This window comes from Dermacentor variabilis, chromosome 4 (genome assembly GCF_050947875.1).
Source record: "Dermacentor variabilis isolate Ectoservices chromosome 4, ASM5094787v1, whole genome shotgun sequence".
Lineage (NCBI taxonomy): Eukaryota > Metazoa > Arthropoda > Arachnida > Ixodida > Ixodidae > Dermacentor > Dermacentor variabilis.
The window spans coordinates 124,220,507-124,292,595 of NC_134571.1; the positions used below are offsets into that span (position 1 = coordinate 124,220,507).

At 45.7% G+C, this 72,089-nt stretch overlaps 8 non-coding genes across 8 annotated transcripts; all 8 read right to left on the bottom strand.

The window, feature by feature from the left end:
* Positions 1–12,223: 12,223 nt before the first annotated feature.
* On the bottom strand, positions 12,224–12,296 carry TRNAI-AAU (transfer RNA isoleucine (anticodon AAU)). Its single transcript has one exon. It is a non-coding gene; the product is annotated as a tRNA-Ile (tRNA).
* A 983-nt stretch (positions 12,297–13,279) lies between these two features.
* On the bottom strand, positions 13,280–13,361 carry TRNAL-UAG (transfer RNA leucine (anticodon UAG)). Its single transcript has one exon. It is a non-coding gene; the product is annotated as a tRNA-Leu (tRNA).
* A 13,076-nt stretch (positions 13,362–26,437) lies between these two features.
* TRNAL-AAG (transfer RNA leucine (anticodon AAG)) lies at positions 26,438–26,519 on the bottom strand. The gene has a single exon. It is a non-coding gene; the product is annotated as a tRNA-Leu (tRNA).
* A 1,717-nt stretch (positions 26,520–28,236) lies between these two features.
* TRNAL-UAG (transfer RNA leucine (anticodon UAG)) lies at positions 28,237–28,318 on the bottom strand. Its single transcript has one exon. It is a non-coding gene; the product is annotated as a tRNA-Leu (tRNA).
* Positions 28,319–34,198: 5,880 nt separating this feature from the next.
* On the bottom strand, positions 34,199–34,280 carry TRNAL-AAG (transfer RNA leucine (anticodon AAG)). The gene has a single exon. It is a non-coding gene; the product is annotated as a tRNA-Leu (tRNA).
* Positions 34,281–43,462: 9,182 nt separating this feature from the next.
* On the bottom strand, positions 43,463–43,544 carry TRNAL-UAG (transfer RNA leucine (anticodon UAG)). Its single transcript has one exon. It is a non-coding gene; the product is annotated as a tRNA-Leu (tRNA).
* A 13,659-nt stretch (positions 43,545–57,203) lies between these two features.
* Positions 57,204–57,285, bottom strand: TRNAL-AAG (transfer RNA leucine (anticodon AAG)). The gene has a single exon. It is a non-coding gene; the product is annotated as a tRNA-Leu (tRNA).
* A 5,915-nt stretch (positions 57,286–63,200) lies between these two features.
* TRNAL-UAG (transfer RNA leucine (anticodon UAG)) lies at positions 63,201–63,282 on the bottom strand. The gene has a single exon. It is a non-coding gene; the product is annotated as a tRNA-Leu (tRNA).
* Positions 63,283–72,089: the final 8,807 nt, after the last annotated feature.

Below are 72,089 nucleotides of genomic sequence, written 5' to 3' on the forward strand. Positions count from 1 at the left end.
TGAGAATAAGCAAGTATATGAAGCAAGGCTTCATGATACAACAATCATGTTTAAAAGCAAAAATACTTTGGCAAGGGAACTGTTGGAGGCCAACCAGATTGAGACAGGAGGGGACGCCTGTGTCAGCACCTCATCTTTGAATATTTACAGAAACGAAAGCATGCTTTTAGATAGGTTTTAGATTTCGGTTAATCTCGTGATTCCCTTCCTATACATCTTGTGTGTGCTCGCGCGTGCGCATTCACGGGTTCAGCGCTCCCTCTTCCTCTTCCCCCGCTCCCGATAGCTATATATTCGGCCGCTCTTGACCTCAATATACAGTTGCAAGTAGCCCCTTGTCCTGTCACTGTTGTTTCTTCATTGGTGTGCTGTTTCTTTTGGCGCTTCATAATTTGAAAGTAAGCGCACCTCTGTTTTAAGTTAAAAAAGCAGAGTAACTTATTCGTAAAGCCTGGACAAATAATGCTGGCTCACGAGTAAGCACAACGACCTGTCAATAAAATAGCGGATCATATAATTCAATGCATTCGTTGATTTACGCTATTTTCCTCGATCTCTAAATTCGGTATGAGCCAATGCGTATGTGCCCGTTCTTGGTCGGTTTTCCAGTATGGATTCGTGCCACCGCGACATACAACGCAAGGAATTCGTAAATGTTGATAGATACGTGTCGTAGTTTCTTGTGCATCATAAGGCTGTCATCGCCGTATTACCGCATACAGGTATTTATTTATTTATTTATTTATTTATTTATTTATTTATTTATTTATTTATTTATTTAAACATACTGCAGCGTATAGGAAGGGCTATTGCCGTAGTGTTGGTTCAAGCCTAAAGTACAACAAACAGGAAGTATATGTTGATATAAACGCAATTAGTAATTATACAAAAAAAATGGGAGGTGTTTTAGGCCGCATCTGACGCGCGCGAACGGATATTGCGAGGTAAAGAATTCCATAGCTCAATGGTGTCTGGGAGAAAACTTTGTATAAATGTGTTTTTGCCAGCGAAAAACGGTTTCAGGGTCAGGTCATAACAACTGCTGGCTGAAGGCTGTATAGCAGCAGATAATTATTCGCTATTTGAAAGCCTACAGTAAACATTGCCTTCGTCCTTGTGTCATCGCTGTGTATAAGTTTCACATTGTGCGTGCACCTTATTTAGAGTTTACGTTTCGAGATGCCCCGTGAGAGGTTTAGTGTAAATACATAAAAACTGCGCGAGAATGACAGAAGAATGAATGAATGATTGAATGAATGAATGACTGGAATGAATGACGCTTTACTTTAGAGAAGTGATGGCTCTATGGCCTGGGTGGGGTTGTTTACGGGGCTATTGACGTAGTCGCACTAAACGGTTCGAGGACCGCTCAGGTCAGTCAGGTGACGTCAGTCTTTAGGGTGAATTCTCATACTGGCATCACATGACAGTTCTAAAGTTGTTCCATTTGCTGTGCACAAACATAACCATTTCATGGGATTACTCGTTGCACTAGATAAAAGTAAACAATATTCTAAGCATCACGGTTACGTGTAAAGCATACAAATTACCATTTCACTATATATTGTCACGGCTCACTGGAGACAAGAGCGGAGAGCGGTATTGATTCGAGAGAGTTAGGGCAAGCGCTCAGTCCAGACTTCTTCTTCTCTATAGCGCCTAGCTTGCACAGACGGGGTCATCGTCTTTATCGTCAACGTGGTTGGGCACAGATGGTGTCGCGGCATTTGCCCCCCCTCCAGAAGGAGCATCGTCCCGATGCTCGGCGGGAAGCATCCAGTGTCCAGCAAACCACAGAGTGTCCATGTCACTCAGAAAAATAAGGTTTCATGCGCACCACGTGTACAGTCTCGGGCAGGTCGTGACGGCGCCTCGAGCAGGATGGGCTGTCAGGAACGACTTCATAGTTGACGTCGCTAAGGCGTCGTAGAGCCTTGTACGACACGAAGTATCGGCGCAGAAGTTTCTCCGCGAGGCCTCGGTGGCGTACTGGAGCCCAAACCCAGACTCTCTGGCCGGGCTGGTAGACGACACATCGATGGTGTTGATTGTAACGTCGGGCATCATGGTCTTGCTGGCTGGCTATGCGAACGCGCGCGAGCTGTCTTGCTTCTTCGGCGCGCTCTGTAAAATCTGCGGCGTCAGTCTCGGAATCGCTGGAATCATGAGGAAGCATAGCATCCAGCGTTGTAGTTACTTCTCGACCGTGGAGGAGACTGAATGGCGTCATTTTTGTTGTTTCTTGCCGAGCCGTATTATAAGCAAACGTTACATAGGGTAATATTTGGTCCCAGTTCTTGTGTTCCACATCGACATACATGCACAGCATGTCTGCGAGAGTCTTGTTGAGGCGCTCCGTAAGTCCATTGGTTTGTGGGTGATAGGCTGTCGTCCTTCTGTGTGCCGTGCCACTGAGGGTGAGTACATTTCGCAAAAGTTCAGCCGTGAGCGCGGTTCCCCTGTCGGTTACGATGACCGCTGGAGCACCGTGCCTCAGGACGACGTTCTCGATGAAGAACTGTGCGGCCTCGGCTGCTGTGCTACTAGGAAGTGCCTTGGTTTCAGCATATCGCGTGAGGTAATCTGTCGCAACTATGATCCATTTATTTCCGGCAGCAGATATTGGGAATGGGCCCAAAAGGTCCATCCCAATTTGTGCAAACGGTGTTTCCGGTACTTGAACGGGATGTAATAATCCGGCAGGTTTCGTAGGTGGCACTTTTCGTCGCTGACAGTCAAGGCACGTTCGAACGTAGTGCTTCACCTGTGCTGCGAGCCGTGGCCAGTAATACTTCTCTTTGATCCGTGCTAATGTTCTTGTGTAGCCTAAGTGACCTGAGGTAGCTTCGTCGTGACAGGCCTGCAAAATTTCATTGCGGAGAGGTTTAGGGACGACTAGCAGATATCTCTTCCCTGTTGAAGAGAAGTTCCTCCTAAAAAGAACACTGTTACGTAGGCAGAATGATGACACGTGCCTTGAGAACAATCTGGGCTTGTTTGTGGTGCGGCCTTCTAAGAAGTCAATAAGTGACGCGAGCTCCTGGTCCTCTTGCTGTTGTTGAGAGATGGTGGCCGCATGAACAACTCCCAAAAAACCTGCGGATTCGTCATCGCTTCCGCCTGACGACTCGATCGGCGATCTGGAAAGGCAGTCAGCGTCTAAGTGCTGCCTTCCCGATTTATAGACCACTGTCATGTCGTACTCTTGAAGCCGTAGGCTCCAGCGTGCCAAACGTGCAGATGAATCTTTCATGTTGGTCAACCAACAGAGAGAATGGTGGTCCCTTATAACTTGAAATGGGCGGCCGTATATGTACGGGCGGAACTTGGTAACTGCCCATACTACAGCCAAGCATTCCTTCTCTGTGGTGTAGTAGTTCGACTCGGCACGTGACAATGTTCTACTCGCGTAAGCGATGACTCGCTCAGCGCCGTCTTGCCGTTGAACAAGGACGGCGCCTAGACATACGTTGCTGCCATCGGTGTGGATCATTGTCGGCGCATCCACGTCAAAGTGGGCAAGAACAGGCAGAGTTTGTAGGCGGTGCCGCAAGTCGTTAAATGTGCTCCTCGCCCCACACAAACGTGACATCTTCTCTGGTTAAGTAGGTGAGCGGTGAGGCGATGCGTGCAAAACCCGCAATAAATCGCCGGTAATATGCGCATTTATTCGAGAGAGTTAGGGCAAGCGCTCAGTCCAGACTTGTTATTCTCTAGCGCCTTGCTTGCACAGACGAGGTCGTCGTCTTTATCGTCAACATGGTTGGGCACAGATGGTGTCGCGGCAATATGTTCGCATCGCCACAGATTTCAACATGTGCGTTTTACGCGGTTTTTCTTTTTTCAGAAGCGTGACGAATGTCAGAATAAATAAAGAAAGTTACAGTTGTTTTAAGTACATGATGTTTGATCACCGTACGCCCATGCTTTAAGGCCGTTCAAAAATTGGGAGAAATTTACGCTGGGATGCCAGAGCTTACACGCAGGTCGTGTGACAGCACGACCGTAACTTACCACATAGCTACGGCTCCGTATTCATTAAATGTAAGGTTGGATAGGAAGAAGCGCTGTTTTTCTGCAGCACGTTAGGGTGCACGACAAGGGTGACAACTCGCTCCATACCCCTGCAGATCCATCGTACATGTCAAAAGCTATGTGAAGCATTATGATGCTTAGAGAAAGAGAGAGGAACATTGTGTTTGGGAAGGGGTGCTATTTTCTTTAGCCCTTTAAGGAGAACGACTCAGCGCTTTGGGGAAGGGGAGGGGCAGAGATAGAAGAAAGAGAAGGCAGGTGCGATTGCAGAGCCCGGTACCATTATCTGCCGCTGTTGGCGGCAGCAAGGTGGCGAAATCACAACTTGCACGACAGCCCCGTGTCCTCTAGGAACGCGAGAAGATGCCTGAAGGCGGAGCCATGGCGTCGTTCGGGAAACAGCAGCTGGGACGCCCAAACCAGTGGGAATCCGAGGCGTCGGAATGACACGTCGACAGAAGCCCTGTCTTTGGAAGAATGTCTTTTCATCGGACGAGGAGGACAGGCGGCACGCGTCGACAGCGCCGGGGCTTTCATCTCCTGGCGCACTAATATGCTTGAACACGGTGCCATCGCGTGCGGCGGAACTGTATTTCCCCTCGTTGTGCGAAACAATATATGTTATGTTGGTTCAAACATTGACTTCAGGAAACCACCGGTATTGCGTCTGGGTGCAGCAGTAATTACAGTGCGCTGAAATGTATCTTGGCTGAGGGGAGTATTGTCGTATGCCAACATTAAACGGCGCAGTTCCTCACCTGCCTGGGGCAAAGTACTTTTCAAGAGTAGATGCATCGCAAGGGTTTTGGAAAATTAGGCTAGATTAAGAAAGTTCATTAGTATGAACTATGAGCACTCCCTACTGTCGCTACAAATTTCGGTGCGTGCTCTTTGGCATTGGCTTAGCTCGGGAAGTTTTTCAATGAGCAATAGGTCAAGTAGTATAGAAGGCTTGAGCGGCGTTGTACTTGTAATGGGTGGCTTTCTACTATGGGCAAAGTCTCTAGAAGAGTGTCACGATAGCATAGCCGTTTTATTTGCACGCTGCAGGGAGCACCACCTACAGTTCAATAAAAAAATATCAGCCCAAACACTCCCTACAGATGGTTAAGCAGCGAAGTTGAGACGTGTGGTCCCGGTGTTTATCACTGGGTAAACTCCGAAGGTCACTTAAAGTCCTTCTCAATTATTGGTTACGTTGTTGTGTTTCTAAATGAGGTTACACACACATTCGGTCGCGACGGAGAGAACGACGTCAGTGACGGCATGCCCGAAGCCCGCCGTGTCGTTTGAGAGGTGGAAACAATTTAGGAGTAGATGAGTATAAAGTTTTATAAAGAATAGTGTTGAAATTATTAAAGGCTACACATAGCTGGCACTAGTGCCCTTTGAAAAGTTAAACAATGCATGTTATAAAATGACACGTAGAGCAAAAACGAGATACATGGCACTAGTGAATCCTTCTACATTAGAGTCGAGCAATAAATAAGAAAAACGCTAAAGGTAAAAGCAAAGTTCAATTAAAACATGCAAGAAATGGCAATATGCACAGGGGAAAATAAAATGTTTAGTTTAGTGTTTTAGGACAGATGCTCTTTTTTACAGAGCGGACGAATGTCAAAAGGCTGGAGTGTTTGGACGAAACTGACGCCTTCCTTGAATGGCCACTCAACCAGCATGCGATAATAGCCGCTCGGTAGCTGCAGATTTGCTGGAATCGACAAGAACTCAATCGCTACGTCAAATACACGTTCCAAGCCTCTGCGAATGCTGTGCCAAGTCTTTGTTTCACGGGAAGTGACTCGACGATCAAGGACTTGGTTGCTATACTGTGCCTTGCATTGCGAGGCGATTTCAAGCCTCCGGCTTCCGGCGGTGTGGTGGCGTGGGATGGAGGTGAGGGGATGCGCTCGGTTCGGCATCACTCGGGAGTCGCAAAAAGAGTTAACAGCCGTTCTGCCACACGCGCACGGTCACTGCTCGTGCTCTGACATCGTGCCTGCCATCTGCCATCGTGCTCTGCCATCTCGTAGCCATCGTGGCACTGCGCTTTTCTTCTTACGCTTTCGCCATACTCTCCTCCTCGCCTTTCCGCCTCGCGCTCTCACTGCAGCCTCCTCCTCATCCGCTTTCTCCTCGTGTTTTATTCGCTTTTCATCCCCCGCTGCGCTTCCCGTTCGCTCTTTCATCCTTCGCTCTGCTCGTTCGCTTGGTTACGCCGATGCTCAACGCAGGAAAGGGCGCTTAAAGGGCGGCTGCGACATTTTTTAGACCACATTATGGTATTGTCATCTACAAATGGCATTGACAGTCCTGCCACCAATAGAGCGGTTCAATTTGCTTACGAACTCATCAACAATTTTAAATAATCAATAAACCAGGTACCGAAACTGAAACGGGTAAGTGCTTCGAATGACGTCACGATGAGTCGTGATGAGTCACGGTGATATCAGATCCTATACTGTCTTAATGTAAACACGCTGAACGAGCGCCAAAGAAGCAGTACACTGTCGGCTGACGTCTCGCAGAAAAAGGAGCCAGCTCCATCGTTTCTGAGAAGTGCTGGTGCAGTTGTGTAGTCTCGACGTCGCAACCACAGCGGGCCAATAAAAACTCATACATTAGTGAGCATGAGTCGGGAACATTCAACCTTTCTTTAAAATTCATCTTCAGGAAAGCTAAATGACTTGCAACGTTATGGTTTCACACAGATAATCAGAGTGCAAAAGAGATCATATATTCAAAATTTTATGAGGATCTGCGGACATTGAAAAATCGCCGGAGTTTCCCCTAAGAGCTGCGCTCTAAATGTGAGTTTTATTGCAGCCCCATGTTCGCTACATGGGACATATCCTCACACAAAGAGGACTTCACCTGGATCCCGAGAGAGTGGAACACATCTTGCAAGTGCCACCACAGCAAAAAAATTGTAAGGAGCAGCAAGCTTTACAGCGAAGCTATCTATGGCTAGGATCCCGACATTTCTTCCTGGCGTACCGTCGACAGAAAACGGTCATCATCGACGGCTTGGACCCCCAAATGCGATCGGTCATACCCCGCAAGGCAGAGGCTACAAGCACTCAGCTTGTGTACCGAACATCGCATACATTCATTGTAATCACGCATACAACACACACAGCAGCAAACGCTTCAATAAAGAACGTGCTCAAAACAAGCATCCGAACAGCATAACAGATGATCAGGCGCTCCTGATAACAATGCAAAGAACGTAGAGCACTCCGCGCCTATTTACCACTAAAGATTACTGTTGCGCAGGCTGCAACGTCGACGACAATTTTACTGTAGCATACAAAACAGGGAGTGACGCAACTACGCGTTTCCACGTAAAAGAAGAAACCACCTAGGAACTGAGTTGTGCTGTGACATTCCTATTGGAAGGCCACGTGTATAGTGAGCGCTCCTCCACTGTGTCCGTGTTTGTGCGCTTCTTCACCAGCAAGGTACTATGCTCCTGAAGGGCAGCGCGCATTCGAGGCGCGACGAATTTCCCTTATCCCTGGTCCACTCTTTGTAGGTGCACGAAGTAGCGGTGCAAGGCAATTCGCAGGCCGTCGAAACGTCTTAGGCAAATAATTAAGTAATGTGCATGTGAATGTCGCCGTCTGAACAATTTAAACCTTAGTCTCAATGGGTAACCGTTCCAGTAGTCATTTACAGCTTCGTTGTCCAACCACATTTAGAGGATGGATTGGAAACCATTTTTTCTTGGGATGATTACCTTCGTGGCGCGTTTCAATCCCAGCATGTCTTAACTTCCCGCCTCCTTTCCACTGCCCCCGGGAATTCTGAAAAGAACAACAGGGCAACAGGGCAACAGGGCAATCTCTAGACACACGAGATTGAAAAGAGCTTCCAATGCCTTCGCGCTTGTCTAAGAAAGGCACGTGTTCGTGCCAGTTTTGAAAAGGGAATACCGCTGACGTTGTCAACGGTATTCCCTTTTCAATATAGGCAGCGGTATTCCCTTTCCAATATACCGCTGACATTGTCAGTGGTAATTTGTCGTGCCACGGTTCAGCAGGTAATCATATTTTTCCAGATACAAAAGGTCATATGGCTTGTACGGAGAGTTTGCTTCAATTTCCTCATTACGATGAGCCCGCGCAAACTAAATGTTTAAAAAGGTGTTAATGAATTTTTCTTGCTTAAGGACTATTACAACGCATCCCCCCTCACGCCACGGTCGCCAATACTGACGGCATGTCTCCTAAGAAACCACGCTTTCATTTCATAACTGCTATTTTTCACATCACCTAAACTATTCGTAGAAACACCCGATGAAGTATACTTGTTTGTATCGTGTAATAGGACACGAAGCAATGCGAAGTAAGTAAATGACACGATAGGGTGTCAATCGCAGCTAAATTTATTTGCAGCAGACAGGTTCAATTTTTATAGGGAAGAGGCCAGTGTGCACGCTTGCGCATGTCAATAAGATCATAAATAGGAAATTGTTTAATACATGATTGTTCTATCACATGTAGAATCAAGTAATCGATGTGGAGTGGAATTTTACACGTATCGATAAAGCCAAAAACGTATCAGCGATGGAAATGACACGCTCTCTCTCTTTTTCTTTTTTTAAGTAACGTGCCTCTATCAATTCACATGCCAGGGTATGTTTGCTTCTGTCGAGTATGCGGATTTTAGTAAGATTTGGTCTCATGCATGCGGGGACCACAGTGCATTGAAAAATATGCATTAATCGCATTACTTGACAGAGAGCTTGTGCTCTTTGTCCCTGACGTCAACACAGCGGCCTGCTTTCGCGTCCTGTTGCACAATAACAAAAGTGATTTTGCTATGTCAGTGTGCGCGCCAATTTACGCGTTCTTTGCTCTTTCGTCTGAGCACATCTCAATGTGTACTTTTCCTGCTTTATGGACGCTCGATAGTTCACCTTTTAGTTCTGATGATTTCTATAATAGTATATTCTAAAAAAAAATAAAAACGAAAGAAAGCGCACGTTCTCGGTTCTTGTCGGGGCGCATCTCTTAAAACCGGCTAACCAAAATGTTCAAGCGAGATGTGACACCATTAGGCCGTAATCCACGTCCAGTGACTCATTCCAAGGTACATTTGTTCACTGATATAAGTGGTAAAAACAATCAGCCAACTCTTGTTTCCGTGCCGTCCACCCTGCGTTGTGTGCCCTCGCTAATACTCATCTTGAACACAGTACACAAACAAACGTCCAATTCACATATCTTTTCGCGTTTATTTCTATCCCATACGTCGGTATCCAGTGACATGAGTGTTTAAAAAACTCCAAAACCAAATTCCGCGCATTGACCTGCTGCAGCAACATTTTTCATTTACCTTTGCAGCGGTCAGTAGCGCTTGTCCCCTCTGTCTCGCCTTACTTTGTCCCGCCTATCGCGCTTCACCCTACTCAAATATGCATCATCAACTGGCCCAAAAGTCTACTGTTCTGAAGATTATTTCAAAATTTTCTGTTTGTCTATTTTGCATCCGTAGGCTGATTATCAGCTCTACGGATAAATCGAAATATATATACTTTTCATTTTTTACTTTCGCGCATGAACCCCTTCGTCCGCCGGTAAACGTCAGCGTGATGACACGCATTTCAAAGTACGTCCCTGCGTTTGTGCTGTTGTGGCGCAGTATTGGGGGCGGGCTCCACCACTGGAAAGCGGGCGCCACCGTCGGCTTGACGTGTCATGATGGATCACGCGGACACGGCAGCCGAGTCGGCTGTATCGGCTGCTTCGGAAGCGCCGAAGCGTGCCGACAACGAAAGTTTAAAGTCCCACCTGCATTTCTGATTAAGCGGTGAGGCTTTCCCGCCTTGAGTGTCTGCTTGAAAGCATTTCAAAGCACTATAATAGGTAGTGGCTGCCTTTGGAGGCGTGCAGCATGGTAGCCTACTGCTTGGGGCCGCAGTGCCGGGCGTACGCAACGGAGCCCGGTGTCAGCCTTATTCACACGTAGCCGCAGGACAAGAAGCTGCGTGAAGTTTGGCGCGCGAAACTTGCAACGGACAAACAACCATCGGCTACAACTCGAGCGCGCAGCAAGCACAGACGCGAGGAAGATTTCTAATACGGCGTCGGGGCTGCGATCTTCGGTGAGTATAGCACAGAGCGCGCACTGAGACGTTCGCCCACGCGCTGCCCGGCTAATGTCGTGAAGTTTTGGACTTCGAAATTTTTGATGCTAGATACTGGCAAGTTCACAGCAATGAAAAGGGAACCATAAAAAGCACATAAAACGAGGCATGACATATGATCACGCTCGTGTAGCACAAACAATTAAATGTACTGGATTAAATAAACGAAGCAGCCGGTAATTGTTCGCTGAGAAGACCGATAAACATACAGTGCGAGACAGCTTGAGAAATAATGGTATTTAAACGTCCAAGACCTTAGAAAAAAAGATTCAATCATCGCGACGGGACATCCCAAGTCGCCCTGGTAGGTGTCGAAGTCCGTAGATATAACGAAATTATTTTTTAACAGCTCTGACACTTTCCACGCAACACTGGTTGCTTTTTTGCTGACATATGCTCATATGCTGCTGCCTAAAGCTCACGGCTTGATGCGAAAACGCGCTCGCAGTGAAAGGCAAACATTGTGCGCATACATGGATGCAGGCGCGCAGTCGGTCACCGCGAACCCGTGCGATCTCTACATTGAGAACTCATTCTGTTATACTCCGCTTAGTTATACAGACAGCCCATTATAAGAACATATTTCACATGGTTTGCTCACAGCGTTTGCCTACCTTTCTCACAAGAAACCGAAGAAAGCCGGTTCGGGAGACTCCATCGCAGCGACCAGGCCTTAGTGGCGTTCACTGCACATATTCGGTAGAGAGATAGCGTCTGTAAACGATTCCATGCTTTCAGTTTGCCCAAGATTATTATTTCGACAGTAGAAAACTTCCCTCGTTTTGAGAGTACTTACAGAAATGTCCAGGAGGGCTGCCGCGTGGTGTTTTTATTGAGCGCCGTAAGCGAAACCTGTGAGGGGCGCGCCGCGTGATCCCTCATACTATAAGCAAGGGAGGCGCTTCCGACAGATGACGACTCCGTAAGTCCTCGCTCCCAATACGTTCCCTAAACATTGTTAGTATCTCAGAAGCGTAGTTTACTAATACAGATACAACTATCTTTCCTTTTCGTGTCCCTTTAAACATCAGGCTTTCTGCTCATTGAATGTTCACTTATCACGCGGGAGCCTTTGTGTGGGCAGTCACCCACTACGCCGCACAACATTGCGCATCAGCCTTATGCTTTATTTTGCATTTGTGCAAATAAATAATAGAATTCAAGCGGTGTACACTGTGGACAAACGTGTGAAGCAGGGCAGTGAGACGTAATTTTCGGTACAAAAGAAAGGCGGTTATAGAGTACTGAGTGGATCTGTGAGTGCGCGCGTGAATAAGAGACCGTGGCCGCGAAGATTGGTCTCAACTCGCTAAATGGCGCATGTGCAAAAAGTTTAATGTCAAATCGTATCGTATCTGGTGGCACAAGGAGATTACATGCCGTGAAATCAAATCCCGGCCACGGCGGCCGCATTTCGATGGAAGCGACATGCGAAAGCACCCGTGTACATCGATTTAGGAGCATGTTAAAAAAAAACCAGGTGCTCCAAGTTTCCGGAGTCCGGCCACTACGGCGTGCCTCATAATCATATCGTGGTTTTGGCATGTAAAACCCGTGTATCTGATTTCAAATTATTACGTGAGATTAGGAAATTTGCAGCCGCTATAGGATGTATGTGTGGTCATTGAAAGTAACATGGGAGAAGACTTTGTCCGGCAGGCTGACATAAAAGGAGGTGGTGTGGTGATGATGATGATCACTATGAGGCAGTTCATAGAAGCGCCTCGTTTCTCTGAGTATTTTAGTATATTCTTCACAAGTGGGGCGTGTAATATATTATATGTTACAATCACGACGGGAGAGGCAACGGAATGGTCATTTTAATTAACATAATTAGGCTCTTCTCCTGCCCTTATTATCGTTGAGAGCAATCGCTGATACATGTTATCAGTTAAAATGGAGACGATGGAAAGATGTGCATCAAGAAAACAATAAATGCGTGTTAGCCTTAAAGTCCTCAAACAACCGAAAGCAGCACAAAGTAAAAAACAAAAGCTCTCCGAACATTTACATGTCTAAAGGTGAGCTATAAAATCGTGGCAGCGGTGGTATTCGAACCCACGCCCTTGGTGCATTAAACCAACGCCTTAGACCGCTCGGCCACGCTACCAAAAGGCTTAATGCAACCGCGTGTTGCAACTGGCCTTCGTGCATGTGTGCTCGATACGACCTACTGCCTTTGCAGCTGCACACCCTGCCCTCCTCTTTATTGTGTCTAAAGGCAGCCAGGACAAAAATAAAACGCATAAACTAGCGTCACGGTTAAACAGAGTGCAACACGTGTTACATCGTGAACGATCATTCACACAATGCACACCGAAATGGCAGCCACATTCACCAAGAATCAACGCCTCCTAGATACCAGAAGGCCTGAGAAATTCGATCCATGACGTCATGCTACATATATACCTTGCCCTGCTGCCATAGGACCTAAAAGCGATGCTCCCGAGTAAGCCGCGGTGATTTTGACGTCGCCGCTTTCCTCACGCCGGGCTTGACAACGGAAATATCGGTCCAAACAGCATGACGTCATAGACAGAGTACAGATGCCTGCTATTTGGGAGGCATTGCAAGAACACGGGCATTGTATTCGAATTATAGAGCGATTCTCGCTCTCAAAACCGCAGCAATACGAACGGGAATTTTGTTGCGTTTCACTCTTTCCTCATTTCTCGTTTTGTTTCGTCCGTCTTTCTATATGCTTTCTTTATTTGTTTGTTTTGTTTCTTTCCTTTATTTATTCCGCAATTTTCACTTACCTCTTTCATGTCATTGTCCCTTCTAATTTAACATTTCTGCTCTTGTTTTTCTGCCCCGCTTTTAGCCCTTATTGTGTCTTCTTAATTATCCACTGTTTCTGTCACAAAGAGCACACAACGAGAAAAGAAGAATGCAAGAACGCCCGTGCCCCATGCAATGGGAGCACGTTAAAGATCATCTGGTGGACAAAATTATTCCGGAGTCCGTCACCGCGGAGTGCCTCCTAATCAGACTATGGTTTTTGGTACGTAAAATCCTAGAATTCAACTCAGCGTTTCGCGTGGCGCTTCATTTCATAATAAAACATGATTTTAACAATCTAAAAGGAGTTTCTGGCAGCGGTGGGATTCGAACCCACGCCCCCGAAGAGACTGGTGCCTAAAACCAGCGCCTTAGACCGCTCGGCCACGCTACCGACGTCCATGATATGCACATTATGGCGGTGTGCCTCGGACGACGCGTTGCGGAGAGTGGGCTAAACTCTGCTGAACTTGAGAGGCGCGTGGTTCAATTGCGATTAGATGCTCACTGCGGGCAGATAAAGGCGCCCGAGTGCCCGGCAATGTCGTCCTCTCTTATCTATCCGTATCCCTCGTTTCCTACTCTCGTAGTTGTAGGGCAAACTTACTCGGAAGGAAAATGCGCCATCCATGTGTGAATGTCCCTGTTGACTTACCCAGGGTGTCTATATGTTGGGAGCAAAGAAACAAATGAGAAATAAAGTGGGCATACAATGAGAACAAACCGTCTTTTTTCAAGAACGCTTCCTGCCCCGGCAAAATGATAACCCCGTGCTAACAATGCGAGTATACTTTGAGATTCGTGAAGCCAATCTAAGGAAAATCAATTCGTTTGGTTTGGAGTGCACTGCATATCGAGCGAGCACAAAGTGAAAGGCAAACATTATTTTCGGGTTCCGCCAACGTGACCGACTCTAAGTAACCTGTTTCCTCCCCCCCCCCCCCCCTGCTCGCTACACACGTCCCATATCCCCAGCCCTACTCACAAACAGTGGGAGGCCGTTCTTCTCGGACATGCTGGAGCAGCGTATGTATAGACTGATAAGGCGGGCCCCCGACACTGCTTAGACCGTTGCAGTCCTCGACTGAGGGCCTCACTACCACAAGAAGAGTAAAGCTTAATTGCGGTTTTCATCTTTTATTTTGCCGAATAACGTTTATTGATCAATCTAGTCCCCCAAAACCACACGTTCGTTGTTCAAGCAATCGTTGACACGTGCACATGCATAGCCACAACGGCAATGGGTACCTGGCCCCCGTTATCCGTCCCCGCAATGTTGCAGAAGCACGGTCTTACCAGTTTACAAATTGCCCAAACAGACAAAAGTCAGTCCACGAAATCATTCCGTGAATTGTTACGTGCAGTACAAAGGACGTAGAGCTCAGATGACGCCGAAAATTCTATTCGAACACAGAAGTGAATAAAGCATTGCTCTAAAGTGTCTTGCTTTTTGCACTGTGGACGAGATGCAGAAAGAAATGTTACGCCCCAGGTCGCGTGGTGGTCGCGCATAGGCAGTACCTGGCGATCACGCTGCCACCCGAATAGTCGTGGATAAAGAAAATTTGAATACACTATTAACGGAACACACGAAAACAACAGAGGTAAACAAAGGATGTGGCAAGAGACCTCAATAATATATACGTGAAAATTCTACGTGTACCGAACTGAAGTACCAGCGAACTCGCATATAGAACCCTTGCATGCGAACGAGAATGTGGCACAAGTAAGCGCAGTCGAACAAGATGTGGGACTAGTTGATTCATAGCTTTAAAAAGATGAAGCGCCAACAGAGGCAGAACACCAATGAAGGAACAACAATGACAGCACAAAGTGCGACTTGAAACTGTCAATTGAGGTCAAAAGTAGCTGAATTTATAGCCATGAGAGGGCGGGGGGGGGGGGGGGGGAGAAAAAGAGGGAGCTGAACATGTGAAGAAAATTCCTGTGGCTTTTTCCGTGCGTGTCTGATGATGACTTTTCCGTGCCAGTCTGATGACTCTAAGAGAGTAGAGTGTTCTATTAAACATCCAAACCCTTTTGCGAAGTGTGAAGAAGGCATCGTATACCGCATACCGCTTCATTGCAAGGCCTGCGGGAATGAGAATAAGCAAGTATGTGAAGCGAGGCTTCATGATAGAACAATAATGTTTAAAAGCAAATATACTGTGGCAAGGGAACTGTTGGAGGCCAACCAGATAAAGACAAGAGGGGACGCCGGTGTCAGCACCCCCTCTCTGAATATTTACAGAAATGAAAGCATGCTTTTAGATAGGTTTTAGATTTTGGTTAATCTCGTGATTCCCTTCCTATACATCTTGTGCGTGCTCGCGCGTGCGCATTCACGTGTTCAGCGCTCCCCCTTTCTTTTCCCCCTCTCCCGATGGCTACTTATTCAGCCGCTTTTGACATCAGTAAACAGTTGTAAGTAGTCCGGTCGCTGTTGTTTCTTCATTGGTGTGCTGTTTCTTTTGGCGCTTCACCATTTGAAAGTAAGCGCACCTCTGTTTTCAGTTAAAGAAGCAAAGTAACTCCTTTCTAAAGCCTGGACAAATAATGCTGGCTCACGTATCTCTAATGCGCCACGACCTGTCAACAAAATAGTGGATCATACATTTTAATGCAATCGTTGATTTACGCTATTTTCTTCGATCTATCTATTCGGTATGCGCCACTGCGTATGCGCCCGTTCTTGGTTGGTTTTCCAGTATGGGTTTGCGCCACGGCGACGCACAACGCAAGGAATTCTTAAATGTTGACCGATAGGAGTCATATTTCTTTTTGTGCATCATAAGCCTGTCATCGCCATATTACCCCATACAGGTATTTATTTATTTATTTATTTATTTATTTATTTATTTATTTATTTATTTATTTATTTATTTATTTATTTGTTTGAACATACTGCAGCCTATAGCAAGGGCTATGGCAGTAGTGTAGGTGCAAGCCTAAAGTACAACAAGCAGTAAATATATGTTAATAGAAACGCAATTATTAATTATAAAAAAATAGGGGAGTGTTTTTAGGCTGCATCTGACGAGCGCGAACGGATATTGCCAGGTAAAGAATTCCATAGCTCACTAGCGCCTGGGAAAGAACTTTATATACTCTTTGTGCGAGCGATAAACGGTTTCAGGGTAAGGTCATAATAACTGCTGGTTGAAGTCTGTTTGCAACAGATAATTATTAGCTATTTCAAAGCCTACAGTAAGCATTGCCTTCTTCCTTGTGGCATCGCTATGTATAAGTTTCACATTGTGCAGGCGCCTGATTTAGAGTTTACGTTTCGAAATACCCAGTGACCGGTTTAGTGTAAATACATAAAAACAACGCGAGAATGAATGGAAAATGAATGAATGAATGAATGAATGAATGAATGAATGAATGAATGAATGAATGAATGAATGAATGAATGAATGAATGAATGAATGAATGGCTGCAATGAATGACACTTTACTTTAGACAAGTGATGGCTATATGGCCTGGGTAGGGTTGTTTGGGGGTTAATGAGGTAGTCACACTAAGCGGGTCGAGGACCGCTCAGGTCGGTCCGATGACGTAAGTCTTTGGGGCGAATTCTCATACTGGCATCAGACGACGTTTCTAAATTTGTTCCATTTTTTGCGCATAAACATAACCAGTTCGTGAGATCACTCGTTGCACAAGATAAAATATTCTAAGCATCACAGTTATGGGTAAAGCATATAGAATATCATTTTACTATAAACTTCACGACTAATTTTAAAATTGCATTCGATGTGATTTTTTTTCTCAGAAGCGTAATGAAATATCAGAATAAAGAAATAACGCTGCAATTGTTTTCAGTACACAACATTTAATAACCGTATGCTCTGGATTTAAGGCCTTTGAAATATCGGGAGAAATTTACGCTGGAATGCCAAAGCTCTTACAGTGGTCGTGTGACAGCACGACCGTAATTTACCACACAACTATGGCTCCGTTTGCAATGCATGGAAGAGGGTTGGCCAGGAAGAGGCGCCGTTTTTCTGCAGCCCTTTAGGGAGCATGACTAAGCGCCGTAGGGAAGGGTGAGAACTCGCTCCATCCCCCTGCAAATCCATCGTGCATGTTAGAAGTTATGTGAAGGAATACGATGCCTAGAGAAAGAGAGATTGTGTTTGTGAGGAATCACTATTTTCTTTAGCCCTTTAGGGAGTACGACTCAGCGCTTTGGGGAAGGGGACAGCAAGAGAAAGCCGAGGCGATTGCAGAACCCGGTACCACCGCTGTTGGCGGTACGCAGGCGGCGCAATCACAAATTTCACGACATCCTCGTGTCCTCTAGGAACGCGATAAGATGCCTGAAGGCGGAGCTATGACGTCGTCCTGGAGACAACAGCTGGGATGCCTCGACCTGTGGGAATCCGAGGCGGTGGAACGACACGTCGACAGAAGCCCTGTCTTTGGAAGAATGTCTTTTCATCGGGCGAGGAGGAAAGGCGGCACGCGTCGACGGCGTCGGGGCTTTCATCTCCTGGTTGGAGCGAACCGGTGCACTAATGCTTGAACGCGGTGCCATCGCGTGCTGCGAAACTGTATTTTGTCTCGTTGTGCGAAACAATATATGTCGTGTCGGTTCAAACATCGACTTCAGGAAACCACTGGTATTGCATTTGGGTGCAGCAGTAATTACCGTACGCTGAAATGTATCTTGGCTGAGAGGAGCATTGTAATATGCCAACATTAGAAGGCGCAGTTCCGCACCTGCCTGGGGCAAAGTACTTTTCAACAGTAGATGCATCGTCAAGGTTTTGGAAAATTAGGCTAGATTAAGAAAGTTCATTAGTATGAACTATGAGCACTCCCTACTGCCGCTACAAGTTTCTGTGCATGCTCTTTGGAATCGGCTTGGCTCAGGAAGCTTTTCAGAGAGCAATATACCAATTAGAATGCTTGAACGGCGTCGTAGTTCTAATGGGTGGCTTTCTACTCTGGGGAAATTCTCCAGAAGAGGGTCAGAATAACCTAGCAGTTTTATTTGGCCCCTGCAGGGAGCACAACCTAAATCTCAATAATAATATATATATATATATATATATATATATATATATATATATATATATATATATAAAAGCTGTAAAAAAGCTCACCGACGACCACGATACTTCCTAATGCGAAATTTGAGCGCAGCTCTATGCGTGTTTTCATTTCGCTGACGCGGACAATCTGTCTCCTGCGGCACGTTACAAACTGAAAGAAGTCTGGCGCGGCCGCCTCGCTACTTGGTAGATGGCGAGAGAGAGCGCGTGGGCGACGCGTGGGCGCGATTCAACGCAGCCACCGCAAACAGACTATCACTAATGCCGAGCTTTGCTTCCATATATATTGTCGCAGCATGGACGCGCTCGCCGCATGCCGTCGGCGAACAATAGGGATGGTTGATTGTTTTTTTTATTCGAATAACGGATAATTATTCATAAATTTACCCTTTAATCGATTGATAGCTTTCGGTGCAGGGTTTCTTATCAAATAATAGATTAGTCGGAAATCTTGCCGGGTCCGTTGAAAAGCTTGAGACACAGTTACACACTTCTGCAGGACGTATTTTATTGTTTGAGAGGAGGAAACAACTTCGAAGTAGATGAGTATAATGTTTAGTAAAGATAGTGTTTAATTTCTTAAAGGCTAAATAGAGCTTGCACTACTGCTATTTGAAAAGTTAAACAATACATGTTATAAAATGACACGTAAAGCAAAATTAAGCGAGATACCTAATACAAGTGAATCCCTGTACATTAGAGTCGAACAATAAATAATAAAATGCTAAAGGTAAAGGTGAAGTCCAACTAAAACATGCAAGAAATTGCAATATGCACCGGGGAAAAGAAAATTTTTACTTGAGGATTTTAAGACAGGTGCTGTTTTCTACATAGGAGAGGGCTGTGGTGGTTGGGTGAAACCGACACCTTTTTTGAAATGTCACAGAACCAGCATGCTGGAAGAGATGCTCGAAGCTACAGATTTGCTGGAATCGACAAGAACTCCATTGCTGCGTCACATACATGCTCCAAGCTGTGCCAAGTCTGTTTCGCTGGAAGTGACTCGACGATCAACGACGTGGTTGCAATACTATGTCTTGCATTGCATTGCGAGGTGATTTCAAGCCTACGGCTTCGGGCTGCGTGGGAAGGAAGAGAGGGTGTGGTGGGACGCGCTCTTCTCGGCATCACTCTGGACTCGCAAGAAGAGTTGACAGCCGCTCTACCACATGCGTGGTTGGGCTTATAGGGAGGACCTGGTTCTTCGTCGTGAACTATAGGAGTACGGGATTTATTTACATATTCACGTTACGACAGGAGCTACATTTCAACAGTCAAGCATGACTCCCAAATGGGGCACGCAAGACGAAGCACAAAGCACGAAGCAATGCGGCACGAATACTGTGCCAAGTCTTTGTTTCGCTGGAAGTGACTCGACGATCAAGGACTTGGTTGCTATACTGTGCCTTGCATTGCGAGGCGATTTCAAGCCTCCGGCTTCGGGCGGCTTGGTGGCGTGGGATGGAGGTGAGGGGATGCGCTCGGTTCGGCGTCACTCGGGAGTCGCAAAAAGAGTCGTTCTACCACACGCGCACGGTCACTGCTCGTGCTCCGCCAATCTAGGAAGGGATCAAAATTTTCGCGCCACTGCTGTCAAACTCAAGAAAACGATTAATCAAGCATTTCTAATAGATTAGGTCGAATAAATGCAAGGTGGAAATCCATGAGCATTATTCGTTAAGCGAAATGCTTTTAATAGATTAATCGTTCATCGATATTGCCAACCAGACGACGCGCGCTACTCTGGTGCACCTCGTAGCCATCGTGGCACTGCGATTTTTATTCTTATGGGTTCGCGTTACCCTCCTCCTCCCCTTTCCGCCTCACGCTCTCACTGCAGCCTCCTCCTCCACTTTCCTTCTCGCGCTTACTTCGCTTTTCAACCCCCGCTGCGCTCCGCGTTCACTCTTTCATCCTTCGCTCTGCTCGTTCGCTTGGTTACGCCGATGACATTGAGGCACACCGACGCTCGACGCAGGAAAGGGCGCTTAAATAGCAACTGCGACATTTTTAGACCACATTATAGTATTGTAATATTCAAATGGAATTGACAGTCCTGTCACCAATAGAGCGGTTCAATTTGCTTACGAACACATTAACAATTTTAAATAATCAATAAACCAGGTACCGAAACTGAAACGCGTAAGTGCTTCGAATGACGTCACGATGAGTCGTGATGAGTCACGGTGATATCAGATCCTATACTGTCTTAATGTAAACACGCTGAACGAGTGCCAAAGAAGCAGTACACTGTCGGCTGGACGTCTCGCAGATAAAGGAGCCAGCTCCATCGTTTCTGAGAAGCAGTTGTGTAGTCTCGAAGCCGCAAACACAGCGGGCCAATAAAAGCTCATACATTAGTGAGCATGAGTCGGGAACATTCAACCTTTCTTTAAAATTCATCTTCAGGAAAGCTAAATAACTTGCAACGTTATGGTTTCACACAGATAATCAGAGTGCTAAAGAGATCATATATTCAAATATTTATGAAGATCTGCGGACATTGAAAAATCGCCGGAGTTTCCCCTAAGAGCTGCGCTCTAAATGTGAGTTTTATTGCAGCCCCACGTTCGCTGCATGGGACATATCCTCACACAAGGAGGACTTCACCTGGATCCCGAGAGAGTGCAACAGATCTTGCAAGTGCCACCACAGAAAAAAATTGTAAGGAGCAGCAAGTTTTACAGCGAAGCTATCTATGGCTAGGATCCCGACATTTCTTCCTGGCGTACCGTCCACAGAAAACTGTCATCATCAACGGCTTGGACCCCCAAATTCGATCGGTCATACCCCGCAAGGCAGAGGCTACAAGCACTCATCTTGTGTAGCGAACAGCGCATACATTCGTTGTAATCACGCATACAACACACACAGCAGCAAACGCTTCAATAAAGAACACGTTCAAGACAAGCATCCGAACAGCATAACAGATGATCAGGCGCTCCTGATAACAATGCAAAGAACGTAGAGCACTCCGCGTGCATTTCCCACTAAAGATTACTGTTGCGTAAGCTGCGACGTCGACGACAACTTGACTGTAGCATACAAAGCAGGGAGTGACGCAACTACTCGTTTACACGTAGAGAGAGAGAGAGAGAGAGAGAGAGAAGAATACAGGAAGGCAGGGATGTTAACACGTAAGAGGAGAAACCGACTAGGAACTGAGTTGTGCTGTGACAGTGCTTAGGGATGGCCACGTGCATAGTGAGCGCACCTGAAGGGCAGCGCGCATTCGAGGCGCGACGAATTTCCCTTATCCCTGGTCCACTCTTTGTAGGTGCACGTAGTAGCGGTGCAAGCCAAGTCGCAGGCCGTCGAAACGCCTTGGACAAATAATTAAGTAATGTGCATGTGAATGTCACCGTCTGAATAATATAAACGTAAGTCTCAATTGGTAACTGTTCCAGTAGTCAAATAGAGCTTCGCTGTCCAAGCGCATTTACAGGATGGATTGGAAACCATTTTTTCTTCGGATGATTAATTTCCTTGCGCGTTTCAATCCCAACATGTCTTAACTTTCCGCCTCCCTTCAACCGCCCCCGGAAATGACTGAAAAGAAGACGGCATGGCTCTGGACACAAGAGATTGAAGAAATCTTACAATGCCTTCCCGCTTGTCTAAAGAAGTCACCTGTTCTTGCCTGTTTTGAAAAGGGAATGCCGCTGAGGTTGTCAGCGGTAATTCGAAGTGCCACAGTTCAGTGGGTAATCGTATTTTTCTAGATCCGAAAGTTCACATGGCTGGTACGGAGAGTTTGCTACAATTTCCCTATTACGATGAGCCCGCGCAAACTAAACGCTTAAAAAGTTATTAATGAAGTTTTTTTTTTTTGCTTAGGAACTATTACAACTTATCCCCCGTCAAGCCACGGAGCGGACCAGCGACGGCATGTATCCGAAGAAACTGCGCTTTTATTTCATAACTGCTACTTTTCATATCCCCTGAACTATTCGTAGAAACACCCGGTGAGGTATACGCCTTTTTAGGGTGTAATAGGGCACGAAGCTATATAAACTAAAGAAGAGCACAGGATAAAGTGTCACTCGCAGCTAAATTGATTCGCAGCAGACAGGATAAATCTTTTAGAAAAGACACCAATGTGCACGCTTCCGCATCTTAATAAGATCATAAAGATGAAATTGCTAAATGCATGCTTGTTTTACCGCAGGTAGAATCAATTAGTCGATGTGGAGTGAAAGCTCAGGCGTATAGAGAAAGCCGAAGACGTATCAATGATGGAAATGTCAAGTTCTTTTTTTCTTTTTTTTTAATTAACGTGCTTCCATGACTTCACATGCCAGCGTATATTTGCTCCTGTTGAGTATGCGGATTTTAGCAAGGCTTGTCTCATACATTAAGGTACCGCAATGCATGGGAAAATGTGCATTACTCGTGTTACTTGACAAAGAGCTTGTGTTCTTTGGCCGTGACATCAACCTGGTGGCCTGCTATGCGAATGCAAATATGTGGACGTTCTCTGATGCCCTGCTATTACATCGCGTTGCTTCACGTCCTGTTGCACAATAATGAAAGTGATCTTGCTATTTGGGTGTGTGTGTCAATTTACGTGCTCTATGCTGTTTTGTCTGTGCATATCTATATACATAGTTTTCCGATTGCTCCACGCGTGTGATATTTGCTTGTTTGAGCGACGCGCGTGGGCGCCATCACCCGAGAAAAGAGGAGGAAGAACAAACTGGGATCGCGCTTTGAATCTAACCGGTCAGCGCTGCAACCGCTGTTGTAAATATAACCTGTAAACAGTTGCTCGTCTTACTGACTCGTCCTTCGCGTGACAGTGTGGTGAAGGTGCGGGGTAATCAGGAGGATCTGGATGCGCGTCGGCTTCAAAAGCAGTGACGTGGTCGTCTGTCGCTGACCGGGGCGTGGCCACCGCTATGCCGTCAGGTAACACTTGCTTCGTCAAGCCAAAATTGATAACGGGGAGACACATCCTATTAGCAGCAAGGGTTACGGCGGAGTGTGGCACACAGTTGTCGCGCGCCAGGATGACATCACGAATAGGTGCGACGACATAGTCGCCATCAGGCACGGTTGCCGTTGTGACGAATTCGACGAAGGTTAGGGCTTTTGGAGATAAGCGAACAAACACTGTAATGCAGAGGGTGTTCGGTTGTTCGGGGCGAAAGTCTGAAAGAAGAGAAAGCTCTAGGCACAACGTACCGGTGGCCACGCTCCGGTCAGGAACAGGTGGATCGATGTGGCCATGGATTGCGCTACGCCATCACCCGAGCGTTTCCTGCAAGCTGCGCCACAGATGTCGCCGATTTTCTTCTACGCGACGTGATTTTATTACATGGAACTCCACGACAACTTCTCACTGACCGTGGCCGGACATTCCTATCAATAGTTATCGCAGACATCTTGCAGTCCTGTGCCACGAGGCACAAGCTATCCACGTCATACCATCCGCAAACAAATGGCCTCACGGAGCATCTCAATCGCACTCTCACAGAAATGCTTGCGAAATGTATCTACAGACCACACTGACTGAGACCTCGCTCTACCGCTCGTCACATTTGCTTATAATTCCTCGCGCCACGACACAGCCGTTTATTCCCAATTTTTCCTTCTGTTCGGCCGAGAACCAGCACTGCCCCTCGACACAACCCTCCCTGTTCACGCGGCACCGACCAGTGAATATGCACTTGACGCCATCGCCCGCTGTGCCCACGCAAGGGAAATTGCCGGTGACCGCCTTCTGAAATCCCAAGAGAGTCGAAGGCGTTTGTACGACCGGCGACAACGAGACGTGCACTTCCCGCCTGGTTCTCTGGTGCGTCTATGGTCTCCGTCGCGTCAGGTCGGCCTGTCAGAAAACCTGCCGTCTCGTTACACAGGCCCATACCGAGTGCTTCGTGCCGTGACTCGCCGTCACCTACGAGATCGCACCTGACGCCCCACCTGCTTCCCAGTCCAGTGATATCGTGCACGTTACACGACCGAAGCAGTATCACCCTCCCAGTGATGACATTTAGACGCTCCGGGACGTCGCTTCTGCCACCGGGGGATTATGCTACACGCGTGTGGTATTTGCTTGTTTGAACGAGGCGCGTAGGCGCCGTCACTCGAGAAAAGAGGAAGAACGAACTGGGCTCGCGCTGTGAATCTAACTGGTCAGCGCTGCAACCGCTAACCTGTAAATATAACCTGTACATAGTTGCTCGTCTTACTGAGTTGTCCTTCGCGTAACACTATTTTATCGACGCTCGATAGCTCACCTGTTAGTTCTGATGATTTCTAGTATATCCTGAAAAAAAAAAACGAAACAAAGTGCATGCTCTGTGTTTCTGGCGGCGCGCATTTCTTAAAACCGGCTAACGAAGATATTCATGCCAGAAGTTACGTCATCGGGCCATAATCCACGTCCAGCGATTCATTGCAAGGTACATTTGTTCACTGACATAAGTTGTAAAAAGGGTAGGCCAACTCTTCTTTCCGTTCCGTCAATCCGGCGTTATTGTGTGCTCTCGCTAATACTCATTTTGAACACGGTACACAAACAAACGTCCAGTTCACATATCTTTTCGCGTTTATTTCTATTCCATACGTCGGCATGCAATGACATGAGTGTTTAAAAAATCTCAAAACAATATTCCGCGCATTGACCTGTTGCAGCGAACTTTGCCATTATCGTTCGCAGCAGTGAGTAGCGCTTGTCCCGTCTGTCTTGCCTAACTTTCTCCCATCTATCGCGATTCACTCTACTCAAATATGCAGCACCAACTGGCCCAAAAGTTTACTTTCCTGAATATTATTTCAAAACTTCGTATGGTATGGTATAGTATGGTGAAACTTTAATAAAGAAGTCCTGCAGATCGGGAGTCTTCACAGATCGGGAGTCTTCACGAAGCGGGCCGCTCCCACATGGGAACCGGATGGCCGAGCCTCTCGGGCGCATCGTGGGCCTGCTGGACAGCCCAGAGTTGGTCAGCCAGAAGAAGGCTGCGGAGAACCGCCTCCCATCTGGCCGAGCTGTTAGCGATGATAGAGCGTGACCGGGCACACCGCCAGAGCATATGGTCTAACGTGGCTATATCTCCACAATCGTGGCATGTAGCGTTGGTGTAAGTATCCGGATAGATCTTATGTAAGAGCGACGGATTCGGATAAGTATTCGTTTGTAGTAGACGGAGCGTTAATGCCTCGTGTTTGTTTATTTTGCATCAGTAGGCTGATTATCAGCTCTACAGATAAATAAAAATACTTTCTTTTTCCTTTCTCGCCGGAACCCCTTCGTCCGCCGGTAAACGTCATGGTGACGTCACGCATATCAAAGTACGTCCCCGCGTTTGGGCGGTTGTGACGTATATGTTCCCGGAACTTTGTTAGTATATATCTCAGAAACGTGATTTGCTAATAACGGTGGAACTATTTTTCCTTTTAGTGTCCCTTTAAGGATCAGGCTTTATGTTCATTGAATCTTGATTTATCACGCGGGAGCCTTTGCGTGCGCATTAACTCACTACAACATTGCGCACCAGCCTAATGCTTTGTTTTCCCTTTGTGCAAATAAAGCATACAACTCAAAGTGGTACACTTTGTGGACAAATGTATGAAGCAGGGCAATAACACGGAATTTTCGATACAAAATAAAAGGCGGTTATTGAGTCCTGAGTGGATGAGCGAGTGTGTGGGCGAATGAGAGGACGCGGCCGCGAAAGCAGGTCTGAACTCGCTAAATGGCGCACATGCACAAATTATAATGTCAAATCGTATCATATCTGGTGGTATGAGGAGATTAGAGGTCGCGGGATCGAATCCCGGCCACTGCGGCCGCATTTCGATGGGAGCGACATGCGAAAACACCACCTTACGTAAAAAAAAAAACCAGGTGGTCCAAGTTTCCGGAGTCCGGCCACTACGGCGCGTCTCATCATCATACCGCAATTTTGGCACGTAAAAAAACTATTTCATTTTAAATTATTAAGTGGGATTAGGAAATTTGCAGCCGTTATGGATGCGTGAGTGGCCATTGAAAGTAACATGGGAGAGGACTTGGTCCGGCATGTTGACATAAAAGGAGGTGGTGGTGGTGATGACCATGATCATTATGATTCAGTTCCTGGAAGCGGCTCGTTTCTCTGAGTATGTCAGTATATATTTACAAGCGGGGTGTTAATATATTATAAGCTATAATCACAAGGGGAGAGGAAACGGAATGGCCATCTTAAGCAATATAACTAGGCTCCTCTCCTGACCGTATTATCATTGCTAACAGCTGATAGCTGCCAAAGCAAGTTAAGGTGGAGAAGATGGAAAGATGCGAATCAAGAAAACAATGAATGCATGTTGAACTTGAAGCCCTAAAACAACCCAAAGCAACGCAAAGTAAGAAACAAAAGCTCTCCGAACGTTTACATGACTAAAAGTAACCTAAAAAAGTATCTGGCAGCGGTGGGATTCGAACCCACGCCCCCGAAGAGACTGGTGCCTTAAACCAGCGCCTTAGACCGCTCGGCCACGCTACCTTTTTTTTTTTTTCTTTATTGCCGGCTTTGACATACACAAACAATACAGAAAAAGGAAAAATATGTCAACAAGGATTTCGCTGGCACGACATATCAAAATTTTTTCAATGCTGCAAGTTTATCTAGCATGTCAATCCATGTTGGTTGTTCAGGGAGTGCCCGATGGACATCCCTGAACCGTACTACAGATTCAATGAAGTGATCACGTGTAGGTCGCGAATTGACATCGGCATTGTTGAACTGCGTTCTAGCTTTCCACAAACTGTGGAGGCCCAGGAGCATTATAGCGTCATACGGAAAAGCCTCCGTTTCTACCGGTAAGAATCTTATTCCATGTGGATCTAAAGGTAACTCTTTTTTTAAAGTCCTTTGCAGCACATCCCAGAAAAAGATGGGATCCCAGCAATCTAGAAACGCATGCTCTATCGTTTCAGGTTTCTTACATAAGAAGCAGTTTATGGACCACGGGACAAAAATACCCCTGTTATGCATCCATGTTTTAACTGATAATGTGTTAGTGTGTAGTTTAAAGAAAAAGGTTTTTACCGAAGGGTGTACTGGCATTCTTTTAACCCTTTTGAGGACGTCTCCTGGGCCTCCACGGTTAGACATACGGTAAATCGGTACACGGAGCATAGTGTCAATTAGGTCCTGATACAGTTTTTTCCTAGTAATATTGGCGAGATACTGCACAGAAAACCGCACATGCAACATTCTGTACGCAAGCACGACTTCTCGCAGGTAACCTTTAACGGAATCATGCATTGCTTCACACGAGCATACATCAACATCGGCCACGCTACCGACAGGTTTAGCGTGGCTGCGTATTGCGATCGGCCTTCGTGCATGTGTGCTCGATACGCGACCTACTGCCTTTACAGCTTCATGCCCTGCCCGCCTCCTTATTGCGTCTAAAGGCAGCCAGGACAAAAAAAGCGCACAAATTAGCGCCGCTGTTAAACAGAGTGCAACACGTGTTACTTCGTGAACGACCATTTGCACACAACGAGAAAACAAGAAGAATGTGATGACGATCCCGAAGGTTATGGTAAAACAATCTGCGTCGAATATTTAAGCACTGGCGTTCATATGCTAGTTGCAAGCTGCTCGAAACCCAGACAACAGCTGCATTTCTATGACTGTTCCCGTAAACAAAAGCTCGTACAGTTATGTTTCCAAAACTGATCCATTTTCTGAGGAAGCCAGCTACATGATATACTCAATATTTACAGTTTCAAACAAATAAAACCATGAGAGTAAAGGTTGCTGCGGTAATCCATCTATGACTATTGGTAACGCGAAACAGATCCTAACAAATGAGCTACAGAACGACAGAATAGTGAACCAGATGATTATTCCTTAATCAAATCCGCTTGGACAAGGCTCGCAATTGCGAGCCTTGTCCGCTCGCAATTGCGGTCTTGCACCCGCCGTGGTGGCTTAGCTGCTATGGTGTAGCGCTGATATAGCATGAAGTCTACTAACGGCCGCGGCGGCAGCATTTAGATGGGGGTGAAAAGCAAGGACGCCCGTGTCCCATGCATTGGGAGCACGTTAAAGATCCCCTGGTGGTCATAATTAACACGGAGTCCCTCACTGCCGAGTACCTCATAATCAAATCGTGGGTTTGGCACGTAAAATCCCAGAATTCAACTCAATGTTTTGCGTGGCGCTACAATTCATAATAAAACGTGATTCGAACAATCTAAAAAACTGCTGGCAGCGGTGGGATTCGAACCCACGCCCCCGAAGAGACTGGTGCCTAAAACCAGCGCCTTAGACCGCTCGGCCACGCTACCGACATTTAAAACGTCCAGAATTTTGCGGTGTGCCTCGGACGACGCTTCGCGGAGAGTAGGCAAAACTTTGTTGAAGCAGATAAGCGCGGAGTTCGGTCCTGATTAAATGGTCATTGCGATAAAATTAAGGCGCCCGATTGCCCGGCAATGTCGTCCTTTCTTATCTATTCGTATTCCCCGTTCCTTGCTCTCGCAGTTGTGACATAAACTCATCAGGAATGAAAAGGCGCCACGTTTCCTGTTGACGTTACCCTGGGTATGTATATGTTGAGAGAGAAAAAAAGAAACAATGAAAAAAGGAAGTGGGCAGACGATGAGAACAAACCGTCTTTCTTTTTTTCAAAACCGATTTCTGCCCGCCAAACTGACAACCCCGTGCTTACAAAGCGACTGCTTCGAGATTGGTGAAGTCTGCGAGCAAAGAAACAATGGAAAATGAAAGTGGGCAGACAATGAGAACAAACAGTCTTTATTCAAGAACGCTTTCTGCCACAGCAAAATGATAACCTTGTGCTAACAATGCGACTATACTTTGAGATTCGTGAAGCCTACGTATGGAAAAGCAACTTGTTTGGTATGGAGCGCACTGCATGTCGAGCGAACACAAAGTGGCGTGCAAAAATTAGTTTCGCTTTCCGCCAGCGTGAACGACTCCAAGTAACCTGTACGCCCCCCCCCCCCCCCCATCGCCCGGCAAGCTACACCTCTCCCTTTTACCCAGCCCTACTCCCAAAAAGTGAGAGGCCGTTCTTCTCGAACCTGCGTGACCAGCATATATATGGACTGGTAAGGCGGGCCCTCGAGACTGCTTAGGCCGCAGGAGTCGCTTAATTGCGGTTTGCATGTTTTATTTTGTCGAATAAAGTTTTTTCATCAAGCTAGTATCCCAAAAACACACGTTCGTTCTTCAAGCAATCGTTGACACGTGCACATAGCCGCAACGGCAGTGGATACCTGGCCCCCATTGACCGTCCACCCAATGTTGCAGAACTACGGTTTTACCAATTTGCAAATTGCCCGAACAGACAAAATTCAGTCCACAAAATTATTCTGTGACCTGTTACGTGCAGTACAAAGGACGTAGAGCTCAGATGACGCCGGAAATTCTATTCGAATACACAAGTGAATAAAGCATTGCCTTAAAGTGTCTTGCTTTTTGCAGTGCGCGCAAGATGTAGAACGAAATGTTACGACCCACGTCGCGTGGTGGTCGCGCATAGGCAGTGCCTGGAAATCACGCCGCCACCCGAATAGTCATGGATAAAGAGAGAGAGAGAGAGAATGAAGAGGAAAGCCAGGGAAGTTAACCAGATATGAGTTTTCGGTTTGCTACCCTATACTGGAGATTAAGGATAGGGGTTAGAAAGATGACATAGAGGAAAACGCTAAAGAAAAGGGAAGAAAAGAAACTTGCACACATGGAGACACACACAAAAGGCGTTCCAGTTAAAGTCGTTCACACAGGCCGGTAGATCGCAAAAAAGCGCAATAGCGCTTGCACGGCGTTCTTCTGTGACGGTAGGTCATTTCGATGTTGTAGAATTCTTTTTTTCGGATAGCGGTTCGTCGTCCAGTTGGTCAAGTTCGTGGCGAAGGCATGCCCTTTGTGGACTGTACTGCGGGCAGGCGCACAAAATATGGCCAATTGATTCTTCATGGCCGCAGTGGTCACAGGTTGGGGTGTCGCTCATCCCTAGGCGGAATGCATAGGCTTTGGTAAAGGCAACGCCCAACCAAAGTCGATATAGAAGCGTGGCGTCTCTACGGCGAAGCTGTGTGGCGCTCGAAGACTTAGTGTGAATTCAAGTGAGTACAGTCGCGTATTTCTTAAATATGGCTTCCTAGGACCATCTTCTCCATTACTTTGCCCACACAGCTCGCCAAAGCGATCGGGCGATATGATGAGAGTTCCAACGGCGACTTGCCAGGCTTAAGCAGTGGAACAAGGCGACTTGTCTTCCAGGTTGTTGGTAGGATGCCATCTCTCCAAGATTCATTGTACACCTCAAGGAGAACTCCTCTCGCTCGCTCCCCCAGGTGACACAGAGCTCGGTAGGAAATTCCGTCAGGTCCTGGCGCTGATGTGCGGCTACACAAAACTAATGGCGCCTTAAGTTCGTGGATTGAGAATGGTAGATCCATCCGGTGACCACGTGGTGGCGGACAGCTGCTCGAAGGCGATGGAATGCTGGTAGCTGTGAGTCGGCCGGATAATCTGGTGCAGAAATCCTCTGCCGCGTCAATCTCAGATCTCCTTTGAGAGAGGGTAAGCGCCTTGAATGGGAATCGCTATACGGGGAGCGTTCGGAGACCGCGCATCGTTCTCCATAGTTGCGATAAAGGCTTGCGTGGATTTGAATACACTGTTAAAGGAACACATGAAAACAACAGAGGTAAGCAAATGATGAAGCAAGAGACCTGAACAACATATGTGTGAAAGCTCTACGTGTACCACACTAAAGTACCAGCGAACTGGCGTATACATCCCTTGCATGCTGAACGAGAATGTGGCGCAAGTAAGCGCAGTAGAACAAGATGTGGGGCTAGTTGGTTCATAGCTTTCAAAAGATGAAGCGCCAACAGAGACAGCACACCAATGAAGAAACAACGATGACAGCACAAAGTGATACTTGCAACGGTTAACTGAGATCAAAAGTGGCTGAATATATACCCCTGGGAGGAGGGGGGAACAAGAAGAGGGACCTGAACATCTGGACAAAATTCCTGTGTTTTTTTTTCCGGGCCCCGGAATCTTGCTACTTTGTAGCGCCTGACTCGATCTGATGACTCCAAGAAAGTAGAGTGTTCTCCTAAACATACAAACCCTTTTGGGAAGTGTGAAGAAGGGGTCGTATACCGCATACGGCTGAAGTGTGGAAAACTGTGCATCGGCCAAACTGGCCGATGTAATAATGAACACCTTCGTAAGAACAAGCTTTCGCTGGAAAATGGTTGTGGCTGAAACTTGCCGCTTCATTGCAAGGCCTGCGAGAATGAGAATAAGCAAGTATGTGAAGCAAGGCTTCATGATACAACAGTCATGTTTAAAAACGCAAAGATACTGTGGAGCGTGAACTTCTCCAAATTAATCAGTAAAATGATTTGGCATCATTGCGTGTTTGGGTTCACCTTGAAATACGAGAGCTCGAAAAACAAAGGAAATAAAGATCAAACACATGCACACTCAGACCAAACTGAAAAGAGAATTCTACAAGAACACTGAACTTTTTCACTTCAGCTGTTGCGTTTGGAAAGAAACAACACCGTGGTACGTTCGAATTTTCGTTTACTTTCTGTATGTTGGTCGAACTCATAAACGTAGCCCACTGTATAATGCACCCATCGTGGCCATTTGAAATGAAAGCAAAAAAAACATTTCTTTTGCATCTCGAGGGTGCGTATGACCTTTTTCGTAGGGAATAGCTCTCTTCGGTTCCTTCGGCTGTTTTCGTGGTTGGTCGGCGGTCGGACTCGGCAAACAAAACGCTCGCTCGTTCGCTCTCTGCCTCGTTCTCGAGTTCGCGCGCTCGTTGGCGCTTGCGTTCGTTGTTTCCGGCCATACGCTTACATCGACAATCGTCGTCGACGGTTTCTAAACAATTCGAATCCCGGCCACGGCGGCCGCATTTCGATGGGGGCGAAATGCGAAAACACCCGTGTGCTTAGATTTAGGTGCACGTTAAAGAACCCCAGGTGGTCGAAATTTCCGGAGTCCTCCACTACGGCGTGCCTCATAATCAGAGAGTGGTTTTGGCACGTAAAACCCCAAATATTATTATTATTTCTAAACAATTATTTGTTTCCTTCTGAGCGTTAGGATCTGAAAAAGAAAAGCGTACAATGGGCCATTGCAGGTCAGTACCACGGCCGCTGGATAATTACGCGCGCAACAACGAGCAACCCTGCGGCGTCTGGGCAGAGGCAGGCCAGGCCACGGTTTGACGCAGCCACTGCGATGATCTTCGCAGGCAAACCGGGAAGGGAAGAGCAATACGAGAGTACTAGTTAAACGGAGGAGCCTAAACGGGCCAAAGGGACCACCCGAGAGAAACACTAAATCAGTATAGTGACCACCCTCACAGCCGCCGTCTCTCGCCACTGCGGTCAGCTATAGTATAAGCAGACTATGTCCAATGACCGAGGTGCTCCGCTCCAGCCTCTGCAGTAGGATACCCGCCATATATACTCGTACTTTTGACGTGCCCTATAGGACAGAGAATGTGCTCAGAAATATGCTTAGGACTGTGAAGTTGAAAAGTCACAAACCTGAAGACAATGAACGGCGGCTCACGGATAATAAACTTCATAGATCGCTGTTGCTGTACCTGCACAAAGCGCGCCCCTGTGCTTATTTGTAATTCCATTCCAACACTAAGTCATAATTGCTAACCAAACGACAAACAAGAAAACGAGACAAACAAACGAAAAAGAGTTTAATCTGATAAAACATTACTTTAAAAAGTCATTTGGCGCATTGTCCTGCGGCGGTGAAATTTTCCTATAAACGTTCACATTTGTCGGTTAAGTAGCGCTTGTCCCGTCTGTCTCGCCTTACTTTGTCCCGCCTGTCGCCCTTCACCGTACTCAAATATGCATCACAAGGTTTTCGAAAGTTCCGCTCCTCTGAGTATGATTTCAAAGCTTCACATCTCTTAATTGTGAGTATATAGGCTGACTGTTAACTCTATAGATAAATCAAAATTTCTCTTTTTCTTTCTTTTTCCTTCTTCTCTTCAGTCTCGCACCGGAACTTTTAGTCACGCATTTCAAAGTATGGCACCGTGTTCGGGCTCTTGTGGCGCAGTATATGTTCCCGAAACTTTGTCAATATCGCAGAAGCTTAGTTTACTAATACCGTGAAACCTATATTTGTTTTTTCTTTTTGTGAACCGTTTAAAGATTAGGCTTTCTGCTCATCGAATGTTGATTTATCACGCGCGAGCCTTTGCACGCGCATTCACACAATACGCTGCACAACATTGCGTATTAGCCTAATGCTTTGTTCTGCTTTCGCGCAAATAGAGAATACACATTCAAACCGGCATACTTTGTTGACAAATGTGTGCAGCAGGGCAATAAGACGGAATTATCGGGACAATAAAAGGTGGTTATAGAGTACACTGAGTGCACGTGTGAGTGAGTGCGTGCGTGAATGAGAGGACGCGGCCGCGAAGATCGGTCTCAACTCACTCAATGGCACACGTGCACAAATTGTGACGTCAAATCATATCATATCTGGTGGTGCGATGAGATCAGAAAATTTGCAGCTGTGCATAGGATGTGTGAGTGGTTATTGAAAGTAGCTGGGAGAGAACTTTGTGCGGCAGGTCGACATAAAAGGACGGCTTGGCGTTGGTATTGAAGATGAACATTGTGATGCAGTGCTTGCGAGTGCCTCGGTTCTCTTAGTATTTTACTATATTTTTGACAAGTCAGAAGTACGGTGTATTATACGTTCGTTATAGGTTATAGTATTGTTTCACAAGGGGAAAGAAAATTGAATGGCGGTTTTCATTATCTTAAGTAGGCTCCTCTCGAAACCGACTTCTCGCTGAGAAGCACGGCAGATAGCGGTCATAGTAAGTTAAGGCGGAGTAATAAAATAAGATTTGGCTTGCCTGGTCTAGCATAGCTGAGGTTTCAGAGAGCTTTCTTTCAAACTGAGCAAACATACGATGCAATTCGCTGACGGCGCTCACGGTTTCTACAAGTTGAGATATTAGTTCTGGCATTTCATTACGAATGGGTAGCTTGCCCATCCAGCAAGGAAAACAGTGAATGCGTGTTAGCCTTAATGTCTCAAGACAACCGAAAGCAAGATAAAGCAAAAAAAAGAAAGCTCCCGAACGTTTATACAACTAAAAAGCTGAACTAAAATTTTGGCAGCGGTGGGATTCGAACCCACGCCCCCGAAGAGACTGGTGCCTTAAACCAGCGCCTTAGACCGCTCGGCCACGCTACCGACAGGTTTCTCGATGCTGCGTGTTGCAATCGGCCGTCGCACATGTGTGCTCGATTCGTGACCTAATTCCTTTGAGCTTCCCACCCTGCTCGCCTCTTTATTGCGTCTAAAGACAGCCCGAAAAAAAAAAACCTATAAGCTAGCATCGCGTTTAAACAGAGCACAACACCAGCTACTTTGTCTACGACCTTCACACATTACACACCGGAGTGGCAGCCACATTCGCCGAGAACAGTGGCATTGTCTGTTACAACAGAGTGATTTTCGATCTTAAAATAGTCCCTGCAAACGGGCATTTTGTGATGATTCCGTTGTACCTGCTCTCTCGTTTTGCTTTCGTCCTTCTTTCTTCCTGTTTCTAGTCTTTATTTCGATTCCGTCGTTTTGTCTTATTTTGTTTTTGTCACTGTGCCTTTCTCTTTTACATTCCTTCTTTTGTTTTCCTCCTCCTCTTTTTTCTCCTTATTAGATTATTTTCTTCTTCATTGTGTGATGTTTATGTCGCACACAGCGCATAATGAGAAAATAACAAGAATGTGATGGCCATCACGAAGGTGATGTCGTCACCACAATCAGTAATTTCTTGTGGTTGTTGGCAGTACTATTACAAATAGTATTAGCTAGTAGGAGCCGTAATAGCAACAGCAATATGCTGTTCCACTTGATCCTGTGAGGACCGCAACCTTGAAACAGGTTAAATATTATCCCATTTTCGCAAGAACAACGGTATCCGCGGGGTTACTGTCGTCAATTCCCGTAATGGCGTAGCGGTCATGGCGTTGGCTGCTAAGTCCCCGAGTACGGCATCAAATCGCGCCCACGGCCGCCGCATCTCAATAGGGGCGAAATGCAAGAACATCCCTGTCCCGTGCATTGGGGGCACGTTAAAGATCCCTATGTGGTCAAAATTAATCCCTAGTCCCAACTACGGCATGCCTCACAATCAAGTCGTGGCGAGTAACGCCCCAGAATTCAATAAGTCATTAACACTGATTAACAGCTCGAAAGAACGCCAGTGACAGTGGCTGGCTATTGAGTTCATTATTAAGCGAGAATGCGTATAAAATACCTGGCAGGGCGCGCCATATTGTGGCACCTCGTCCAAGTGTCGAACTCTGTCAAAATCTCTCAGACGAGTCAACACGCTTAAAGCGCGCTTGTTGTCTGGTGGGCTGCCGCCGACAGTTCGGGAGCGTCAGTTGGTTATCTCGTGTAGAATCACTTATCTGTCAGATAAGGTGAGTAATCTCGAGACCCTAACCAGTACGCGCAATCTAGCATGCATCGAACAGCCCTGGGTGCAGATAAGTGTTTCGACCTTAGAATTGCCAGAACTTACAGAGAAAGAAAAAAAAAGCTCGAATTTGACCTTGATAACGTAACACATTGTCACTGATGGATGCACTACTTTTTTTGTTGCCGATGTCCAATTTCACTGTAATATCACTTCTATCAAGTTTTCGCTCGGTGCAACACGCGCCTAGATTATCCCAATTTTTTTTTACGTTGCCGCAGATTCAATGGTAAATGAGACGTGTCCGGTTAGATTGTGCGCAAATTGAAAATATAGTTGTAAATTCTCGAATCGACGCAAGCATCAGCGGTTATTCGGTATGCTACGACATAAAGCACTTATAAAACCCAGACGAATACGACTGCTGGGCGTAGATTCGACGGCTGGCACCTTTCTTCTTTTCTGTTAAATTATGACATTTCATTAAAGCATTATATGCCCCTTGAGGCACGAAAAGCCGGCGTCGTTGTCCGCGACGGGTGGTACTAAATATCAATGGGACGTCATCGGCTCATTGTATGACGTCAGTAGTAATACAGAAAATATTCAATGATATCACAACATTAATTAGTAGTAATTATGGGCAATTCGTGTAACTTAATGTGAACTGAAGTAAATTTAGGGGAATTATGGTGAAGTAAATTGAATTAAAATTAGAACAAGTTAGATTAAGGTGACTTAAGCTGGAGTAAAGTGAATGAAGGTGTATTGAGGCTGATTAAAGTGGAATAGGGTGGATTAAACTACATTAGCGTGGATTAAGGATGGTGCGCATCAAATTAAGGTGGATTAAAGTTGCTACAAATTAGAGCAAGATGGATTAAGGTGGGTTAAGGTAGAGTTGTGAAGGACACGTGAAAAACATGACGCTATGTTTCATGGACGTAACCAAGTAATCCGAGAAGTCATAATACTCTCGCATTCAAATCACGAAAGGATGCTGAGTTGACACAACATTTTTTTCTTCTTCTTCAGCGAAGAAGCTCCTTTTCTGATGAATCCCTATGGGTGTGCTTTGTATACCGGGTGTCCCAGCTAACTTGAACCAAGGGTTTAAAAATGAAATATTGGGGTCAGGAGAGTGAAACTACCTGCATATTGGTGACAGGCATTTGGCGCACCACAGGAAATTTTTTGTATTGCAATTACTTAACTAGTAATTAAAATAATTTTTTTAAAATTTTTAATATTGACTTTAGACACTAAGTGTGATTTGCAAAGTTGGAGAGCACTTTCAGAAACCCCCATTCCATTATTCGCCATAAAGAAAACCTTACGTGTACCTCTTTTTTCGAGCTCGAAAGAAAGCCCGCGAAATACAAAAAAAACCACGTGACGAGCGCATTCGCGCGCCGCGATCGTGCTGCTCTCAACCGTGCTTTCAGTGAACGAAATCAGCTCCGGTATTCATTCGGCGGCCCCGTTTCAGAGGCAGGCCGATATCTTGGTGGTGGTTTCTTCGGCCGTGTCAGCCAGTTCGCGCGTGACGGTGTAAATTGCAGCGAGTGCGCTGCGCTTTGCAGTCGCGATAAAGACTGCCAAGCTCGAAGTTTTCAAATGAGAGGAGTTTTATTTGCCAGTTGCAAAGAAAATAAAAGTGGCGGTTTATGGCTTGGCTGTGCGGCGATGACAGCCGTGGCATGCGGTTGTCCTGACTCCATTTCATTTCGGTTTCTTACCAATTATAAAAAGTGCTCGAATAGGTCACCTTGTGCGACGATACAGCTATGGCATCTTGTAACCAAATCAGCCGTTGCATTTCGTATGACAGCCTCAGGCATGTTTAAACAGACTTCCGTTATTTTGTCTTTAAGGTCTTGCGGTGTGGAAGTTGGTGTGCTGTACACCTTGTCCTTGATATGACCCCACAAAAAGTAGTCCAGAGGTGTCATATCAGGAGACCTGGCTGGCCAGTTCACGGGACCTAGTCGTCCTATCCATTTCTGCGGGAACGCTGCGTCGAGCCAGGTCCGAGCCTTGGCGCTGCTGTGCGCGGGGGCGCCATCGTGTTGAAACCACACATTTGTGGCCCTGGCGAGCGGTAGATCCGAAAGGAAGTCGTCAACGGGTCCTCTGAGGATATCATTGGTGTAGCGATCTGCTGTCAGCGTCTGGTCGAAAAACACAGGCCCGATCAAACTACCGTCGAAAAGTCCACACCAAACACTAAATGACCACTGGTACTGGTGCTGCGTCTGTAAAACCCAGTAGGGATTTGAATCGCTCCAGTAATGAGCATTGTGCAGGTTCACCTGTGAATTGCGCGAAAAACTAGCTTCGTCACTCCATATCACTTTGTTCAAAAAATCCGGGTCGTCCTGCATCTTTATCAGAATCCAATTAGCAAAATCGGTCCTGTTTTGGAAGTCCCGTGGCAACAGATTTTGATGAAGCTGTACGTGGTACGGATGCAGGCGGTGTTTGCGCAATATTCGCCAAACTGATGACCTGGAGACTCCGGTATCCTCGCTCACGCTGCGCACGCTTGCTTGGGGTTCCAGAGCGAACAGCGATAAAATATGCGTCTCGAAGTCCTCGTCAAAAACAGGTGCTCTGTGTCGTGTGGACGTAAAACTGCCCATCCGTCGCAGCGTCTCGAAGGCACGCAGGATCGTTACTGAACTTGGCCGCCTGCCTGGGTGCCATTGTTGCATAAGGTCTGCAGCGCGCCTTCTGTTCCCATGACATGCACCTAGAGCCAGAACCATGTCTGCTTTCTCTTCATTTGTAAACGGCATGTCTGCAGTGCTAGTAATCACTACACCAAAGATTCAGTCTCGCATGAGAGTGGCATAAGAAGAGCACACGACAAACTGTGCTTCACCGCTGCTTCCAGCTTTCAAAATCCTCATTAGGAAACTGCAACACACAGCCGCCAACACCTCGCGGCGAAACATTATTCCCTGTATTTCTCTTTTGCTTCTGAGTGACAAAGCAGACTCGCCATCTCAGTATCTTATCAGATTGGGACTAAGTCGTCGTCGCCGGGTGCCAACTAGCTGACGCGGACGAAAAACCCCCGCCAAGATATCGGCCTGCCGCTGCAACGGGGCCGTCGAATAAAGGCCGGAGCTGATTTCGTTCACTGAAAGCACGGTTGAGAGCAGCACGATCGCGACGCGCAAATGTGCTCGTCACGTGATTTTTTTTGTATTTCGCGGGCTTTCTTTCGAGCTCGGAAAAAGAGGTACACGTAAGGTTTTCTTTATGGCGAATAATGGAATGCGGGTTTCTGAAAGTGCTCTCCAACTTTGCGAATCACATTTAGTGTCTAAAGTCAATATTAAAAAATTTAAAAAAATTATCTTAATTACTAGTTAAGTAATTGCGATACAAAAAATTTCCCGTGGTGCGCCAAATGCCTATCACCAATATGCAGTTAGTTTCACTCTCCTGACTCCAATATTTCATTTTTAAACCCTTGGTTCAAGTTAGCTGGGACACCCGGTATAGTCCTTCTCTTTTCGGGTAAATGACAATTATTAAGGCATGTTCAAATAAGAAAATTTATGATCAAATTAAATACAATTCTTTAAAAGAATAAGAAAAATCGAACTTTGAATAACGAATCGCATACCTAATATTTGGTCATTTGTAAACAAACTTAAATGGAAAGCTTGCGTGAAATCCATTTGACAAGAAAGGCTAGAAGAAGCCTAGATAAGGAATGCATATACCGGGTGTTTCAGCGAACGCTTTTAAATTTTTTGTTAAGGTTGGCTGTGGCACACACAACAATTCTAGTTCATGAGCTAGTTCACTGGAAGAGGCGGATATTACTTGTACAAGAAATTGAGATACACAATCGACAAATTAAAAAAATCACGAAACAACTTTTTAACTACTTACCTCATGGCCCATATTGCAATTTACATATTCTAGCTGTGGATCTTGCAAGGGATATCGACATAGAACGAATTCTCGGGATTACACATGTGTCTAAATATTAATTCGCGAACTTTGCAGAAGAATGCATTGGAGTTCCAGATACTTTCCTAAGAAAACGTCGTTTTATGCATTCAAGCCCAAGAGTGCGTTTCTGCGCCGAACAAGCTCGCTAAGCTGTGCTCCCGTACTTCCGGTGACAGCAAGCGAGGATGCCAAGTCAGGCACGGAATCACCCACATCCCCTGTACCTCCGGTGTGATTTAGGCTTTTCCTCTCTCATGTGGAAAGACTTACATTGGGCAGGCCGGGCAATGTATCAGTGAGCGAGTTAGGGAACATGAGCAAAATGCGAATAATATTACACGCAAAGGGACACATCTTGTTGCCCATCTTAATTCTTGCCGCAATTGTAAACCGCGATTTTATTAGAGGTCTAGTCTTGGCAGAAGCATGAATGAACACACGCGGCTGGCCTTGGAAGCTTTCCACGTGAAGAAGAAATCATACGGCTGTATCGGTGATAAATACTTCTCCCTGTAGTGAGTCGAATACAGTTTTTTGTGCGCACGTCTTCGTTAACTGGCTATGGTGTGGCATGCGTCTTTCTATGGCTTGCATTTCGTGGACATGCGTGGTTAAGTGGTTAAGGATATAGATGCGTTGTAATAAGGAAAAATCAATTGTTAGTCAGCCCCAGCATCGTCTCTTCTTTGTTGGTTGCCCTGTGTGTATGCGCCTGAATTTCTTCATCATCACCATCATCATCAGCCTGGTAACGCCCACTGCAGGGCAAAGGCCTCTCCCATACTTCTCCAACTACCCCGGTCATGTACTAATTGTGGCCATGTTGTCCCTGCAAACGCCTTAATGTCATCCGCCCACCTAACTTTCTGCCGGCCCCTGCTACGCTTCCCTTCCCTTGGAAACCAGTCCGTAACCCTTAATGACTATCGGTTATCTTCCCTCCTCATTACATGTCCAGCCCATGCCCCCCCCCCCCCCATTTCCTTTTCTTGATTTCGACTAAGATGTCATTTACCCGCGTTTGTTCCGTCACCCAATCTGCTCTTTTCTTATCTCTTAACGTTACACCCATCATTCGTCTTTCCATAGCTCGTTGCGTCGTCCTCAATTTCAGCAGAACCCTTTTCGTAAGCCTCCAGGTTTCTGCCCCATACGTGAGTACTGGTAAGACACAGCTGTTATACACTTTTCTCTTGAGGGATAGTGGCAACCTGCTGTTCATGATTTGAGAATGCCTGCCAAACGCACCTCAGCCCATTCTTATTCTTCTGTTTATTTCAGTCTCATGATCCGGATCCGTGGTCACTACCTGCCCTAAGTGGATGTATACCCTTACCACTTCCAGTGCCTCGCTACCTATCGTAAACTGCTGTTCTCTTGCGAGACTGTTAAACATTACTTTAGTTTTCTGCAGATTAATTTTCAGACCCACCCTTCTCCTTTGCCTCTCCAGGTCATTGAGCATACATTGCAATTGGTCTCCTGAGTTACTAAGCAAGGCAATATCATCAGCGAATCGCAAGTTGCTAAGGTATTCTCCATCAACTTTTATCCCCAATTCTTCCCAATCCAGGTCTCTGAATACCTCCTGCATACATGCTGTGAATAGCATTGGAGAGATCGTATCTCCCTGTCTGACGCCTTTCTTTATTGGGATTTTGTTGCTTTCTTTATGGAGTACTACGGTGGCTGTGGAGCCGCTATAGATATCTTCCAGTATTTTTACATAGGACTCATCTACACCCTGATTCCGTAACGCCTCCATGACTGCTGAGCTTTCGACTGAATCAAACGCTTTTTCGTAATCAATGAAAGCTATATATAAGGGTTGGTTATATTCCGCGCATTTCTCTATCACCTGATTGATAGTGTGAATATGGTTTATTGTTGAGTAGCCTTTACCGAATCCTGCCTGGTCCTTTGGTTGACAGAAGTCTAAGGTGTTCCTGATTCTATTTGCGATTACCTTAGTAAATACTTTGTAGGCAACGGACAGTAAGCTGATCGGTCTATGATTTTTCAAGTCTTTGGCGTCCCCCTTCTTATGGATTAGGATTATCTTAGCGTTGTTCCAAGATTCCGGTATGTTCGAGGTCATGAGGCATTGTGTATACAGGGTGGCCAGTCTTTCTAGGATAATGTTCCCACCATCTTTCAACAAATCTGGTGTTACCTGATCCTCCCCAGCTGCCTTCCCCCTTTGCATAGCTCCCAAGGCGTTCTTTACTTCTTCCGGCGTTACTTGTGGGATTTCATTCATTCATTCACAAAACTTTATTAGTGTCCTGCAGCCCGCTCTTTTCAGACCGAGGCGGGCCGCGTCCACGTCGGCACCGCCAGACCGAGCCTTATGGCGTCATCGTGGACCCTCTGGACAGACCGTAGTTGATCTTGATAAGAAGAGCTTGATATGATCTTGTGCCAGTAAAGCCATTTTTTTTCGGGGTCGGCGAGAGTCGCGGGACAGCCCGCCAGCATGTGTCTGATGTGGGATTTTAAATTCCTCTAGACTATTCTCTCTCACATTATCGTCGTGGGTGTTGCTGGTACTGTATAAATCTCTATAGAACTCCTAAGCCACATGAACTATCTCATCCATATTAGTAACGATATTGCCGGCTTTGTCTCTTAACGCATACATCTGATTCTTGCCTATTCCTAGTTTCTTCTTCACTGCTTTTAGGCTTCCTCCGTTCCTGAGAGCATGTTCAATTCTATCCATATTATAGTTACTTATGTCAGCTGTCATACGCTAGTTGATTAACTTAGAAAGTTCTGCCAGTTCTACTATAGCTGTAGGGTTAGAGGCTTTCATACATTGGCGTTTCTTGATGAGATCTTTCGTCTCCTGCGATAGCTTACTGGTCTCCTGTTTAACGGAGTTACCACCGACTTCTATTGCGCACTCTTTAATGATGCCCATTAGATTGTCGTTCATTGCTTCAACACTAAGGTCCTCTTCCTGAGTTAAAGCCGAATACCTGTTCTGTAGCTTGATCCGGAATTCCTCTATTTTCCTTCTTACCGCTAACTCATTGATTGGCTTCTTATGTACCAGTGTCTTCCGTTCCCTCCTCAAGTCTAGGCTAATTCGAGTTCTTACCATCCTATGGTCACTGCAGCGCACCTTGCCGAGCACGTCTACATCTTGTATGATGCCAGGGTTAGCGCAGAGTATGAAGTCGATTTCATTTCTAGTCTCGCCATTTGGGCTCCTCCACGTCCACTTTCGGCTATCCCGCTTGCGGGAGAAGGTATTCATTATTCGCATATAATTCTGTTCTGCAAACTCTACTAATAACTCTCCCCTGCTATTCCTAGAGCCTATGCCATATTCCCCCCCCTGACTTGTCTCCAGCCTGCTTCTTGCCTACCCTGGCATTGAAGTCGCCCATCAGTACAGTGTATTTTGTTTTGACTTTACCCATCGCCGATTCCACGTCTTCATAAAAGCTTTCGACTTCCTGGTCATCATGACTGCATGTAGGGGCATAGACTTGTACTACCTTCAATTTGTACCTCTTATTAAGTTTCACAACAAGACCTGCCACCCTCTCGTTAATGCTATAGAATTCCTGTATGGTACCAGCTATTTCCTTATTAATCAGGAATCCGACTCCTAGTTCTCGTCTCTCCGCTAAGCCCCGGTAGCACAGTACGTGCCCGCTTTTTAGCACTGTATATGCTTCTTTTATCCTCCTAACCTCACTGAGCCCTATTATATCCCATTTACTACCCTCTAATTCCTCCAATAACACTGCTAGACTCGCCTCACTAGATAATGTTCTAACGTTAAACGTTGCCAGGTTCAGATTCCAATGGCGGCCTGTACACCAAAACCTAAAAAATGAGGTCCAGAACTACAGAACTGTGAACCAACTGGTTATTCCATAAATAATTCCGGAACTTTATCAGTGTCGTCCACTGCGTTAAGGTTCCAAATACAACAGTATTTCAACAATCTAAAAACAGACGCTGGCAGCGGTGGGATTCGAACCCACGCCACCGAAGAGACTGGTGCCTAAAACCAGCGCCTTAGACCGCTCGGCCACGCTACCGACAATGAAAAGGCGCAGAATGTTGCACTTTGCCTCGGTCGATGGTTCGCGGAGAGAGGGGTAAACTCTGCTGAAGGAGATAGGCGAGGCGTTCAGTCCTCATTAGATGCTTATTGCGGGCAAATAAAGACACCCGAGTGCCCCACAATGTCATTATCTCTTATCTATTCGTACTTCCCGTTCCTTAGTCTCGCAGTTGTGCGTTAGCTTACCCGGAAAGAAAAGGCCCCATGTTTGACCGTTCCTGTTGACGTTATCCTCGGTATGTATATGTTGAGAGCAAAAAAAAAAAAAACGAAGAAAGAAAGAAAGTGGGCAGACGATGAGAAAAAACCGTATTTTTTCTAAACCAATTTCTGCCCTACCAAAATGAGATTCCCGTGCTTACAATGTGAGTACTTCAAGATCGGCAAAGCCTACGTAAAGAAATGTAACTCGTTTGGTACGGGGCATATTGCATGTCGAGCGAGACCTAAATGGTCTGTAAAAATTAGTTTCGGCTTTCGGCAACGTGAACGCAAGCGAGGAAATTCACCTTACACTTCCCCGCCACAGGCACCCGAAAGAGGCATTGTCATTGCAGCGCGGTAGTTGCGTCACGTCTTCACGTCGCCTCGCTCAGGCTTGCCGCCGTGTTTCCGCACCAGTTAGCGACATTGCGCTCACCTTCGTATCACAACCGGTTTCCAGCGGAACCTGTCGAGAATCCCGAAGCATGACCTCCGCAAACACCAGCACAGCGGCAGCGACGACTTCAGGCCGACTCGACGATAGCGGCACCACGGTGTGAGGCATAATGTTCGTTGAGGACTCGCCCTATATCCACCACAAAAAGAACATTCGCGTTGTAACGCCGAAGGCGCGGATACCATTCGGCCCCGCTCCACGTTTATGATTTCGAACCATCATGTGGTCTGGAAAGCATCTAGATTGCCACAAGGTCATACAAGCGGTTGGTGTGACCTGGCCACGTTGCTCATTCCTGCAATAACTACAGTTGTGAAGAATCATCCCTTATAAGTAGAGATGTGGATTGTCACCATGTTTCATGAAGTAAAAGGTGGCCCCTTCTCCGCTATCCGCTATGGTAGGTGTCACGAATTTCAGCGTTCCAGAAATGAACAGACAAACAATAAAAACACGTTAAAAATTACATTGATGCCGAGAAACAATTCTAATCCAAAACAAATAACCAGTAAAATGAACTCACAAAGCATAAACTGTATACACATAAGAGAAATTCGTGAAACTAGTTATGTAGCTATGTACGTGAAGAACAAGCTAACCCCCGGCTATATACTGTTCTTCCGTTCGACTAAACAAGTAACAAGAAGTCACGAGAAATCTCGCGTTCTGAACGTCGCCAGTAATGTCGGATTTCGGGCCGGCGTGACGTTGGCCTGCGTAGTTCCGACACGGCGTGGGCGTCGACTTCCGTTGCGAGCGACGGGGTTGTGGTCCTCTTCCGGGACCCTCGTGGCGTAGGACCTAGTCTGGGCCAGTAGGGCCTTGTGGCTCTGACGTGGCCAGGTGATTGCCTCCGTGGCACTGGACAGAGGCCGGTTACGGCATTGTGGGGCTGGACCCGGGCCGTGTAGCACTGTCACGTGGACGTCGTCAGAGCTCGAACTGTCGCCCGCCAACTCCCTCCTCTCCCGTCCGTGACCCTCGAAGCTGCGGCTTCCCGTGTCCAGAGCACAGCTGGAAATGCGTCTGCCCTGCTGCTCGTCCACGTCAGCAATGCTAACTCTGCAGGCTTTATCTCATTTTTACAGCGAAGCTGTTTACGGCTAAGGTGCCGTGCACTTTTGTACTGCGTATGCAAAAACTCAGGTCCCGAATTTGATGCGAAATCGTCTGATTCTATTCTAAAGCTAATACGTCTCATCGCTTGCGTATACATTTTGTGCACATTAGTTATCAATAGGCACTATTTTCAAGATCAGTAGACTCTCAGGTAAATTATAGATGTTTCCCAAAGATTTGCCGTTGTGTGACCGGCATCGGCCATGTCTACGTTCGCACCACACTCTCTTTGTCAGCGTTCCCAGCGCTTGCGCATCAAGTTTGCGTATTTAACTAGCACGCGATGATAATAATTTAGTCCCTCCTCCACAGTGTTGCTCAGTGCTTAACGATGCGTTTGTTTCTCTTCTCTGTAAAACCACACCTGTTTTTTTTTTTCATGTTTTTACGGCCGTAACTTTCCTCCTGTTGATCCCATAATAATTGATTCTGTAGGCATTGGTAAACTCATTAGTAATCTTAAAATTTCATCTTCGTCTGGCTGTGATTCAATTACGTCAAAAATATTGAAAATGCCTGAAGTGTACCTTTTTTTTATCTTGTCCTATATTTTCGCTCAATCGTTAGAGTGCTTCACCAATCCCGATGATTGGAAGGTATTGAAGATGGTTCCTGTCCATAAGTCAGGTAATGTACATCTTCCCGATAATTGCAGGCCCATATCGCTTAGAAGCATCCCATGTAAGCTTCTTGAGCACGTTAATTATTCTAATTTATTCAAATTTATAGAGAAAAATTCTTTCCTCATTAACTCCCAGCATGATTTCAGGAAAATGTTTTGCTGTGAAACGCAGCTACTTTTTTTGACTAATTATCTCTTAAGAAATAACGACACCAGCTTTGACACAGGTTGCATATTTTTGGATTTCGCTAAAGATTTTGATGGGGTGGCGCATGACATACTTCTTAAATTAAGCAAACTTAACTTAGACACCAAGGTGTTCCACTGGATTAAAGATTTCCTTTCTGACCGCACCCAATTTGTGATTGCTAGCAACTGTTCATCTACTCTTTCGCCTGTCTCATCCGGCGTCCCACAAGGATCAGTGTCGGGACCCTTACACTTTCTCATCTACATTAACGACGTCGCTGACTGCATCACGCTTCATCAATAAAACTTTTTGTCGACGGTTGCGTTCTCTATTAAAAAAACTCGCCCAACCCTCTGATCAGCATGAACTTCCAGAAGATCTTAACCACTTGTTTTCACGGTGCAATAAATGGATGATGCGGCTGAACATCAAGAAGTGTAAAAGCATGCGAATATACCGACGGGGCCACACTATTAGCAGCGAGTATATTCTTGACGGCATCCGGCTTGATCCTGTGGCATCATACAAGTACCTCGGCATCCACATCAGTTCTGATCTTTCTTGGCGCATGCATGTTAACAATGTTACTAACAACGCAACCCGCATGCTGCGATACTTGCTACGCAATTTTTTCCGAGCACCGTCGTCTGTAAAACTACATCTATATAAAACTCTTGTTCACCCTAAATTAGATTACACATGCGCTATCTGGGACCCCAAAAACACTACACTTCCATAAATTATTCAATCCACCCAGAATCGCGCAGCACGTTTCATTCTATCAAATTACTCTCAGCAAGCCAGCGCATCATCAATGAAAGCAACACTTGCCTTAACAGAACTGTCCTTGCGCCGTAAATGCTCTCGCCTTTCATTGTTCCACAAAATCTATCATTATAATCTGATTTTAAAAGTCGTTCTTTTTTCCGCTCCCGTCTACGTGTCATCGCGTTCAGATCATAACTATACAGTTAGTGTACCATGTTATCGGACTAATTCCTACAGCGAATCGTTCATTCCAAAGACTATCAAAGAGTGGAACCACCTTCCCGCTTCAATGGCCGGGGCTTATGACTCCTTCCTACAATGCCCTCGGGCCTCGGAAGTATGCCAAACTAATAAATAAATAAATAAATAAATAAACAAATAAAGAAATAAATAGCTATGGCACGTTCTGCCTTTGTTTTAATATGTTCAATGTGACTACACCAGGTGAGCTTGCCATGGTAAATAGCAAAAAGTTACTTGACTGCGTTAAATTGAGGCATGAGTTCCTGGCGGTATTGTAAAGATATATGCACCTGTGCAGTTAACGGAAAGACTAGTACCGCACTTTTGCTAATATTTAACGACATGCGTAACCCCTCTAGCCATGTCTCCAGCATTCCTAAGTATTTCTGCAACGAGTGGTGTAGTGAATGTATATTATTTGATGACGTAAAAAAATGCGATATCATCCGCATAAACATAAACATGTTCTTCCGGAGACAAAGGAATTGTGCTTAGGAATATTTTAAATAATATAGGGGAAAGAACGGAACCCTGTGGTACACCTCTTGTCCGCTTGTGATTAGACGTCGAAATACCGTGTTGGTAAGAATAAATTTATCTTTCCCTTATAAATTCATAGATCCAAGCGGTTATATATTTTGGTAAATTCGTAGACTGAAGCTTATCGAATAGAATACAATATTCTACAGAGTCCTATGCTTTTGATACATCTAGCGTCACCAAAGCTGCGTATCGTTTGTGGCGAGCAAGTTTAATGCGGCTCTCTAAATCTACACGGGCGCACCATAAGGAATGGCCGGGATGAAATCCAATCTGACAAGGACTGAGAAGGGTATCATCCTGCATAAAATTTGTTTTACGGCCGTGAAGAGCTCTTTCTATCAATTTGACGACATTGGAAGCACGATAAATTGGTCTTATGTTGTTTAAGTCAAATCCAGCTGCTTTCTTCTTCAACAGTGGAATAATTTTAGCTACTCTCCACTCTCTTGGAACCCATGGATTCTTGAGAGAGAAATTTATTATGTTTTGCAGGTCCTGAGGCGCGTAATCAAATAAAAATTTTAGCATTCCTGTTGTAACTCCATCTGGACCGGGGGCTGACGCCGGTAACGAACTAATCATGCCCTCAAGCTCTGTCGCTTAGTCCTATGGGCAATTAGTGTTCGAAACGTTGCGCATGACTTTGAGCAATTTTCTCAAGTGACTCTGATTATTCCTTTGTTGATATTGTCGATATTCACGGGCACCGGTATAACTTTACTGGATAGAAGAAACTTAAACAGCGCTTTTTTATTACTGGACTTCGAAAGATATGTGTGGTGCTTGGAATCATAGTCCTCTGTAGCATTTGACACTGTTGGCTAAAGTGTAGTAGCTATATATGTAAAACCAGCCCAATTACCCGGTGGCGTAGAGGTAGAACACCCGCCTTGCGTGCAAGAGGTCCGTGGTTCGAATCCTGGTGCCGCGCAATTTTCCACCGGATTTTTTTAAAAAATCCACGTGTTCATAAAATTGCATAAACAGGCCTGGAGTGTGGCCTGATCCCGGTGACCAGAACCAGTAACGCACTTTCTCACCAGAGCAGGATTGGCCACCCTAGTGCATTACTTGGCCACAGCCTCATATATGAACACAACCATCAAACCCCGGCCCTCAGTCCCCAGCAGCTGCGAAGCAACTGACCACGGCGGCGGTCAGACCTGCGACGCAGCGGAGGGTGCTAAGAAGCCCTGGCTCCGGACAGGCCGCCATTGGAATATGAACCTGGCAACGTTTAACGTTAGAGCGTTATCTAGTGAAGCGAGTCTACCAGTGCTATTGAAGGAATTAGAGGGCAGTAAATGGGATATAATAGGGCTCTCTGAGCTTACGAGGCCAAAAGAAGAGTATACAGTGCTAAAAAGCGGGCACGTCCTCTGCTACCGGGGCTTAGCGGAGAGACGAGAACTAGGAGTCGGATTCCTGATTAATAAGGAAATAGCTGGTAACAAACAGGAACTCTATAGCATTAACGAAAGGGTGGCAGATCTTGTTGTGAAACTTAATAAGAGGTACAAAATGAAGGTTGTACAGGTCTACTCACCTACATCCAGTCATGATGACCAGGAAGTCGAAAGCTTTTATGAAGACGTGGAATCGGCGATGGGCAAAGTCAAAACAAAATACACTATACTGATGGGCGACTTCAATGCCAGGGTAGGCAAGAAGCAGGCTGGAGACAAGTCCGGGGGGGAATATGGCATAGGCTCTAGGAATAGCAGGGGAGAGTTATTAGTAGTGTTTGCAGAACAGAATAATATGCGTATAATGAATACCTATAATGAATAAGAAAACTAAAGCAATGTTTAACAGTCTCGGAAGAGAACAGCAGTTTACGATAGGTAGTGAGGCATTGGAAGTGGTAAGGGAATACATCTACTTAGGACAGGTAGTGACTGCGGATCCGGATCATGAGACTGAAATAATCAGAAGAATAAGAATGGGCTGGAGTGCGTTTGGCAGGCATTCTCAGATCATGAACAGCAGGTTGCCATTATCCATCAAGAGAAAGGTGTATAACAGCTGTGTCTAAGCGGTACTCACGTAGGGGGCAAGAACCGGGAGGCTCACGAAAAGGGTTCTACTTAAATTGAGGAAGATGCAACGAGCTATGGAAAGAAGAATGATGGGTGTAACGTTAAGTTATAAGAAAAGAGCAGATTGGGTAAGGGAACAAACGCGAGTTAATGATATCTTAGTTGAAAGCAAGAAAAAGAAAGGGGCATGGGCAGGACACGTAATGAGGAGGGAAGATAACCGATGGTCATTGAGAGTTACGGAATGGATGCGAAGGGAAGGGAAGCGTAGCAGAGGGCGACAGAAAGTTAGGTGGGCGGATGAGATTAAGAAGTTTGCAGGGACAACATGACCACAATTAGTACATGACCGGGCTAGTTGGAGAAGTATGGGAGAGGCCTTTGCCCTGCAGTGGAATTAACCAGGCTGATGATGATGATGACGATGATGATGACGATGATGATGATGACGACGACGACGACGATGATGACGATATAAAAGATTTTCCACGCAGCTTTTCGACGTCTAAAATCTCACTCGCCGTCAAACTTCCACCAGGGACAATATGATGCACCCTTAGCAGATTGCACAGCAAAATCAGCTTTTTTTATGACTGTTTTAGAATTGAACATAGGCTCATTGCTTTAATACCCGTCTCTATGCCCTCCTGAGCGTTTAAAGCAGATTTTAGCCCATTTTTAAATTTTGCCCAACTATCAAAAGTGCGCACATGACTATCTAAACTAGTTAACGGGATAAGCAGTTCAAAAATTATAGGGAGGTGATCACTGTTAGTTGCGGAATCTACAGTCTTTCAGGAAATGACAGACATGTTCGAGGTAGCAAACGCAAGACCTAGGGCAAGATTGTGACTGACCCCGAACGAAAGTATGTGCTCTCTAATTTAAGCAAGAGAAATGATTCGTTAAGACCCAATCCCACAAGCGTTTGCCACAACTGCGTTCGGAAATCCCAGGATACATGATGAGAATTGAAATCTCCCACTAGTATGATTTTCTTCTGACTGCTAGCAATAGAGGTATCTAGATAACGAGTATCTTGCACACCAGCGGGGAAGTACGTGTTAACTATAGAAAAGGGTGTGCAACCACGTAATATTATATCCAGTGCTAAGATTTCAGAGTCTGGGGAGATTATTATTTAATTATCTGGTATGCTTTAGGAGCTCTATGGCATATTTTTGATGAGACAAACAACACTAAACCACCGCCTCGGGAGAGGCGATCCAATCGAAAACATTGGAAATTTTTTAGATGAAAAGATTGACCAGCAGCAAGCCAAGTTTCCTGTAAAATAATAATATCTGGAGAATATCTAGAAGCAAGATATAATAAATCTGTTGCAGTGGAAAGCATTGAACGAAAGTTCCACAGAATTACTGTTAAACCTCCTATGGTGAATAAATCCGAGCAGCAGAGACATGCATGGTCTAAAATGGTCTCTTTTAAGAAGCCCTTCTTAGTCGTAATCTTTGTAACGTGCTTTTTTGCCTTGGAGTTATTGGGAGAGCTTTATTCTTTCTCTGTCGGTGAGCTCGTTCGTTTAAGAGATCGGTGGTCCATATCTACGTCTTTATTTTCCATCCCGTCTGCGTAGGAGAGACAGATTTGGTCGACTTTCTCAGAAGTTGATGGCTTTGGTGAATCTTTATTTATGAATGGCTGCGTGGTCAATATTTCAATGGCTTGACTCCCCGGTAAACCAGACACCACATCCTCAATATTGGCTTTATTAGTTCGTTGAAGCCACGGAGTTAGTTGTGAGGACTGCACCTGAACAAGGGAGTCACTGAGATTTGTCGTGATGCGCTCCATTGCTTTCTCCAACGCATTTTCTACGGAAGCAGCCAGAGCCTCAGAGATTGAATTTTCCATACACAGTGTTTGACGGGCCGTTATACCAGCATACCCTTGAGTCCTGCTCTGAATATCTCCAATGGCATCACGACGAGAGCATCGACGTCTATCAATTATTTCGAGGATTTGCATTTCTTTTGACCTTGCAGGGCAATTACGTTCATTTGTGGGGTGGGGACCACTGCAAAAGCAGAAGGTCTCATTTCGGGAAGAACAGTCATTTGAATGATAGCCTTCTCCAAAAATTCGGCATCGTATGTTAGACCTGCAGCCTATTATGGAATGCCCAAACCGCCAGCACTTTAGACACTGAAGGACACGAGGTGATAGAGGCTCAACTCGGTATGTAAGTGGCCATGTCTTGATTTACGATGGGTGGTTCATTCCAGCAAAAGTAGCTAGGACTGTTTCCATGGGCATGCGCTTCTATTCAACGACACGGCTGCAACTTTACACAGAAATCACGCCTGCCGCTGAAAACATGTCCAAAATTTCTGCCGGACAGAGACTTATGTCGACATCGCTGACTAGACCTTTGGTACATGCAAGGTGATGAGGGATGAAACAGCTCACCGGATGTATCGCAAAAACATCGCACTTCAGTAAATCTTGAACACAAGCCTTGTCTGACGAGCAGCAAAGAATGCCCCCTCGGCCAAACTGTCGAACCTCGGTGATTTGTTGAAAATTGGCCGAAGCCACCCGGAGTTTGGTTTGAATTGCCTTGGTATTCTTTGTGAGAATCACTCCGCCATCCCTCGGAATCAAAGCCACAGGTACGCTGCCCGTCCCACTGCGCAAGAAAACCTCCACCGGCAAATCAGAGTTAGGAACAGAAGCCGACCAGGAGGAAGCCTCCTGGCCTGGCGATGACAGTGACATTGCAAAGAAATAAGAAATTACTCTGGCCGGTTAACAGATTTTGAAACAGAAGGTCAAAACAATTACGTAAAAGACACAGATTAAAAGCAAACCGCCACCTACTTGACCACAACCAGTGTGCGGGAGCTCAGGCGCCAGCAGGTCCGAGGGGAACGCAGGTCCGTGTGGAACGCAAGTGTCAGCTCTCCGTTTTGCCGACCGGCATCGTCGTCTTCACATATTCCTACGTGCTTTGCCGTTGACTCAAGACAGTACACACAACCTCGAATATTATCTACCATCCGCTTGTTTAGCCAATGTTCGTACGCACCAAGTACCAATATGTACCATCAACGGAGGTGCACCATCTCAACTACAAAAAAAAACGCTGAATATAATGGGCAGTTACATTATCAGCACTGCATGCTTCAGAGATACTTAACCTGTGACTATATATTATGCAGGCATTCTGCAGTAATTAATGGTTTAATTACGCAAGACATGCAAACATGCGCTTCCTTGTAGCACTGTGTGCAGAGAGAGCGAGAGAGAAGAGAACAAACGTTTAATAACACGAATCAGTGAGAAATAGTTCTTCCTTCACCCAAGGCGGGTGGCCTCCTCAGTCCAGGCAGTCATTGGCCTTTGCTGCTTTCCTGGCCTGGTTCACAAGCTTGCGCTGGTCCTCCAAGTCCGGGGTCGCGAGGATGGCCTGCGTGTGGAAAGAGATTATTTACAAAGGCAGAGAGCTGGGCTTGAGCTATTGCTGGCTCTGGACTGTTGCTCTGCACAGGAGAAAGAGGGTGAGGAAAAAATAGAGTGATAAGTGATGATGACGAAGAGGAGAAGACGCATATATATACCACTATACTACGTTGCGGTGCCTCCAAAGCCGTGTCTTGTCCAATTCCGTATAGCAGACGCCGAGGTTCTCTCCACGCTGTACGCAGCGGCAAGCGAGGACATCGAGACACCCTGGCAGCCTCCGAAGAAGATCGCTCATCCTTCCTCGCCGGACCCCCTGCCTTGCGCGCGACCAGAGAGGGAACGCATCCGGGCAAGAGAGGGTGTTGATCCGGACCGTCTTCGCTCGCGCGCGCGAGATTGAACCGCGTTCGTTGGATCATCCTCACACGCTTTCGCTCATACGGAACCTCACGGCACCGCCGACAGCGACGACAGAAATTCGCTTGGAGTGTCTTAATTGCTATAGCAATAAAATTTGAAGGGCACTTAAGCTTTGCCTTTAGGAGTGGAACGCGATGGCATTGAAAGATCCCTGACTGCTTCTCATGCTTCCCGACAACTGCAGCTCATGTAACCGTAATGTTTACCGGGAAACGCTGGCGGCTAACGCTATGCACCAAGGCAAGCTATCTCCCAGAAACGCGGCCGGTTGCGTCCCGCATCGTTGCGGCGGATGCAAGCGCCATCTTGAGGTGTTGCAAGGATCCTGACGCGACAGAGAGAGAGAGAGAGAAAAAAAACATTTATTCGGACCATCGAGGTGGTTGCTCTTGAGGTCGAGTGGATGGTCTCCTCATTCCAGGACTCCACTGGCCATGGCTGCTCGACGTACTTGCTGTGGCTTTTGAGATTTTGAGCGTTATGGATTGTCAGAATGAAGAAAAGAAGCTGCGATTCTTTTCAGTACACGACATTGGATCACCCCATGTCCGTCATTGAGGCTTATGGAATATTGGGAGATATTTACGTTGTAATGCCAGAGCTTCTGCAGATGTCGTGTGACATAACATGACTGCGATTTACCACATAGCGACGTGTCCGTTTAAAGTGGAGAGTTCCTCATACTGAATCCCCCTGCATGTTGGAGCCTATGTGAAGCATTCAATTACGACGCGTAGAATTTTCTTGACTTACGGTTTTCGTCGCGCGAGGAGGAAAGGCGGTACACGTCGACAGCATTCATCTCCTGGCTAGAGCAAGCCAGCGCACTAATGCTTGAATGTGTTGCCATCGCGTGCTGAGGAACTGTGTTAACGCGACAGCGTTAAGGAGCTGGTGTCGCAGAAAAGCCGGTGTCGTTGGCGTCAGCGGCGATGGCCGTGAGCGAAAAATTACGGAAGGCAATTCATAAATAAAAACAACTTGCAAGATGGGCTGTGTGGGTATCGAACCAGAGACTCCGGAGTGTGAGACGGAGGCGCTACCGCTCAGCCATTAGTTCGATGGTTCAATTGGGGACAAAAGCGCCTCTAGTGAATGCGGTATTGCCTTAGAAACGTGCCGAAGAAAGTTATACTGCGGTGTATATCAGTAATTATGAGCATGTAAATTACAGAAGTCGCGGTTAAACGAGTAGCGAAGTACGTTTCGGCTACATTTCTTCTGCGCTTGGCGCACACGCAGAGCCATCTTGCGGCAAACACAGAAGACCCCTTCTCGCAATGTACTTATACTCGCAATGTACAATTATAAATTAATGTAATTATGAAAAAAAACAACTTGCCGCAGGTGAGGGACGATTCCACGTCTTCGCATTACGCGTGCGATGCTCTACCAATTGAGCTACCGCGGCGCCGCCTCCCCACCACTTTCTTGGGTATTTATGTTTTTACTACTAGAACTAACCTTGGGAATGGTAGGCAGCGCCACCACTCACAAACATTGGCGGTGGATGTGGAACATCCTTTCTGTCGCAAGCGTCACGAGTACGTCACGAGTACGGCTGGAAGGCTCGCACGCCGAGCCGTGGCACATTATGTGGACGCCGCCTCCGCCCCGAGAGCTGGGTGTCGGATCTGCCGTATCGGGAAGCTACAACAGAAACGCAGCAGCAACAGGAATCTCAATAGGCCTGGGTCGGTCGCCACGTTCCGAGACCTCACCCAACACAATACAGACTCGAAAGACGTACATTCCCGCCACCACACGATAAATTAAACAGGAACGAGGCCGTAAACTAACGCTTACTGGAAACACACACCTGCCCTAGCCCGGCCGTCTTACACCACTGTTACCCAGAATTATACCTAACTGATGCGTGTGAAGCTTGTGGACAGAGAGAGACGCTGCTAAACATGCTCTGAGAATGTGCCGGCAATAACGGTACTGAAACCACCACCGTTCGCGACGCGTCCATAACCGCGGCCGCTACCAGCGCACAGGAAGCCTCGAGCTTGCTCCTTCCCGACGCTGCCCCTGCTGCGATGGCCGCCGGGGACCTTCTCCGTCGGTGTCGCCACCGCTGCGAACCGGCTCTCAAAAGTTCGGAGCCGGAAGACCAGCTCTGCGACGTCCGGCGAGCTGAAGATGCCGCCCGAGTCCAAGGAGTTCGAGCCGCCGCCTGAGGCCACCACAACCGAAACTGCCGGACCATTCTTTTTAATGAAGTGTATTTTCTCCTTTAATAAACCGCTGTTTTATGCATTGAAGCTCAGAAGTAATTGGAACACCCCTGCATTTCGACGGTCCCTTGGAAGATGAATATCTCAGAAATGGTACTGTCCAGAGAACTCGTTCCAGGAGGATACGCTGGTGCAAACTCAGCGGCTATAATCCGTAGATGGAAATATGTGGCGTAATGTAATTAATTAACGAGTGCATTAGCGTAATTACGTGTAATTATTCAATTGAACATTTTGATTTCTCGTAGAAGTAAAGGCTGCCTCATGTAGGAATTTATATCAAGGGTTAGAATCCTGCTATCTGCCATAGGCAATCTTTAAAAATTTCATACAGCTGAGAAAAAGCCCTGTATAATTTCATTCCAACACTACGCCATGCGGGGCAACCCAGACAAACAAAAGAAAAACAGTTTAGACTGACAAAGCATTACTTTAAAACATCATTGCGCGCATTGTCCTGCTACAGCGAAATTTGGCATTATCGTTCGCAGCGGTCAGTAGCGCTTGTCCCGTCTGTGTCACCTTAATTTGTCCCGTCTATGGCGCTTCACCGTACTCACATATGCACCACAGTCTGTCCCAAAATTAGCTACTCTTCTGAATATTATTTCAAAGCTCCATGTTCGTTAATTTTGCCTCAATAGGATGACTGTTAGCTCCATAGATAAATCGAAATTTTCTTTTTTCTTCTTTTCTTTTTTCTTTAGTTTCGCGCCGGAACCCCTTCGTTCGTAGGTATACGTCAGCGTGACGTCACGCATTTCGAGGTATGTCCCCTTGTTTTGGTAGTTGTGTCGCAGTATATGTTCCTGATACTTTGTTACTATCGCAGAAGCATAATTTACTAATACGATGAAACCTACTTCTTTTTTCATTTTAATGAATCGTTTAACGATTAGGATGTCTGCTCACTGAATGCTGATTCTTTACGCGGGAACCTTTGCATTCGAATTCATGCACTAGGCTGCACAACACTGCGTATTAGCCTAATGCTTTCAGTTGCTCCTGTGCAAATAAAGAATGTATATTTAAATCGGTACACTTCGTTGACAAACGTGGGTAGTAGGACAATAAGACGGAATTATCGGGACAATACATGAGTATTGTTTTACAAGGGAAGACGAAACTGAATGACAACTTTAAATAACTTAAATAGGCTCCTCTCCAGACCGTATTCTCGCTGAAAACAACAGCAGATAGCTGCCATAGTAAGTTAAGGTGCAGTAATAAAGTAAGATCTTAGAAAACGAAAAGCAGTGAATACGTGTTCGCCTTAAGGTCTTATAACAAACGAAAGCAAGACAAAGCAAGCAAGAAAGCTCCCCGTACGCTTGTACGACTAAAGTAAAACTAAAACAATTTTGGCAGCGGTGGGATTCGAACCCACGCCCCCGAAGAGACTGGTGCCTTAAACCAGCGCCTTAGACCGCTCGGCCACGCTACCGCCACATCGCACGTCGCTGCGTGTTGCAATCGGCGTTCGCCAATGCGGGCTCTATACGTGACTTACTTTCTTTGCAGCTGCACGCCCTGCCCGCCTCTGTATTGCGTCTAAAGGCAGTCAGGCCAAAAAAACTCATAAACTAGCGTCGCCGTTAAACAGAGCACAACACATGTTATTTTGTCAACGACAATTCACGCAGTGCACACCAAAATGGCAGCCACATTCGCCAAGAACAGTAGCATTGTCTCTTCCAACCACGGAACGATTTTTGCTCTTTTAATTACCGCTGTGAAGGAGAATTTCGTCGTGTTTCACTTCTCTCCTCTTGCTTTCGTCCTTCTTTCTGACTGCTTTTTTGTTTTTTTATCTCTTTTCTGCTTGTTTCTTTCGATTCCATCGTTTTCCCTTAGCTCATTTTTGTCGTTGTGCCTTTTTCTTTTACATTCCTTCTTTGGTTTTCCACCTCCCCATCTTTATCATTAGTCATTTTTCTTCGTCTTAAAAAAAAAAAAAATTCTGGGGTTTTACGTGCCAAAACCACTCTCTGATTATGAGGCACGCTGTAGTGGAGGGCTCCGGAAATTTCGACCACCTGGAGTTATTTAACGTGCACCTAAATCAAAGTACACGGGTGTTTTCGCATTTCGCCCCCATCAAAATGCGGCCGCCGTGGCCGGGATTCGATCCCGCGACCTCGTGCTCAGCAGACTAACACCATAGCCACTGAGCAACCACGGCGGGTTCTTCGTCATTATTTTGTGCTGTTTGTGTAGCAGACAGTACAGAATGCGAAAAAAAGAAATATGTGATGACGATCAGGAAAGTAATGGCAAAACTTGCATTTGCTCCCGTCATCACAATCAGTAATTTATCATTGTAGTTAGCAGTACTATATATAGTACTTATTAGTTGGAGCAGTAATGGCAGTAGCAGTAGTCCGTTCCATTTGATCCAGTGTGGACCGTAATCTTGAAACAGGTTAAATATTATCCCGTTTTCACAAGAATAACAGCATCTGCCGGGTTACTCTCGTCAAACCCCGTGGTGCCTTAGCGCCTGTGGCGTTGCATTACTAAGCCTCAGGCCGCGGTATTAATTCCCACCCACGGCGGCCACATTTCGATGGGGGCGAAACACAAGAACGCCCGTTTCCCGTGCATTGGGGGCGTGTTAAAGATCCCCGGGTGGTCAAACTTACTCCACAGCCACCCACTACGGCGTGCCTGATAGTCAAATCGTGATTTTGGCACGTAAAACACCAGAATTCATTTTTTCATTCGTTTACACTGATGAACTGCTCGAAAGAACGACAGCGGCAATGACTAGCTATTGAATTTATTATTAAACGAAAATGCGCATTAAATACCCGGCAGGGCGCGCCACCTTCTGGCACCTCGTACAAGTGTCAAACCCTGTCAAAACCTCTCAGACGAGTCAACACACTGAAAGCGCGCTTGTTATCTGGCCGGCTGCGGCAGACCGCTCGGGAGCATCAGTTGGTTATATCCCGTAGCTGACCTCTGTCAGATAAGATATGGTGGCTAGAGGTGGAGGTGTCAGCATCGGCTGGGCTGCGCCGCGTATGGCGGTGCGGCATTTTTTCATGACAGCGACAGGCGGCGCGCTCGTCGTCTCCGAGATGCCTAGAGTGATGTGTTTGAGCAATCTCTCCGGCTCCAAGCGCGCGTCGTGAAGTGCGTGGTGAAGTTAGCTTCACCTGTGCCGATTTTGTTTGCTTTTGTTTGTTTGCTTGTCATAAGGAGTTCTGAGTAGCCCTTCTTGACCCACGCCACGATTTTGTTTGCTTTTGTTTGTTTGCTTGTCATAAGGAGTTCTGAGTAGCCCTTCTTGACCCACGCCACTGCAAAAATTTGAACGGTATGCAGAGTAAGCTGGATGATCTCCTGGATGTGGGCCACCTAAATGAAGTTCACGAGATGGTAAAGCATTAGGATGCGATGCCAGATCATCGTGAAATGGTGGGATCAAATAGCGACTCTCGCATACCTTACTACGTTAGCGGGCATGTCACCAGGAAAATGCTAATGAGAACAAAGTGCAAAGATTGTTCTCTAGCTGTTGATCCAAGCAAAAGACTCGCGCTTGCTTCCGGAAGAGTCGTGCCTTACCAACCACATGAAGTGAGGTGGCCTACTTTACTCATCTCAGGCACTAAAAGACTTGGTTGCTGCGATGGAAGGTGCCTTCGCGCATTGTTTCAGCTTTAACAAGTCGAAGGCTGACAGCATCATGGACCTTATTTCCTGGCTGTCAATAAATAAGCTGGATATGGTTGGCTATGCGCAGCACAGCGTAGAAATCACCAACCAAGTGATACGGTTTTTTTGTCATCACGAGGTTGCACTTCCTTGTCGCAGGAGAGAACTCATCGAAGCAAGGGAAGCGAGAAAAAATGAAGTACCTCAAGTTGAGGCGCACAATATAACGGCAACACTGCGAAGTTTATATCAGCAAGACCAACATAAAGCGTTTGTATATGTAAAACAGCAATTGTTCACATCACATTATATGCCAAGAAATATCTGCATATCTGAACAGAATTTCCCACCCGACAAATTATTGTTTGCACTGCACCTTGTTCACCGTTTCTGGGTATATACCTCCATTATATATTGGATTTGCGCTCCATTTCGTGTCATATTGTTTGTTTGAGAGCTAAGAACCATATATATATAGAGTCATGTGTATTATTTTATTAACAATAAATATTCTTATTTTTGTAAGGCATTTTGGCATTATCTGGGCGGTACTAAATACGCGAACTTAGTTCTTTGCAGGTTTCTAATATTGGAAACCTAATTTCCCTTAGCGCTCTCATTATGCTGAGTTTTGACCATTGGTGCATACAGTTCTACCTTTCATCGCAAAATTAAATAAACGTGAAATAATCATGGTTCACTCGAGCGGCCCGTTTAAACTGATGAGGCGCGCACCAAGCAGTAGATGATTAGGACAAGCACCTGTAGCTCAAGACACTAATGAAGTCACGCCAAACAGAACTTCATACGACACCCTATAATAGTTCCTTAAAATGTAAAAGTGGCACTGGCAAACTGCAAACAACCGCCTACTGCGCAAGCTTTCTCTGTTTGGTGCAATCATGAGTTTCACAAGTGTTGCACTGAGCGCGAAGCTAAAGCGCGGCGATAAAATGACCAAAATTTAGTACATGGTACGTTAGGCCAGCTGCAGCGATAAAGTCGCCTAGCCTTTAAAATGGTTTTCCGATGCGCGTATTGCGCCCCAAGAAGCCGCGGAGCGAGAAAGCATTTCACAGCGGAATCAAATAACCCCAGCGGACCTTAGCCAGCATACGGGAGGCATCTCGGAGCCGACAGCAGCGTCGCCGCATCTTCCTGAAAAAATGCTGCCTCTCGGGAACTCCGATGCCGACACCTCCCCCTCTAGCCACCATAGATAAGATACGTATGACGTGCCCTGTCTAGTGTGCATCGAAGAGTTCTGCCTGTCAGACAGGTGCTTCCACCTTAAGGTTGCCAGAACTTACAGAAAAAAATATGCTTGAATTTCAGCTTGATAATGTAACACATTGTCACGGGTGGATGTATTACTTTTTTTCGACGATGTCCAATTTCACCGGAATCTCACTTTTACCAAGTTTTCGCTCGGTGCAACACGCGCCTAGATTATCCGAAATTTTTCGTACGTTGTCGCCCATTCAATGGTAAATTGGGCGTGTCCGGTCAGATTGCGCGCAAGTCGCGAATATATTTGAGCATTCTCGAATCTACGCGAGCATCAGTGATTATTCGGGATGCTACGATGAAGCACTTATAAAACGCGGACACACCCTCGCCGCTATCATTGTGGTTTGAGCACATGGTTTGAGTGTTGCCTGCCTATCCGGGCTCACCGTCACGGTAATTTCAGCGCCACTACAACGTGACAGTAATTTCGAAACAAGAAACAGAATGCAGTCGTCTGCCCGTAACTATAGCACTGAGCCACAAAGCAAACCCGTGCAGTTTCTGCGGAAACAATGCTTCGTCATTGAAGAAAAGCGCGTCCTGGTCGGCCGGACATTTTTCTTCAGGGAGGAAGCTTTCTTTCTGTTGAATTATGACATTATATTGAAGCATTATACCTGTATGCCCCAAGAGGCAAGAAAAGCCGGCGTTGTTGTCCACAACGGATGGTACGAAAAATCAATGTGACGTCATCAGCGTCTGGTGCAACGTCAATAATAATAGAGAAAATAGTAAATGGGATCACAATGTTAATAAGTATTAATTATAGGTAATTCCTGTAACTTAAGGCCAATTAAAGTGAATTGTGGAGAAGTAATTTGAATTAAAGTTAGAAAAAGTTGGAATAAGGTAACTCAAGGTGGAGTAAAGTGAATAAAGGTGGATGAAGGCGGATTAAAGAGAAATAAGGTGGATTAAGGTGTAAAGTACACGTGAAAATTATTACGCTACGTATCATGAACTTAACCAAGTAATTCGAGAAGTCATGACGATCTCCCTTTCAAATCACGTAAGGATGCTGACTTGACGCAATCTTTTTTTTCTCTTTAAGTGACGAAGCTTCCTTTCTGATGAATCCCTATGGGTTCGCTTTGTATATAGTCCTTCTCATTTTGGGTAAATGATTATTATTAAGGCATGTTCAAATAAGAAAAATTTTCGAAACATAATAAATACATTTATTAAAAAGAAAAAATTTAGCTTTGAATAACGAATCGTATACCAAACGTTTTGTCATCTCTAAAGAAATATAAATCCAAAGTAAGGCTGGCTTAAATTATTTGGCACGTGCATATACCGGGTGTTTCAGCGAACACTTCCAAAATTTTTTAAAGGTTGCCTGTGGCAGATAGCAGAATTCTAGCCCAAGAACTGTTCTACACGGAGAGGCGGACATTACTTGTACAAAATAATTGAAATGCCTAATCGTCTAATTAACAAAAAATCAGGAATTAACATTTCACCTAATTACCTCATGGCCCACATTGCAATTTACAAATTCTAACCGCGGAGTTCGCAAGGCAGATCCACTTGAAACGAATTCTCAGGATGACACCATATTCGAGGTAATAATTCCCGAACATTGCGCACAAATGCATTGTAGTTCCGGTTACTTTTTTAACAAACGTCGTTTTATGCATTCAAGCGCAAAAGTGCGTTTTCTGCGCCGGACAAGATTGCTAAGCGGCGCTCCCGAACTTGCGATGATAGCAAGCAAGGACGCCAAGTCAGGCACGGAATCATCCACATCCCAAGTACCACCGGTGTGGTTTATGCTTTCCTTCTCTCATGTGGAAAGACTTACACTGGGCAGGCAGGGCGATGTATCAATGAGCGAGTTAGGGAACATGAGGGAGCAAAATGGGGAATAATAATGGATGCAAAGGGACACATCTCGTTGTTCATCTTCATTCTTGCCGCAATTGTAAACCGCGATTTGACGAGACGTCTGTTCTTGGCAGAAGCATGAATGAACACGAGCGGTTGGCCTTGGAGACCTTCCACATAAAGAAAAAAGCAGACGACTGTATCAGTGATAAATACTTCTCCATGTAGTCAGCCAAATACAGTTTTTTCTGCGCACGTCTTCGGTAACTGGCTAGGGTGTGGCATGCGTCTTTCTATGGCTTGCATTGCGTGAACATGCATGGTTAAGTGGTTAAGGATATAGACGCGTTGTAAGAAGAAAAAAGCACTTGCTAGTCGGCGCCAGTATCGTCTCTTCTTCATTGGTTGTCGTGCGTGTTTCCGCCGAATTTGTTTACCTTGAAACAAAACCTAACGAATGAGCTACAGAATGGTGAACCAGCTGTTTATTCCATAAATAATTCCGGAGCCGTATACCAGTGTCATGCACGGCGGGGCAATTCATAATAAAACACGATTCCAACGACTTCAAAAAGTTTCTGGCAGCGGTGGGATTCGAACCCACGCCCCCGAAGAGACTGGTGCCTAAAACCAGCGCCTTAGACCGCTCGGCCACGCTACCTACGATAAGGGGCCGCAGAATGTTGCGATTTGCCTCGGTCGATGCTTCGCGGAGAGAGGGGTAAACTCTGCTGAAGGAGATAGGCGAGGCGTTCGGTCTTGATTAGGTATCTATTGCGGGCAAATAAAGGCGCCCGAGTGCCCCACAATGTCATTATCTCTTATCTATTCGTATTTCCCGTTTCTTAGTCTCGCAGTTGTACATTAGCTTACCCGGAATGAAAAGGCGCCATGTTTGAACGTTCCTGTTGACGTTATCCTCGGTATGTATATGTTGAGAGCAAAAAAAAAAAAAGAACGAAGAAAGAAGGTGGGCAGACGATGAGAAAAAACCGTATTTTTTTCTAAACCAATTTCTGCCCTGCCAAAATGAGAATCTCGTGCTTACAATGTGACTACTTCAAGATCGGCAAAGCCTACGTAAAGAAATGTAACTCGTTTGGTACGGAGCACACTGCATGTCGAGCGAGCACTAAACGATCCGTAAAAATTAGTTTGGGGATCCGCGAACGTGAACGGTAGCAAAGAAGTCCACCTTACACTTGCCCGCGACAGGCACCCGAAAGAGGCATTGCAGCACGGTAGTTGCGTCACACCTTCACGTCGCCTCCGTTATGCTCGCCGCCGTGTTTTCCGCAACGGTTAACGACATTGTGCCCACCTTCGTATCACAACCCGTTTCCAGCGGATCCCGTCGCAAATCCTGAAGCATGACCGCCACAATCACCAGCGCAGCGGCAGTGACGACTTCAAGTCGAACACTCGCGATGATAGCGGCACCTTGCATGGTCTGAGGCATATTGTTTGTTGAGGACTCGCGCAGTATCTACCACATAAATAACATTAGCGTGTTAACGCTGAAGGTGCGAATACCATTCGACCCCACTCCACAGTTATGATTTCGAACCATAATGTGGTCTGGAAGGCATCTAGACTGCCAGAAGGTCATACCAGCTGTTGGTGTGACCTGGCCCCGCTGCTCATTCGTGCAATAACTATAGTTCTGAAGGATCACCCGTACAAGTAGAGATGTGAATGGTCACCGTGTTTCATGATGTAAAGGATTGCCCTTTCTCCGCTATCCGCTATGCCTTGAATTTCAGCTTTGCGGAAAAGGACAGACACAAAATGCAAATACGTTAAAAATACATTTATCCCGAAAAACAACTCTAATACAAAACAAACAAAGAGCCGAAGTAAGCTCCCGCACCATAAATCCTATACACATAAGAGAAATTCATGAATCGAGACAAATGCATAAAGAACTAACTACCCTTGGCTATTTATTCTTCTTCCGTTCGAATAAAAAAGTAACAAGGAGTCACGAGAAATCAATCGTTCTGACCGTCACCACCCGTGTCGAATTTCGGCCCAACGTGGCATATGACGTTGGCCTGTGTGGTTCTGGCGCGGCGTGGGCGTCGACTTCCGTTGCGAGCGACGGGGTCGTAGTCCTCTTCCCAGACCCTCGTGGCATAGGACCCAGTCTGGGCCAGTGGGCCCTTGTGCCGCTGACGTGGCTAGGCGATTCACCCCGAGGCACGTGACAGTGGCCGGTTACGGCAGCGTGGGGCTGGACCCGGGCCGTGGAGCACTGCCACGGCGACGTTGTCGGGGCTGAGGAACTGTCAGCGGCCAACTCAATCCTCTCCGGTCCGTGACCCTCGAAGCTGCCGCTTCCCGTCTCCAGAGTACAGCTGGAAGTGCGTTTGCCCTGCTGCTCGTCCACGTCAAAACTCTGCAGCCTTTATCTCATTTTTACAGCGAAGCTGTCTATTGTTAGGGTCCCGTGCATTTTTGTTCTGCGTATGCAAAAACTCAGGTACCGAATTTGTTGCGAAACCGTTTGATTCTATCCAAAAGCTTATACGTCTCATCCCTTGTGTATCCATTTTGAGAACATTAGTTATCAATAGGCACCATTCTCAAGATCAGTAGACACTCAGGCAGATAATAACGGTTTCACAAAGATTTGCCGCTGTGCGACCTGCGTCGGTCATGTCTACGTTCACATTGCCCTCTCATTGTCGGCGTTCCAAGAGCTTGCGTATCTAGTTTGTTTTTCTTCCGCTATGCCATGGTAGCGATCCCGTCAAAACGTCACGCCTCTCTAGATAGTTTCCTCCGGCTCCTCGGGGAAGTGGTCCCGCCGTGCACGCGAATGTATATTTAAAAACCCAGAAAGGCGGGTTTGCCTTTCTGCATTTTTAAATTCACTCGTCTTCTGTCGTTGTAATGGGGACGCCACGTATATTCCGTCCTCCGGAGGACCAACACGCCTACGATAAGCGACGGCAGGAACAGAGACATGAATTCCACTCGAATGACCACCGATGAAGACATCAAATATGTCTTCATCGTCACCATGTGTCACTATGACAACCGATCAAGACAATAAATGAGTTAGTACCTTTGTTCAAAATTCGGTGTCATCTCTGTGACGTGTGATGAACAGCTCCGCTTTATGATGATGATGATGATGATGATGATGATGATTTCCTTTATGAGTTTGGCGCTAACCCACTCGCGGGGATTGGCCAAGAGTAGGGCAGACTTTGCTTATGTGCTCAGAAAATGGAGGTAAAAATCTCCGCTTGTCATCCATCTTGTCTTGTCTCCCAAACACCGCCTGCAAACCGCCTGCTTCTTGTCTCCCAAGAAGCAGGCGGTTTCCCGTATGTTTAGAAATAAAGTAAAACTAGATTTGAATAGTAGAGCGCGGGACAAAGGAAATATAATTTAGAAGTTTAATGAAGATATTGTGAAGAGTTATGATAAAATAAGTTAACATAAATAAAAGAAATAATAAAAATGATTGATTATTTTACAAATTCAGCAAGGTACTCTTTTTGTCTCCTGCAATAAAACTGTCGATGGCAAGAAAAGCCTTCCCGTGGCTGGCTCCCAGTGAAGTCGCCCCGGAGGAAAGAATGGTTGGCGAGGCTATAGCGATAGCACAACATTGCTAAATGGGCTTCCTAAGAGTTTCCTTTATTCTAGAAAATCGGCGGCACGGGAGAAAGTAGTGTTGGATAGATTTAGATGCACTGCAAGAAGAATGTAGAGGGGACATAGCGAGACCAGACCTGTGTAAGTAAATATTTAGAGCGGTATACGACATCACAATTTTGTAAAGCAAACTTCCAATTGCCTTGAAGGACACCAATTATTATGACATGGGAGGAAAAGATGGTGGAATTCAGAAGACGGTGTTAGAAGCGATATCGCAGAATATTGCGATGCAGATAAATGATGGCGGCAAAACAGATACGATAGGGCCATTGAGGGATGCTCGTGCGAGTGATACAGCCATTTCGTTCAAGTGCAGCCCACGATGTCCCGGTACCCAAAGAAAACATACTTTCTGTAAGTACGAAGGTACCATCTAATGAAAATGTTCGTTGAATTTTTGAATTTGAAGCTGCTGTAAGTGCTGTGCAAACAGACAGCGAGTCGCTCACAATAACAGCTAATGGGTAGTTTTAGGGAAGCTTTCGTAATGCTAATATAATCGCTAATAATTCTGTCTGAAACATGGGTGCGAAGCCAGGAAGGCCAAGAGAGTAAGACCGTTGAAGAGATGCAGAGAAGATCGCCACTCCTGTCTTCTCATTGAACACAGAAGCATCAGTAGCTATTCCATTTATTTATTTATTTATTTATTTATTTATTTATTTATTTATTTATTTATTTATTTATTTATTTATTTATTTATTTATTTATTTATTTATTAAGTACCTGCATCGCCTTGGAAGGCATTACAGCAGGGGGGTACACACATATCTACATCAATTGGAGCTCATTTCAACACACAAAGCGCGGTAAAACTTTTCATTAGATTGTATACCAACAATATTTGACGGGAGAACATTCCACTCCCTCGTGGTCCTATAAAAAAATATTCATAACGCAAGGTGTCACCTTTAAAAAGAAACTCATGGAGTTTCAAGGCATGGTCTCTTCTACGTGAAATATACGATGGTAATGTAATATATTTGTTCCTGTCAATGCCTATTTTAGATTAGTAAACACTGTGACATAATTTGAGTCTGAGGCCCTTTCTTCTGTCCTTTAGATCTTGCCAATTAAGTCTGTGCTTGCCTTCAGTAATACTGAGGTTTTTGCCGTAATTCCCAAGAACGAATCGAACCGCCCTATTCTGAATTTTTTTAAGTAAATCGACTAACTGACGCGTATAAGTATCCCAACAGACATAAGCGTACTCAAGTAACGAACGTGCGTGAGTGAAATATAGCCGGTCTTTCAATTTACTAGGTAATTGGCCAAAATTTCGACGGAGGAAGCCCAACTTTCGCGCCGCCTTCCTTCTTACCTCCTGTACATGCCTGTTCCACCTTAAGTCCGAGATAAACGAAACTCCCAAGTATTTACATTCCGTAACCCTGCTTAGAGTAACGCTATTTAATTTATACTCGTATGTCTTGTATGAATGTTTCCTTGTAAAGGTGATGTTTAAACATTTTGAAACGTTAAGTGACATTTGCCATTTCGAACACCAAGTTGAAAGTTTATCTAAATCACTTTGAAGTGCATAAGAATCACAATCACTATCAATAGACCTATATACTACGCAGTCGTCTGCAAACATCATGAAAGATGACGTAATACCACTAGTGAGATCATTTATATATAATAAATATAAGAGGGGCCCCAAGACAGAGCCTTGGGGTACTCCAGAGGTGCCATTCAGAACCACAGACTGCTGTCTACGTGAACGGTATTCGGATATCCATGCAATTACCTTTTTGTGCAACTTGTAGGCGTGTAATTTGCTAATAAGTAGGTCATGAGCCACAAAGTCAAATGCTTTACGAAAATCTAGAAAGATGCAATCAATTATCTGCCTTTTGTCTATTGCTTGGGCCAAATCGTGAGTGAATTCTACAAGCTGCGTAGTACAAGAAAAACCTTGCCGAAATCCATGTTGGTTTGCATTTAATAGATTATGTTTAACGAGATGTGACATAATAAAACTATATATAACGTGTTCCATTATTTTACATGTGATACTTGTCAAAGACACTGGCCTGTAGTTCTCAATGCAGTTTTTTAGGCCCACTTTTGTATACAGGCACAACATTTTCCACTTTCCAGTTGGTAAGTATGGCACCCATGTCTAAACATTTTTGGAAAAGACGGCATAAATACAGGCATAACGATTCACAACAACAACTAAGCATTGACGCTGCCATATCGTCTGGTCCATTCGCCTTTCCGGGAGAAATATTTCCTAATAGCTAGCGTACACCTTCCAAAGCAAACTCAACTTCGGGCATTTTTTCATTGCATAGCGAAAAATCGAGACTTACAACCCGAAACTGGCGATTACTAAATGCGGAAGAAAAACAACTACCAATTCTTTTTCAAGGTTTTGTTGTTATTCGTTGTTTTTTTCTTTACTTATTTTCCACTCCTGTCCTTCTTTCTGGTTTTAATGTATGCGTGCGCGAGCACTGAGACCTCATGGCTGTTCCTGGGTACGGTAAGTAATTGATTCATTGAGTGATTATTATTTCTTTTTCAGCATGGAGCCGAGTAAGGACACCTGTATTTTGTGCTCTCGGCCTTTTTTCGGCAAACCGCAATTCCTTCGCTGCGTTTCTTGCGAAAAACATACACACGGGAAGTGTATTGCGTGGCCGGACAACGACCTCGAGCTGCTGAATTTGGGTGAGCAGGCATTCACTTGTAACTTGTGCCAGAAGGCCGGCATTTCTGGGGTTAGGCCTAGCGGCGTCAACACGCTAGCCTCCCCATCGGTGGCCTCGTCTTCCAACAGTCGTTGACCTGACCACCCTTCGCGGCTCCGAGGCGGTCGTTGACCTGACCACCCTTCGCGGCCTTCTCCTTCAGGCGCTTGAGGGAATATCCTACCTAAGTGATGCAGCGGCGCAGCTGCGCAATGATAACGCTCGGTTGCCCAGGGAAAGCGCGTCGGCGTTCGCGCATCAAGTCGAAGCTATGGGCGCTCTTAGAGCCGAGGTGCGCGTTCTACGAGACAAGCCTGCCAAAGAGCGCAAGCCGTCATCGCCCACTTCTACTGCGCCGCCGGCACACCCGTCCAAGGCCAACGACGCATGCAGCAGGTGCTGACGGCTTCGCCGATGAGCGCTGACCATCTGTCGCGCTTACCTCTTGCACTGGGTCGGCCTGCTGCGCCGAACGCTCCCGCTGCTGACCAGTTTATGTGCCTACCTGCTTCAGAGGAGCTGTCACCTGCCAGTCAGTCAATGTTGAAGCGAAAATCAACACTGTGTGCTGACTGCTCTGACACCGCTGGGATTGTTGCTGCTTCTCGTTCTGTGCGCCCTGGGGCTATTTTTGTGACAAAGTTTGTGCCTGGCATCCATCCCATACAGCTTGCCGCCCATCTATCAGCGCAGTTGGTGCAAAGTACCCTGTCTTGCACTCGACTAAAAAACCAAGTACGATTCCTACGCGTCATTTCATGTGTCTGTTAATAAGGGCTATGAGCGTCTAAGGGATCCTTCACTGTGTCCGCGCCCTTGCTTATAGAAGCCCTTCATAGGTGAACTTTACGATACTATGATACTCAAAACGGTTCATCAAGAAGAAAAGAAGCATCATTGATGTAAGACTTTTCTATCCGAATCTTACTGGATTGCGCACAAAGGTGAACAAATTTTTATCCAGCGTCATTTCATTTTGTTTCTCCATCATTGCCTTAACAGAGACCTGGTTGTGTCCTGAAATACCACCTAGCTCATACTTACCGTCCACTTATCAAGTTTTCCTATGAGACCGCGATCCTTCTTCACCGAAATCAAAGGGCGGTGGGATCCTGATTGTGATCAATGAATCATTCAGATCCGTTCGACACCCTGGTTTAGAATGTGCAACGCAATGTCTCTGGACGGATATTTTGGGTGCTGGTAGTAATAGGCTATTAGAAGGGAATTTCTATGTTGCGCCTGATATGAATATTGAGATGTACATGGCTATTCTAGCCACTATTGAAAATGTTAAAGCAGCCCATGCTAACTACAAAATATTCATAATTCGTGATTTTAATACGCCTGGCATTTACTGACAAACGGGTGCAATTTCAGCCTATTCTTTTTATTTATCTGCCAAGTGCAACTCGTTACTCGATCTTATATATTTTACATATTTGCGCCAATTCAACAATATTCTGACCTCTTGTGGCAATGCACTAGACCTACGCATTAGTAACGCAGAAGCTGTGAATGTGACCTGTGGCGACTTTCCTCTTCTTAAGCCCCGAATAAATAACATCCCCGGCTTCCCATTTCATTACAATTCGTGATACCTAGAAGCAGGAGATTAAAGGATACAGCAGCACGTACCTCGGTCTTTTAATTTCTCAAGCGGAAAATACGTGGGTCTTTGCCACTTAACTTTATTATTTATTTTATTTATTTTCAATACTGCCAGTCTCTTTATCGAGACCATAGCAGGTGGGCATATTGTTACTATGTAAGCGTTGATACAACATTATTCATAGAACATGTGAATACAAAGTACAATGAACTAGATACGCTACATGTAGGTACACAGTAAAGTCTGGAAAAATACAAAATGCAGAAAAAGAAAGACATCGTTTCATGCATATAATTAGTGAAGTCACCTATAACAATAAAACAGATGTTATAAATACAATAAATTGTCATTCAATACAATCTCGTGAAATATAAATGCAACAACAATTTACAAACTAACAGTGCATAACTTAATACAATCTAACATAACATAACATAAGAGATAGATCTAAACAATGTAAAAAACAAATTTGCATAAGACTAAAATATTTCTAGCAGTCATTCCTTATTCTTTTCTATCATATTACTAAAAATTGAAGGCGAGTCTATATCAGCTATTGCTGGGTCGAGGTGGTTCCACTCCCTAACAGCAGTAGGGAAAAAAGAGTACCTAAATGTGTCCGGGCTAGTATGCAGTAGTAGAACTAAGATCCGTTAATAACCAAGTCACGCCATTCGTGAACATAATTCATGATGGAATGAAGAACGTTATACTACTAAAAGGTACTAAACACTCTAAATTTCCCCACTGATTTTCTGTTTTGAACTTTGAAGATAAAAGACCATGCTAACAGGAAGGTACATCGTACAAATCAGGAACACTGGCAAATAGATTATAAAATGTACAGGGCACTCTGTAAACGTCTTCACAAACGTGATCCTTCCATCTATATAGCGCATGTAAAAGATATAGTACTACTAAAAATTTAAAGTCTTTTTGGAGACACGTTTGTGAACAGTCATCCAACAATACGAAACAAGATATCTCTCAACTTAGTGGCGACAACCAACCTATTCCAGATGTCGCGGGTGCCTTCGTCCTACACTTCGGGTCTGTGTAAAGGTGAAGGGTACCGTGACGGAGTTAGTGAGCTTTCCAATCACCGTTCCCTGGATTCAAGTCTATCGGCCTCACAGGAACTTGTCTTTAGGAGCATCAAACGCTTAAAACGGTCTTTTTTGTGTGGTCCCGATGACATGCCACCTGCTTTGATTAAGACGTACGGTTTCCGGCTTGTTCCAGTGCTTACTTGTATGTTTAATTTTGCTTTAAAGACGAACACATTCCCAGAGGCTTGGAAAACAGCGCCAGTCGTTCTCGTCTTTAAGTCATGGGTAAAAACTGCTGCGAGTAACTACAGGCCTATTTCTCTCCTATACGCAGCATCTAAATTATTCGAGGATCAACTCGGCACTCAATAATGTCCTCCTCTATTGAAAATACTATCATTCCTCAGCAGCATGAAATCATATCGGGATGCTCCAC